At 42.3% G+C, this 70,965-nt stretch overlaps 4 protein-coding genes and 1 long non-coding RNA gene across 5 annotated transcripts; all 5 read right to left on the reverse strand.

The window, feature by feature from the left end:
- Positions 1-5,235: 5,235 nt before the first annotated feature.
- LOC140701344 (vomeronasal type-2 receptor 26-like) lies at positions 5,236-18,141 on the reverse strand. Its single transcript, XM_078378770.1, has 6 exons — positions 13,274-18,141; positions 12,605-12,896; positions 11,271-12,125; positions 10,736-10,963; positions 8,180-8,303; positions 5,236-7,943 (listed from the first exon to the last, which is right to left on the reverse strand). Exons 1-6 carry the CDS (start codon positions 13,699-13,701, stop codon positions 7,006-7,008), a joined length of 2,865 nt encoding a protein of 954 aa, XP_078234896.1. The 5' UTR covers positions 13,702-18,141; the 3' UTR covers positions 5,236-7,005.
- Positions 18,142-26,624: 8,483 nt separating this feature from the next.
- Positions 26,625-31,872, reverse strand: LOC140701345 (vomeronasal type-2 receptor 26-like). The gene is made up of 4 exons (XM_072976928.2): positions 31,331-31,872; positions 30,802-31,029; positions 28,274-28,397; positions 26,625-28,037 (listed from the first exon to the last, which is right to left on the reverse strand). Exons 1-4 carry the CDS (start codon positions 31,556-31,558, stop codon positions 27,100-27,102), a joined length of 1,518 nt encoding a protein of 505 aa, XP_072833029.2. The 5' UTR covers positions 31,559-31,872; the 3' UTR covers positions 26,625-27,099.
- A 279-nt stretch (positions 31,873-32,151) lies between these two features.
- On the reverse strand, positions 32,152-35,206 carry LOC144583413 (uncharacterized). Its single transcript, XR_013537177.1, has 3 exons — positions 33,335-35,206; positions 32,665-32,956; positions 32,152-32,185 (listed from the first exon to the last, which is right to left on the reverse strand). It is a non-coding gene; the product is annotated as an uncharacterized LOC144583413 (long non-coding RNA).
- Positions 35,207-48,886: 13,680 nt separating this feature from the next.
- Positions 48,887-52,770, reverse strand: LOC110070537 (vomeronasal type-2 receptor 26-like). Its single transcript, XM_020778222.3, has 3 exons — positions 52,572-52,770; positions 50,476-50,599; positions 48,887-50,234 (listed from the first exon to the last, which is right to left on the reverse strand). Exons 2-3 carry the CDS (start codon positions 50,552-50,554, stop codon positions 49,300-49,302), a joined length of 1,014 nt encoding a protein of 337 aa, XP_020633881.3. The 5' UTR covers positions 50,555-50,599; positions 52,572-52,770; the 3' UTR covers positions 48,887-49,299.
- LOC144583414 (vomeronasal type-2 receptor 26-like) lies at positions 51,859-56,919 on the reverse strand. The gene is made up of 2 exons (XM_078377133.1): positions 56,487-56,919; positions 51,859-54,120 (listed from the first exon to the last, which is right to left on the reverse strand). The coding sequence occupies exons 1-2, from the start codon at positions 56,628-56,630 to the stop codon at positions 53,218-53,220; spliced, it is 1,047 nt and encodes a 348-aa protein (XP_078233259.1). The 5' UTR covers positions 56,631-56,919; the 3' UTR covers positions 51,859-53,217.
- Between the last annotated feature and the right edge of the window lie 14,046 nt (positions 56,920-70,965).

Below are 70,965 nucleotides of genomic sequence, written 5' to 3' on the forward strand. Positions count from 1 at the left end.
TTTTTATTTCTATAGCAACGGAAGTGAGATACAATTTATATGCTATGAATTGTTCCTTGATCAACATCATTATTCTTTACAAGAATAACAAAAAATAAAGATGTACTTACTAAGCATTACTGAAAGGTTGTGGATGTTTCATAAATGACTCCATGATGAAGTTGGCAAGAGTTATGGAAACAAATCCACCAATAACAAACTCATTTGAATTATCTGAAGGCATCTGGGGTCCTGGCTGCCAATCACACCTGGAGGAGCTGATTCTGTGGCTGGAGCACCAGTGCTGTAGGAGCACTTGTAGTGGCAAGAAAACCAGAGGAATTGCTGACAAACGTCTGGCTAAGTCTCCGTTGGACCTCATGCGTGACTTCCTACACTCACCATCAGTAGGCTTTATCAGTCCCAATGGCTTGAATCACCAGATAGTGCTTGATTAACGTACGTAGATTTAAATTAGGATGTAAATGTAAGTTAAAACCTGGAGGGCAATCAAATTGTAGAAAAGCGGAAAGTAGATTTGATATTGTAATAGGAATAGATTGGATGTCAGTACATGCTGTTTTTCACTGCCTCCTCCGTTTCCCACCCTTCAAATCCCCCTATACCTTCTGTACCCCTTACTCTATCCCAAGTTATTATAAAAATATATATACTTTTTAATATATATAAAAGTAAGCTTTACCATTCCTGGTAGAAGACACAGAAGAGCTGGGACTGACACACTTTCTGTTCCTCAGATTTTGAGACTGAGATGGTCTGAGGTTTTAGCAAAGGGGCCTTTATATTGTGAGGGGAACATTTCAGAGAATAAATGAGATGTTTTCCGTCCTGTTTTTCTTCTTTTTGTTTCTGACAGCAGGCTTCTGTATTCCTCATGGGATCTGAAGAGCAGAGGGACTGCAAAAGAGTATTGTAATAATTGCAAGGTTAGTAATCAAGCCTCAAAACATGTCTTGATATTTTTCCTTTAGATGCCTGCTTTATCTTGTAGTCTGAAAACTTTGTTGAAAACTGCAGAGGGAGACATCAGCCTCCTGGCCATTGACCTGAATTCTTGAATAAAGAAGAATTTCTCAAAGACTACTGGGAAGAAGGAGCCTGGGGGACCTCAATGTTGCCTCTGGATCCTGGCCAAGTGCCTTGACAGCTGCCTTCAGATGAGTGAGGCCATTAGTTCTGGTGACCAAGGATTGGAAGGGTGTCCGGAGAACTCTCAAAACTCTCTCCATTCCATGCATTCTTCTTCTTCTTTTTGCTGAGAATTGGAATTGGGACATATTTTTGGCTGAGAATTGTAACTGGGGAGTTTGAATAATAAATCGTGGCTTTTGCTGCTGAACTTTGCCCATTGTTCTGGGCAACAGTCAATTAAACTGATGTAAAAACAGCCACACTGTTCAGTTCTTCAGAAGTACTGACCTTTCCATTTTGTTTGGGTGAGAAGTAGTTAATTGATTTAAAAAAGCACCAGGTTCTTGGCATCATTCCCTGCTTATTATTTCTTGTGAATGGGAGTGAGCACAAGAGAGTATCCTGTGTAGACCATCTCAACTGCTGCCATTGGTGTTCTCATCATTCAGGCTGCCCTTTGTTATCTAAAGCTTGGCATCCCTTTCCTTGCTGGCAATGCAGACATGACATTGGCGTGCAATGTGAGGCCGTTTCCTGTCATTTTGGCTTATAGATAGAGAAGCACATTCATAAACAAGAGGGTTCTTTTTAAGAATTGAATTTTCTGGCTTTTTAAAATGGAAGTTTAAGTATGTGTACTCTACATACAGGCTTCAACTTTCGCCGTGTAGAATTACCCAGTGGCAGAAGACCCCAGAAGATGACCATATGGTCTCTACTGTGGTTTATGGAGCAGAGCAGAATCAAGACTAGCTGGGATAAGGCTGCTGTCCTTCTGTGTCAAAATGTTTTTGAAGGGGCATTTTGGAGTTAATGCAATGGCGAATCAAAGCTGTGAGTGAGTGCAACAGATGCAAAAAAAACCATACACATCCTTTAATCTCTCATGTAAACTCATGTTGTCATGCCCTTTCTGAAGAATGTGACTTGAAGGCTATGTTCCAATTTCAAAACACTTTGTTTTGGTTAGGCAACCTGAGGAAGAAAAGATATATAACCCAAAAGCTCTACATGATTCCAAAATATGTCCCTTTGTCTTTTGAATTAAAAAAATGAGAAGGGGCTGGGTGTTAGTAAAGATTGTCACTGGAAACCAAAGTCAAAATCGTCTGGGTTTTTATAAAGATGACGTGACCTCAGTGAAGAAAGAGAAGGGAAAAAAATCAACTCTTTTGAAACGTGGTTGTGACGGCTGTGATGATGTCACCTGCCTGTCACTGCTATGGCTGGAGTTTATCTGCCTATGGCAGGACAGGAGGTGGGACTTCAGTGGGTGGAGTTAATGTATATAAGGGGGGAGTGAATGTGGTGAAGGGAGATTGGGGAGATTTGGGAGATTTGGGAGGTTGGGATGAGACAGAGTGTTAGGGCCTGTTTATTCAAGTTATGAGGTACTGTGCTAGAGTAGGTCTGAATGAGAGAGTGATTGAGGGGGATACTTTATTACATTGATTGCCTTATTTTGTTTCTACAGTGATTTACTATTATTTAGGTTTTCTCAGTAAACAATCCTTTTAATTTTTAAATCCATACCATTGTCTGATGAGTCAGATCAATAAGTGTGGTTGGTGGTAGCAAGAAAAGTGTGAATGAGAGATTGTCGTGACCATTGTGACATGTGAGGAGGATGTCACAGTGGTGTTGGAGGACAGTCTTACAGATACCACAGACCACCAGAAAGGCAGATGAGTGGGCACTCAATCAAGTGAAGCCTCAACTCTCATTAGAGTTAAAAATAGGTAACCTGAGGCTATCCTATGATGCACATACTGTATAACGACAATATAGAACTAACTGGCAGAAAGGTGGTGTGGCCAGTAGGAGGTAAGGAAAATCTAACATGAGATTGATGATTGAATAAAGGAATGCACAGCTGTTAGTTTTCAATACCTGAGCAGAAGTTACTGAAAAAGACAATATTGCTAGAAAAGGAGGGGAGCAGTAGGTAGACAGAATGGCCTAACCTGAAACTCAGGGGGAAAAGCCACTGCTGTTGGTTTGTGAGATCTGAGCAGAGGTGTCATATGGTTACTACATATCAGAAGTGACTTGATGGCACGTAACATCTTTGGACATCTGAAAAAATTACCTAGCAATTGTATACTTACAGTACAAGATGGATGTAATAGTTGAGGTACACTAGCAACCAGAGTTAATGAGAGGATACAGGCACAGAAGCTTTGATATCATTGAGTGTCCATCCCCAGCCACAAAGCAAGCCAACACAAAAACAAAAGAACAACCATACTTAGTGAATTTACAGCTTAAATGGGTGAGCTTCTGAATATTTGTTCTCTATTATTTTTGTTGTTGTTGTTTAGTCGTTATGTCGTGTCCCCATGGACTAGAGCAATGGTTCTTAACCTTTGTTACTCGGCTGTTTTTGAACTGCAAGTCCCAGAAACCCCAGCCAGCACAGTTGGTGGTGAAGGCTTCTGGGAGTTGCAGTCCAAAACTCCTGAGTAACCCAAGGTTAAGAACCAGTGGACTAGCGCATGCGAGACCCTCATGTCTTCCACTGCCTCCCAGAATATTGGAGCCTCAGCTTCAGGATCTGTCCTTCCAGTGAGAACTCAGGGTTGATTTCCTTCAGAATATATAGGTTTGTTCTCCATGCTGTCCAGGGGATTCTCAAGAGTCTCCTCCAGCACTACAATTCAAAAGCATCAATTCTTTGGTGGTCAGCCTTCTATACGGTCCTGCTCTCAGTTCCATACATCGCTACTGGAAAAATCATAGCTTTGACTATGTGGCTGTTTGTTGGCAAGGTGATGTCTCTGCTTTTTAAGATGCCATCTAGATTTGTCATCGCTTTCCTCCCAGATATTGGACTCTGCCGAAATGGATAGACTGACACTGAAAATTAAAGCAAAGGAAGATACAGAATATTATCAAACATGGAACTTTTTTATCAATGGTTAGAAGGACGTTGTATAGATTAAGAGCTTAATATGTATTGTAGTTGTGTTAACAAATGCGTATAAGCTGAACCCAGGTGACACAATGTTAAATAAGCATGGATGGATTATTATTATTATTATTATTATTATTATTATTATTATTATTATTATTATTATTATTATTATTATTATTATTATTATTATTATTATTATTATTATTATTATTAACAACAACAACAACAACAACAACAACAACAACAACAATAATTATAATTATAATTATAATTATAATTATAATAATTTTAAAAAATGGTTTGGCCTCCCTTGGGATGACACAAAAGTGGAGATGGAATAAAATGGATCGGCACTAAATCTGAACTCATATCTCTTCTTCCATTAAGTTCATCACTAATAAGGACATCCTTCTGGTTAAGAAGAGGTTCTGCTCTTCTTGGTTGTTGACCTTTTGATTAAGCAAGGATTCCTCGAAGAGTAGTGGGTAGGTGGAGACTTAGAGAGGTTTACATTCCCCTGCTATCCTGGTCAAGTGTCCTGACAGCCACCTTCAGCTGATTGAGGCATCTAGTCTTATCAGTCCCAGTTCTGTTAATGAAGAATAGGAAGGATGTTCAGAGATCCCTCAAAACTATTTCCTTCCCACACCACCTTTTAAAAAAGAAAATACTGTAGAGGACAGGCACTATTGGCCCTTGGAGCATTCTGCCACCAGACCAGAATTTTTGCTGCCTGGCCACCAAAGTTACAACTGTTTGTGTTTCTCCCTGTTCTCAGAAGTGCTTTTTAGGAATGGCTGGTAGGATCTCTGGGGGTGCAGAGATTCGGACTGGAGATCCAGCCTCTTCCAAGGTGAAAAAAAAAAAGGGTCTGAGACACCATGTCTACTCAGAAACACATGTGGAAGAGAAGGGAAGAACAAGGGCGGAGTTTCTCTTGCCCTGGAAAAACAAGTGCTTAGAAGATCAAACAAGAATAAGGATCAATGTATCCCCAAATGAAAGAATTTACCTTTCTGATATGTAACATGTTTGTAACTTCTAGGAGACATGTTTTCCAGCATTTTATTCCAATTCACCCCCCCAACCCTTTTAAAATCATAATACCATCATTTAAAAGGTTTAAATGTTTTCATGTTGCTTTAATTTATTATGATTGATCATGTTGTATTTAATTTTATACTAGTATTGGTGTTTTATGGTTCAATGTTTTGTTTGTTGTTTTGCCTTTTGTTGTGTTGTAAACCGACAAGAGTGGCCTCTGGTTAGATAGACGATCTAGAAATCAAATAAATAAAAATAATGAAATAAAAATTCCGACAATATTTCAAGAAATCAAACGGAAGCCATGTAATCACTACACAATCGAAAGTAGAAGAATATGACAACTTTATTAGACCGCTAAAAATCAAACAATTAATGCGACCTTTCGTGGAATAAAAAATCCAATTCTTCTAGCAGACACCCGTACATTGGGACTTGTGAGTCGTGCAGATTGGAGATGGGCACCAACTGTTACTTTGGCAGTTTCTCACTGTTCTTTCGTTGGGCAAACAGGTGTTCGACACTTCCTAGCCCCACCTCCTCCAGCAGGCGCCCACCCAAAGGTAGCCTCCATAGGAGGGGGAGCAGGGAAACAGGGGGGCTGCCTCTGAGTGGATGCCTGCCAGAGGAGGTGGGGCTGGGAACTCATTGATAACCTGTTCCAAAGGGGGAACTGACTTAAACTGAATGTGGCTAGGCAGAATTTTCTCCTATAGCCTTCAGTGTGGCCACTTGCCACTCTTGTTTTTTCGCTTTTTCTTCCAATAGTGCAACCAGTTTGCACTTGCTGCTAGTGTACACCGTGGTTTGCCCCAGGCATTGCACCAGTAGAGGAGTGCCTCTTTCCTCCCTAATCTCTGTTACCCTTTCCCTTTTTTTCTCTTTATCTGTGAGCACTCGTTCTTTTGTCTTGTCTGCCTTGAAGGATGCTGGTTAAGTGACTAACATACAGTAATACCATACCCAGAAACCTCTGCAGCCAAACCCCTGTTGGGTCTCCCTTTTTGGGCATTCAGGTCATTCACTCCTTGGAGTCTGTCTCCATTTTCTTCTTCCACTGCGCCCTGTTAGGGGACCGTTTCTGGGCACCATTGTGGCAGCAACCTTAGGGAATGGGCATCTAGCAGAGCTGTGCCAGGCCCTTTCCCACCCAGCTTTTCAGAGGATGAGGACGAGAAAGCTGCTCACAGAAGCTTTTAAAGACATTCTTCTTTGAGCCATGACGCATTTATGCCACCTGTCCTGCTATTGTTTAGCTTTAGGGTTTTATGCTATATTTATTAGATTATATTTTGAGAATGTTTGTTGAACTGATGAACTGTTAGTATTATATCATGGATTGAATTAACTTTGATTGTAAACTGCCCAGAGTAGTGCACAACACTAATTGGGTGGTATCATCCTCATCATCGTTATCGACATCAACATCGTGATGTGCTGTCAAGTCAATTCTGACTTATGATGAACCTTTTGAAGCTACAAGTAAGTAAGCAAGCAAGCAAGCAAGCAAGCAAGCAAGCAAGCAAGCAAGCAAGCAAGCAAGCAAGCAAGCAAGCAAGTAAGTAGGCTGTTCAGATAATCAGTGGAGGCTTTTCTCCCGGTCAAACCATATTTAGCAGTCCATTTGGTGGGCACATGGGAGAGGTTCTTCTCTCTCCCTGCTCCTAGACTTTCTGTTCCAGGGCAAGCTAGGCTGAGGCCACCTTTGCTATATTTCCAAAAGCAGGCAAAGATGTTTTTCACTTCAAACGTTTTCATGTAATGTTGTACGTAATCTGCCTTGGATCCTTTATAATGAGTAAAGTGTGGCAAAAATATTTTAAATGACTAAAAAAATATGGACTGAATACAAATCTCCCCTTTTCTGCTTCTAATTCTTGACAGAACTTCATCTCCTTCTCAGCTGTATTGTATACTCAGAGACTGGAATCCCTGACCCTTGAATTACTGCCACTTATTTTTTTTCTTGCTATTTGCTCTCGGGTGTTTAATTCAGGCCTGAAAATCATGATGTAGCATTTAGGGAAGAAGAGGAAACCCAACAACCCACCACTGGAGGTCAAGATGGAGAAGACCTCCACAGCCACTGTGTATTTCCCTTTGGTGCCCAGGTAGGCTGGCACAAAAGATGCCCATATGCTGCAGAAGACCAACATGCTGAATGTGATCAACTTGGCTTCATTGAATGAGTCAGGCAACTTCCGGGCAAAGAAAGCCACTGTGAAGCTGATGAGGGCCAAAAGCCACATGAAGCCCAGGACAAGGTAGAACATGAGATCTGAACCTTCATTGCACTGGACTGTGATGGTGTCACTCTGGGAATGCATGTCATATTCTGGAAATGGGGGAGAAGTGGCCAACCATACTATGCAGATGGCAGTTTGAATCAGAGAGGGTAAGATGATGACTGACAGAGCAAGTCTGTTCCCGAGCCATCTCCTCATCTGGCTTCCAGGCTTGGCAGCCATGAAGGCCAAAATCACAGTCAAGGTTTTGGCTAAGACACAAGCGATGGACACAGAAAAGATAACACCAAACACCATCTGTCTCAGAAGGCAGGTCACCTTCCCAGGCCACCCAATGAAGAGGAAGGAACAGAGAAAACAGAGGAGCAGAGAGGAGAGGAGAGCCCAGGTGATTCCCCAGTTATTGGCCTTGACGATGGGAGTGTGGTGGTAGAGAAGGAATATTCCCATCACCACCACTGTGTTCCCACTAAGGAAGAGAGCAAAAGACACCAGTAGTGCTCCCAATGGTTCACCGTAAGACAAATAGCTTAACTTTTTACCAATACACCAGTTTTTGTTCTTGTTTGGATAGTGGTCTTCAGGGCACGGCTCACATTGTTCTGCATCTGGAGAAAAGAAAAAAGGTCCTACTGTTTGCAGAATGCAAAAACATTTTAATTTTCATCTTCAATTGACAAAAAAAATGTAAAGAAATGATGGACTTCCGTTCATTTTTTAAATAGTACCATTGATTGCTTTTTCAGAAAGTTCTTTGGTATCAAGCAATGCATTCCTGTTTTGGTATTAGGGGAAGAGGAATCTTCACCTGAAAGTCCACAAAATGCTACAATCCTGCACTTACCCATCTTGGTTGAAATCCTCCCTTCGGGGCATTCCTCACAATCATAGCAACACACTTGCTTCCCTGGCTGGACAAACATGCTGTGCCCGGGACGGCAACTCTCAACACAGGTGGATCTGGGCACCTTCCAATGAGAAAGTAAGGTGTTTAGAAGGTGCCACATTTGGTTACGACTGACAAAGCTTTACAGATGCTTTTGAGCTTCCAGGTAGGGACATACACCACCACGACCACCACTGTGGCAAACGACAGTGATCATGATATATTGGCCAGCATTCCATTGCTGCCAAAATTGGTGGATGCCACTTTCAGGTCATAAACAGTCCCCTTCACCTGCATTCTGTGGCTATCAAAGGCTTCTCTAGAATGAAGGGGATTACTCTAGATCATTGGAACCTTGTAGTGAGGGGAATCAATATCTCTTAATAACCCCCAAACAGCTGTGATTGATCACAAGATTCAAGTTCAATGAAATAAATTTCAGTGATATAAAGTGGCCGGGACAATACTTTTGGTAGCTAACAATCAGAACATCAGTTAAATATAAACTAAAATTTAATGATGATATAAATTAAAACATTGAACAAAATCCCTCCCAAAACTAATTATACAGGAAGTTCTATTCTATGGTAAGAGATGGGGTTGACACATAAAAAATTGGCCGGAAAAATTTACAGAGATGAAATTTCAATTTCCTACATGGAATCAGAGCTGTTACAGGCGCATAAGAAGTGTATCTTTGATATTGTATAGTGAGTCAAATCAACATTCTGTTAGCCCTTTCTGATAGGAGGGGACATTCCAAACAAGGCTTTAGCATTCAGGAGATTCTTGAATGTCATCTCTGTGTTGCCAAGTGATTGCTGATAGTATGGATTTGATCTGTGCCAAATTTGGAGGAGGTTGGAAAAGTACTTTTTAGAAATCCACTTTCTGTTTTCGAAAAACATTCCTACATCCCCCAATATTACACCTGAGTTTGAATGAGCCAGGAGATTCATTCCTTATGAAGGAATGTGAGAAATTTTGTGACACAGGGAATTCTTGATATTACTTGCAACAACTAGCAGGAAAAACAATGACAGGCTCTAATCAGCAAAGCCAGACAGAATCGTGTTGGCACCAAAGATAAGATGGTATTCGGGATTTCCTCTTCTGCTCATTATCATTCACAGAGATGAAAGAAAAGAAAATAACAGAGTTTACTTAATTCCTCTTTTATTTGGTAACCATTCCTCAGTCGATCATGAAACAATGGTGTGTGTCATCACCAAGGATCTCCTAAAAGATTCTTGATGTTTGAACAGAGAGGGTCCGAGCGTAAGTGCACTCCTAATTAAGCTGAGCGGAGTCCGGATAACCCAGCAAGGCAGTACAACTTACCCTTTTCCACAAGTTTGTTCTACTAAGCAATTAAAAGAGAAAAAACAAAGATAAAAATCATGAGTTTTGGAGTCTGCCAAGACAAACAAAACTCAGGCAAAAAAGGACCGCGGTAGCACACTGTGGCCTTTCACCATCTGGCTCTGCAGATTTGCTGTTGAAGAGACCAAAATGTAGGATTTTAAGAATTATTGTTTTATTATAAAAATAAAGTATTTAGAGATATTCAGTTTGTTGCAAAAGCATAGGATAAAGTACATTTCCATAAAGTATTGGAGTTGGAATCTTAACGAATTCCTTCTAGCAAAATAAAATAAAAAACTCTAAAAAATTGTTCAGAAGGTAGGCCAGGCATAGCCCCCCCCCTTTTTCTATCCTTTCTCTGAACTACGTCTTAGCATAACACTAAAAACTAGCATTTGGAACTCAAAACTCCATTCTGGTTCTCAGTCCTAAAATCAATACTAAAATCAATCCATCCATCTTAAAAGCAACTCTAGTCTTTGACTCCATTCTCTATTTGCTTCCTTACTGGGAACATCTTTCTTCTTCACTCTTCTGCGATGTTAACCAAGGAGCGTAAAGGACTGTGTCTTCTCACCACGACTCCAATTCCCATGAGAAGGGCAGGTGTTGTTGTCCTTCATCTCGGTGTTGCGTCTTGGCTCCTTATTGTCTCAGGCCAAGGCTGCTACATGGAATGTTCCATCGACCTCAAGGAGAAAACCCTCCCGAAGCACACAGTCATGCTAACACATAACCAATAAGGATTCCTTTTACAATATTCCATGACTACAAATCCCATTCCTAATTCACATTTTAACCTTAATAATCTATACTATGGCAGTGTGTATCATATCTACATCATAGTTTCCAAAATACTCCTGTGGTTTCCCCAAAGTATTAGGTTTGGCAAAGAATAAAGGATGATAGGGAGATGGCAACAACACTTAGCACTGCTGGACCTGAATGATTCTGAGTTTTTAGGGGAGTCATCATTTTCTAAAAGTCCCTAAGCATTTCAAGGACTGAACGAGCACACCAGAGGTGCGAAGAGAAATATTTGCCTACACAAGGCTCTTTCCTTATGGAACAAAATACAGCCGACACCTAACTCAGTCTAAATAGGAGCAGCTAAATCAGTTCATTATTGCTAGGAATAAGCATCCCCACCTGATGGAACTTCTGATTCCACACAATGGCGCTCCCATTGATAGCAAATTGTTTGCCTTCAAGGGTCAGGGTGTCCACGTGTCCCACTCGGACTTTCTGGAAGGACCCGTTGGGAAAGACGAAGAAGTTGTTGATGTCAAATCCAGCTGCCAGTTCCCGCTTCTCATCCAAAAATATTTCTTCCCCAGCATTATTGTTAAAATGGAGAGTTTTTAGAATTGAGTGAAGCTGTATTAGAGGAAGAAAAGGTTTACAGTTTTAGTCAGAGAGAAATATATCAAAGCTCTGTACAGTCCAAGTGCACTAATGACTACATTTTTCATTCCGTTCATCGCTCAGCAGTGATAGCCCTCAGCTTAAGAAACTCTAGGATCAAGTTGGATCAATTCATGAAGTCCATCTTTCTTTTTCTGCCCTTTGATTAATGAGACCAGATTTTACTTTTCTATCCTGTTCCCCAAAACTGGAGGGCCTACCACCTTTTGCTCTACCTGGCTATTTATCTCATCCTAAACTTAGGTTTTGATGTGATTACCTGCCATGGATGAATATTCCAAGGATCCTGCTTGTCTCCATCTCTCCTTCCTTTCTGTTGAGCTCTCAAGGAATAAATGGTGTGCAAGGCGTGTGCTACAAAATAAACAGCATTGTAGACACTGTAGCTGTGGCCAGTCATTCCCATTTCAAAGACAGATCCAGGAAGATCTGAGAGCTTCTCCTGCCCGGTGCAGTTGTTTGCATCTCGATAATGCAGGTCATGCAGTGGGAATGAGCAGAGGAATACTGTGAACCAGAACGTAGGAACGAAATAAATGTTGGAGTGAAATGGATTGATGTTCTCCAGAAAGTCCTGAAATCCTGGCACCATATTGGTGTGGAGGGCGAATGACAAGGTTCCATTGAGTGACTCTGAGGTCAGTTTTATCCCAGTCGGTAAAGACGTGTAATCCCATTGAGCCGTTGTCACCCACACCCTCCTTTGTGGTTGTCTTGCATGCAGTTCAAAGTAGAATAGAGTGAGGTATAAGGCCTCCAAAGACTGTTTGTCTCCATGCACAAGAATCACATTGATTTCAATCACTCGGAAAGTCGACAGAATGGGTCCCACTTTTTGAAGTAGGAGTTCAAACGGTAAGTGCACAGATACTCTTGGGATCATCATGGTCCAAGCGATGCAAAGATGACTCTCAAACAGCTTTGGTGTCAAAGTTCTAAGGAAGGTTTCTCCATTGTTATCATCTGGAATAATGAGGCCAACCCAGTTCCATCCAAAATGCCGGAGTAGGGAAACAATCCCGACATACTGTGGTTCTTCATTGGGGGTCATCCGATACAAGAAGGGGAACTGAATGTTGTCACTCAGGGCTTCTTCAAAAGAGCCGTAGCTGACCTAAGTGAAAAATATGCAATGCATTTTAAACTAAGAAACCCTTCTCTTTTTTCCCCCCAACATAATTTGACCTAACCTTAAATTTTTGTTGTTGTTATGTGTTCTCTAGGAACTTCTGAATCATGGCTACCTTAACAGGGTTTTCAAGGATTTAGCACTGCCATGAGAACAGTGAAATAACGGCCAAATGATGTTTTCTGTGTGATTTTAAACACTCTCTAAGAACACCATTCTAGGACTTAATGAATATTTGATACCATGTCTTCTGATACCATCTCTTAGTGTGTACCTTTGATTCTTAATCCCAGTGAATATAATATAGCAAGATTTTTCTTGTAAATAAGCCTCCTAAAAATTCATTTCGTGCTATAGACTCTAAATTTGGCAGAAACTTTTAAGCAGGCTGTGGATGAAACTCAAGGAAAATTATCAGGCTAGTTTCTCCATATGGTTGCATCTATTCAATTCTAAAAGCATACCTGTGGGATGTTGTAGATGCTTAGAATGTGGGCCATCTGCATGGAATTTTGGGAGGTGAGCCCACCAACGATAGCCAGGACTTGCTCTGTCCTTTTACAGTTGTAATTGAGGCGGTTTCCTTTCTTCCGGAACAAAAGATGCAGAATATTATGAGTGGCTGCCCAGGAATCAAAGCTATTGTCATAAATCTTGTAACCCAAGGTGATATTTGGTAGCAGTTCATCATTGGTGTTTATCTCGTGGACTGCAAAAGCCATAGCCAAGATGTGCTGATAGTTTTTCGGGATCATACTGCAAAGACATTTCAAAATCTTCTTACATGGTCACTTCAAGGAATAGATAAAGGGTAAAACATTTGCCCACCATATGAATAGAATGATATATATAGGAGCATCAAAATCATACAATTGTATTCTTTGTTATAGTGAAGGTACTGATTTAAGCAGTGAAGAATCAAATGAATATTTCACTGATAATGTCACTGATGCTGCCAGTCCTTGTTAATTTTTGAGAACATTTTAGATTCTGTCTAGCATAACAATGAAGGCATTGGCTCTATTTTTATTTCTCTAGCAAGGGAAGTGAGATAGAATTTGTATGTTATGAAGTGTTCCTGGATCAACATCATATTTCTTCAGAAGAACAACCAAAGATAAAGACGTACTTACTATGTACTCCAGAGCGGTTGTGGGTGTTTCATAAATGTCTCCAGGACGAAGTTGGCAAGAGTTATGGATACAAATCCACCAATGACAACCTCTTCTGAAGGCATATGGATTCCTGACCTGGAGGAGCTGAATCTGTGGCTGCAGCACCAGTGCCGTAGGAGCAAGTGCAGTGGCAAGAAAACCAGAGGAATCGCTGACAAACGTCTGGTTAAGTCTACATTGGACCTCATGCATGACCTCTTACACTCACCATCAGTAGGCTTTATCAGTCCCGCTAGAAGACACAGAAGAGCTGGGACTGACACAGTTTTTGTCTCCCAGATTTTGAGACTGAGATGGTCTGAGGTTTTAGCACAGGGGCCTTTATATTGTGAGGGGAACATTTCAGAGAACAAATGAGATGTTTTCCGTCCTTTTTTTGTTCTCATTTCTGAAGGTAGGCTTCTGTATTCCTCGTGGGATCTGAAGAGCAGAGGGACTGCACAAAGCTATTGTAATAATTGCAAGGATGATAATCAACCCTCACAACATGTCTTGATGTTTTTCCTTTAGACAGTCAGGCCTGCTTTATCTTGGAGTCTGAAAACTTTGTTGAAACTTCAGAAGGAGACATCAGCCTCCTGGCCATTGACCAGAATTCTTGAATAAAGAAGAATTTCTCAAAGACTACTGGGAAGAAGGAGCCTGGGGGACCTCAATGTTGCCTCTGGATCCTGGCCAAGTGCCTTGACAGCTGCTTTCAGCTGAGTGAGGCCATTAGTTCTGTTGACCAAGGATTGGAAGGGTGTCCTGAGAACTCTCAAAACTCTCTCCATTCCATGCATTCTTCTTCTTCTTTTTGCTGAGAATTGGAACTGGGATATATATATATATATTTGTTGAGAATTGTATCTAGGGAGTTTGAACAGTAAATCGTCGCTTTTGCTGCTGAACTTTGCCCGTCGTTCTGGGCAACAGTCAATTAAACTGATGTAAAAACAGCCACACTGTATGTTGATTCAGTTCTTCAGAAGTACTGACCTTCCCTTTGTGTTTGGGTGAGAAGTAGTTAATTGATTTAAAAAGCACCAGGTTCTTGGCATCATTCCCTGCTTATTATTTCTTGTCAATGGGAGTGAGCACAAGAGAGTAGCCTGTGTAGACCATCTCAACTGCTGCCATTGGTGTTCTCATCATTCAGGCTGCCCTTTGTTATGTAAAGCTTGGCATCCCTTTCCTTGCTGGCAATGCAGACATGACATTGGCATGCAATGTAAGGCCGTTTCCTGTCATTTTGGCTTATAGAGAAGCATAATATTTCACATTCATAAACAAGAGGGTTTTCTTTTGAATTTTCTGGATTTTTAAAATAAATTTTTAAGAATATGTACTCTACATACAGGTTTCCCCGTGTAGAATTACCCAGTGACAGAAGATCCCAGAAGATGACCATATGGTCTCTATTGTGGTTTATGGGGGAGAGCAGAATCAAGACTAGCTGGGGTAAGGCTGCCATCCTCCTGTGCCAAAATTTTTTTTAAAACCTTTTTAATTAATTTTCCAATCTATCTACATTGTTTGTGCTTGTCAAACATCATGTTACATACTTGCTTGCAATTATTTGTTTTTTACATCTCAGTGTCTTCCTGATTATCCCCCCAAATTCCAACCATCTTTCAAACTATTCATATACATATTTTAGTATATAATATAACTACTATCATAATATTACTCTCATATTATATAAAGTTCTCAGGATCTTCTAATAACATTCTTATTGAAAGTGGTTCCAGATCCATGACCCAGCTTTATATCTAGTTTAATTTGCCTAAAATAAAAAAAATCACCATATTACATCTTTACCCTGATTCGGGCTCCCTTATTTCAATTTAGTTCTCCTTTTAATATATAGAATATACCCTTTTACAGATCCAGATGATAAATACAAACATGTTTCCAATATTAAGGGGCCCTTTCTTGTGCCAAAATTTTTTGAATGGGCATTCTGGAGTTAATGCAATGGCGAAGCAAAGCTGTGAGTGAGTGCAACAGATGTAATGGAAAAAAACATACACATCCTTTAATCTCTCATGTAAACTCATGTTGTCATGCCCTTTCTGAAGAATGTGGACTTGAAGGCTATGTTACAATTTCAAACCACTTTGTTTTGGTTAGGCAACCTGAGGAAGAAAAGATATATAACCCAAAAGCTCTACATGTTTCCAAAATATGTCCCTTTGCATTTTAAATTAAAAAAATTAGAAAGGGGTTGGGGGTTAGTAAAGATTGTCACTGGAAACCAAAGTCAAAATCGTCTGTGCTTTGTTAAAGATGAAGTGACTACAGTGAAGAAAGACAAGGGAAAAAAATCAACTCTTTTGAAACGTGGTGTTGGAGGACAGCCTTACAGATACCACGGACCACTAGAAAGGCAGATGAGTGGGTACTCAATCAAGTGAACCCTCAACTCTCATTAGAGGAAAAAAAAATAGGTAACCTGAGGCTATCCTATCACATATTGTATAACAAGAGTATACAACTAACTGGTAGAAAGGTGGTGTGGCCAATAGGAGGCAAGGAAAATCTAACATGAGATTGATTGATTGAATAAAGGAATGCACAGGTGTTAGTTTTCAATACCTGAGCAGAACCCCAAGATTGGGAAACTCTACTACTCAGCTGCACAACAAAAGAAAAGAGGGGTAGCTTTATATGTGAAAGAAATGCTAAACTCTAAATATATCTATTCTGATGAAGAAGGGAAAATCTTAATGATAGAAATAACAATAAACCCCCCAAAAATATTCTGATGATTGCAATATATGCACCTAACAGTAAACAAGAAATTTTTTATCGCAAGCTATATAAAACAATATTGGAAAAAGAATGTCAGAATATTTGGATATTAGGAGACTTTAGTGCAATTATCAATGAGAGATTTGACTACAAAAGTGGTTAAAAAAGGGGGAAAGGGAAGGAGAAGACTTCCAAAAATTTTCTTTCGGATGGCAGAAGAACTAGGACTACATGATATATATAGAGAAACAAATACTAAAAGCTCTAAATTTACCTTCTATTGAAGCAGGCATAAATCCTGTTTGAGAACAGATATGATCTGGCTATCCTCAGAATTAAAAACTGAATTGCAGGAAGTAGAAATAGAAACCAATATCTGGGCAGATCATAATCCAACGAAAATGCGATGGAAAGGAGAGAAAAGAAAAGAAAAGAAAAGATGGACCTTAAATCTGGGAATATTGAAGGATAAAGAATTTATGGAAAAACTAAAAGAGAAAGGGAATTCTTCTTCAAAGAAAATAAAAAAGAGGAAACATCCCTCCAAAAGATTTCGGACACAGCTAAAGCATATTTCAGAGGATTCACTGTGTCATATATAGCCAAAAGGATTAAGGACAAAAACCAACAACTTACAAAACAGAAGGATTTAAGAAACTGGAGCTAGTACTACAAAAAGAACCGCAGAAGAAAATGGAAGATAGTGAAACATAAATTAAACTTAATAAAATCAGAAGAATTAGCTCAACAAGTTAAAAAGGCTAAACAAAATTTCTTTGAGAATCCAACAAATGTGGATGATGGCTATCCTATAGATTGAAAAAAGAAACACAAAAAAGATTAATAAGGAAGCTACAAGATGAAAATGGAGACGTACAATATGAAAAAGAAAAAAAATAACAAATAACAAAAGAATATTATGCTAAGAATTTTTCCTTGAAAACACAATGAAATATATTGAAAAAGCAAACCTCTCTAAAGTACCAGAAAACATTAAAAATCTCCTAAATGAGTAACAATGATGGAAGTAGCAGAAGCCATTAAAAAACAAGAAATGATAAGACCCCAGGAACAGATGGATTACCAGCAGAATTCTGTAAATCTTTCCAAGATATATTAAGCCTATCAATAAAAGAGGTTTGCAACAAAGTTCTATTAGAAGCTAAAATACCCAAGACATGGCTAGAGGAATACATTACCCTGATACCAAAAGAAGACATGGACTCTACACATAATTTTTAGACCAATATTTTTATTTTTGCCAAAAAGACAACTAAGGTACAACCTAAGGATAATCTTAGACATATTAGAATATTAGGAGGAGTATACAGAGAAACAAATGGCACTAATCTTCCTGGATGCCCAAAAAGCATTTGATAATATGAACTGGCAATTTATGATACAGCAAATAAAAGCTATGGATTTTGGCAAAAACTTCATAAATGTTATTGAAACAATTTATAATGAACAAATAGCTAAAGTAAAGGTAAATGGTGAATTGATGGATAATATTAATATTTTAAAAAGGCTTTAGACAGGGATGTCAGCTCTCTCCATTGTTATTCATATTAACTTTGGAAGTACAGTCAACCCTCGACTTATGAACGGCCCTAGTTATGAACATTTCAACTTACGAACCACTCTGATAGGAAAATATTGCCTCCACTTGCAAACTTTGCTTCGAGTTATGAACTCTTTCCTTTCCTTTCTTTTAACCTAAGTCATCTTAGGTTATAAGGAAGAAAAAAAATATCTGCCCCTAGTGGTAGGAATGGATTAACCTATGGGAACTAATGGTTCAACTTACAAACCGCCCCTTGACCTAAGAACCAAAAACAGGTGGAACGGATTAATTGGTTTTCAATGCATTCCAATGGGAAATGCTGATTCAACTTACAAACTTTAAAACTTACGAATGGTTGAGTTCGTAAGTCAAGGGTTGACTGTATTAAATAGGAATGTGAGGAATGATCCAGAAATCAAAGGCACCAAAATCAAGGGCGAGAATTACAAATTACAAGCATTTACAGACAACGTGGTGTTTATTTTGAAAGATCTGTTGGAAACAACATTGAGACTGTGACAACCCCAGACCTACTGGGATATACCACACTTTCACTAAGCTGCCACCAACCATTCCCTGTAAGGAGTCACACAGACCAGGAATGGATTTTTAACAAATAAAGGAATAAGGTTTATTTAAATAACACACAGGGAAAATAAAATGATCAAGTGAATAAGATACAGTAACGTGGCTTAGTCTCAATCATACATACACCAGTTTGGTTCACACAGAACTCCTTTCAATAAAGCACAGACCCTGAACCTATCAGTTCTGGCTACCCATAAAGACACCTGAACCTATCAGGTAGGTACTGACTGACACACAGTAGTACCCTGTCTGACACACAGACTCCCACACCAGCTTCTTCTTCTCAGCTTCTCCTCCAGCTTCTAAACTTCTCCACACAGGCTCCACATATATATACAGTACAGCCCCTCCTCCTGATGTCCCGCCTTCCACTCCCCATAGGATGGAACTTTCCCTCCAAACCCATGACAGACAGGTAACATCAGTGCTGTATGTAACACCTCCCCTCTTTATAAGTTGTTTTGTAGGGGGAAAGCTAAAGTGCTTTTCTCCAAAAAACAACCTGGACCCAAAACATACAAAAACAGTTATATAATAACATACAATACCATACTTACTTATACTTACACTCTAAGTTAACCATATCAATTAGGCATTTAAACAATAACATTTACAATACATCAAGTTACCTTTATTCATACAAACCAAGCATGTTTAATAAACAAGTACATTTAAGTTTTTGTCATCAAAATATATACATAGTCCATGTTTCCTTCGCCGTCTTCATTCTTCGGGTCTTCTTGACAAGGCGTCAGCAACACAGTTCACTGACCCTCTGACCACCTTTACTTCAAAGTCATAGTCTTGCAGGTTTAAAGCCCACCTCATAAGTTTACTATTGTGGGTTTTCATTGTCTTTAACCATTGCAGTGGTGAATGGTCAGTGCACAGAATAAAATGTCTTCCCCAGATGTAAGGCTTGGCCTTCTGGATCGCGTAGACTATGGCCAGGCACTCCTTTTCCACGGTTGCCAAATGTCTCTCACCTTTCTGGAGTTTCCTACTCAGGTAGGACACTGGATGCTGGTCACCATTTTCATCCTCCTGGCAAAGAACTGCTCCTACCCCGCTGTTAGACGCATCGGTGTAGATGATGAACTCCCGGTCGAAGTCTGGAGCACGCAGCACTGGATAGTTGATGAGGGCCTCCTTCAACCTCTGGAACGCCTCCTCACAGTCGCTGGTCCACGGGATGCGGTCATCAGTCTTCTTCTGCGTCAGATCGGTCAGCGGAGTCGCTATCTCACTAAACCTCGGGATGAACTTTCTGTAGTAGCCCACCAACCCAAGAAATGATTTGACTTTTTTCTTGGTGTTGGGTCTGGGCCAATCACGAACTGCTTCTATCTTGGCCTCTAGGGGTTTGATCACTCCTCCCCCTACTATGTGACCCAAGTATTTTGTTTCTGGGCTACCCAGCTGCAGTTTGTTCTCTTTGCAGGGCCTAGGCCAAAGCACTTCCTCCCCTGGGTTAAAGTGCCTCTCCCCGGCTTTCTGGTCATCCCAAACTTTCTTTCTGACCTTTTGAGCTTGCAGGGTCTCTGCTGCTAGCTCTAGGTTTCTCTTTAGGTCCTTCATCAAGGTGTCTATGTATGTCACAACGTCTTGTGGGTCATCCTGGGTGATCTGCTCCCAATTTTGTTTGATCAAATCCAGGGGCCCTTTCACCCTTCTCCCAAATAAAAGTTCAAATGGACTGAACCCGGTACTGGCTTGTGGCACTGATCGATAAGCAAACAAAAGGGATTGCAGCTTCTGGTCCCAATTGTTTGGATTCTCTGCCAAGTAAGCCCTAATCATGCGCATCAGAGTTCCATTGAACTTCTCCGTTAACCCATTACTTTCAGGGTGATAGGCAGTGGTTTCCTTGTGTTTAATTCCACAGATTTGCCATAACCGTTTCATGAGCTTCGATGTGAACGATGCGCCCAAATCTGTGATTATTTCTGAGGCAAATCCCATCCTGGACATATACCCCACCAAGGCATCTGCCACTGTGTTAGTTTCAATGTTAGTCAAGGGTATGGCTTCAGGGTACCTCGTGGCATGGTCCACAATGGTGAGAATGAACCTGTTCCCCCTCTTTGTGGCCTTGGGCAAAGGTCCCACAATATCCACCCCTATGCATTTGAACGGAGTGTCAATCACAGGCAAAGGGCACAACTTTGCTTTGGTCCTGTCACGGTTATTCCCCTGCCTCTGACACACATCACATCGTTTACAGAACTCCTTGATCTGCTCCCCTATTTCAGGCCAGTAAAAATTCTGTGTGATTCTCTGCTGGGTTTTGTTCACCCCTAAGTGCGCAGCAAACATGTCAGAGTGCCCCCTTTGTAAGATCATGGGGCGATACTTTTCAGGTACTACTAGCTGACTTCTGATCCCATCTCCCCCTTTTGAGATATTCCTCAGGGTCTCTCTATATAAAATTCCCTTTTTCTCTCGAAATCTCACTGGGGTTTCAGGTGTTAGCTGGGCGTCAGTCACCTGTTCAAAACACTTTTGGAGAGTGGCGTCTGCCTTTTGCTCTTGGCCAAATTTGCTGTTTGTGGTTAAGGTTTCCACCACAGCTTCGGAACTCCCTTCATCTGCTTCCGTCTCGGGCTCATCAGTACCCCCCTGAACTGTCCCCGTGGTAGCTTGTGAGCGTGTAATCACTAGCACCCGTTTCACATGTTCAGCCAGGTCATTTCCCACGAGCACGGCTGCTGGCAGAGTCGATGAAATCGCTAGCCGCCAAACTCCCCTCCAGCCTTGAAAGTTCACAGGTACCTCAGCTACTGGCAGCGAGATCACCTGTCCCTCAATCCCTGCCACCTTTATGCTCTCATTTGGGATTACATACTCCCTAGGAATAATATCTGGATGGCACAGGGTCACCTGGGAACAAGTATCCCTTAGCCCCCTATACTGATGGTCAAGTATTCCTACGTCCACCCCTGCGGTTTCAAACAACTGCGAATCTGTTCTCACTAGCAAGCAGCGCTTGACCTCCACAAGAGGACCATTTTCCCCAGCCTGATCAGCAGATGTAGCTGTTCCAGATTGAGTAGCCATGGCAACAGGCTCCCTCAGTGGCAAGGAGCTTTGCTCTTTCTGGACACAGAACACAGCTTTTGGCTTGGTTCCACTCACATCATGAGGCACATTTCCTTTTAGCTGCTTTAATTTCTCACACTCTGAGATTAGATGGCCCTTTCCTTGACAGAAATAACATTTTCTGCTGTATTTTGAGTCTTTCTCATCTTGTTTTGGTTTTCCCTCCAAAATCTGAGGTCTTGGTTTCATGTCTGAGGGCTTCCCTTCACCATGGGCCCCTCCCACTTGCTGGTTTTTTCCTGGTCCCTGAGAGTACTTGCTGTAGGTTTCTTTGGGTTTACCTACAGATTTCCCCTCACCTAAGGGCTTTCTTATTTGGGAAATAAAATCTGCGATCTCGGCCGCCTCCGCCACAGATTTCGGTTTCCTTTCCCTCACCTGGAACTTCAGTTCCCCATGCAGGATTGAATAAAACTGTTCCAGCGCTATCAGGTCTTTGAGCTGCTGGAAGGTCTCTGTCCCCTCCTGAGATAGCCATTTCTCTAGCAGCCTCACCAGTTGGGCCCCCACTTGGGTAAAAGTCTGCTCTGGTTTCTTTGTGAGGGACCTGAATCTCTGCCTCAGCTGTTCCGCATTTATCCCATGTCTGGCAAACACCAGTTTTTTAAACTCAGAGAAGTCTTTTAGCAGCTCCTCTGGCATCTCTGCATAGACTTCTGCCAGGCTGCCACTGATTAAAGATCGCATAATGGTCATCTTCTCAGTTTCCCTTACTGAGAAGTCCACAAACGCTCTTTCCACTAGGGAAAAGAACACCTCAGGGCAATCTCCCTTGTGGTACACAGGGAATTTCTTCAGGTCAGTTTTAGACAATTGGCCCCCCTCAGAATCTCTATTGTTATTATTGTTCTGATTCATCAGTTCCAATTTTCTCAACTCAAACGCCATCCTTTCTTTTTCCAGAGCAATTTTCTCTCTCTCCCTCTCCATTTCCATTCTCTGTCTCTCTAATCTTTCTTCTTTTTCCATTCTCTCTATTTCAAATTGCCTTTGTTTCTCTCTTTCCTCCCTTCTTTCTCTCTCTAATCTTTCCTCCATTTCCCTCACCCTCAGTTCATGCTGTTGGGCTAGGAGCATTTTTCTGAGCTCTGGGTTCTGTTCTCCCGTGCTGTCATCCTGTACTGAGCCAAATTCATCCTCAGAACCTTGGTCTACCTGGGGTTCCCTCACTTCACCCATTTCTGCCATTTGGCTTCGAGTCAAGGGCATAATCCCCCCCCAGAACAGGCTGCTTTCAAAAGTCAAGCCTCAAAATAAAGCGACCACTTTTTTTTCTCTTTTGCCTCAGAACCAGCCTTCTATAGATTGCTGCTGTTCTTTCAGCACTAACTTGCAACTGTTGCCAGCCAGAGTCCAACCCCCCTCTGCTAGGCCTCTCAGCAGACAAGCTAGATCACTGCTACTTCACTCAGCTTTGCCTCAGCCTTTTTCCCGCCAAAACAGGTTGCCTCAGAGCTCCCTAATCTAGTCCCCAATCTGAGTTGGCACGTTCTTCCACTAGCGTACCTCCCCGTGAGGTAAGCCTAGAAGATTACCTACGCGCTCTCAGATTGTCCCTGACTAGACCCCCCTTGCTCTGGGCACACTTGCCAAGGCTTTGCTGGACCACTGGACAACTGGACCAGTCGTATCCCACACGCTGGACACCAATCAATGTGACAACCCCAGACCTACTGGGATATACCACACTTTCACTAAGCTGCCACCAACCATTCCCTGTAAGGAGTCACACAGACCAGGAATGGATTTTTAACAAATAAAGGAATAAGGTTTATTTAAATAACACACAGGGAAAATAAAATGATCAAGTGAATAAGATACAGTAACGTGGCTTAGTCTCAATCATACATACACCAGTTTGGTTCACACAGAACTCCTTTCAATAAAGCACAGACCCTGAACCTATCAGTTCTGGCTACCCATAAAGACACCTGAACCTATCAGGTAGGTACTGACTGACACACAGTAGTACCCTGTCTGACACACAGACTCCCACACCAGCTTCTTCTTCTCAGCTTCTCCTCCAGCTTCTAAACTTCTCCACACAGGCTCCACATATATATACAGTACAGCCCCTCCTCCTGATGTCCCGCCTTCCACTCCCCATAGGATGGAACTTTCCCTCCAAACCCATGACAGACAGGTAACATCAGTGCTGTATGTAACAGAGACTACTGGAGAAAACTGATGAATTCAGAGAAGTAGCAGGATTGAAAATAAACAAAGAAAAAACCAAAGTTATATTGAAAAATTTAACAGCCAAACACAAAAATCAACTCTCAGAGACATCAGACCTACAAATACTTTAAAAAGTAAAATAGCTTGTGTAGTGTTCTCTATTTATTTGATCTATGGTCTATGTTATGTAATATAATGGTTAATGAATATTAATGTTGCAGAGAGGCGGAGCCAAGACAAGATAGATGCTATAAGAGGCGGAGCCTGAGTCAATATGTGGAGATTAAGTCAGTTTGAGAGAGTGAGAGAAATGTAAGAGTCTGGCAGGAGAGAAAAGCCAGACAAAGTAATAGAGTGTGTAGTTTGGGAAATTTAGGAGTGATTAGCTACTGAAAATATTTATGAATCTCTGTAATCAATAAACCAAAGTTTTATTTAAAAGGACTTGAAGTGTGGATCTGAGTCTTTCTGAAGTAATGGTGATTTAGAGATCACCTGGTGGCAGCAAGTGAAAAGAGTGAGGTTTGTTTACCTTTGTGTGCTCTGAGGCTTGAAGGTCAAGCAAGGGGCACGAGGGTGGACAGCACACCTTGTAATATATCTAACTGGCAGATGTGTAACTATAAAAGTAGATAATTATATAAAACTACTTAACCAAATAAAAATGGACCTAGAAAAATGGAAAAATCTACAACTATCACTACAACTGGAAATGCTCCAAGAATCCAAGGAAAAAGGAGGCATTGGTTTACCGGACTGGACATTATATTATCTATCATCCGTCCTAATGTGGCTGAAAGAATGGATTAGTTTGAAAAACAAAAGACTTTTGTATTTAGAGGGGCATGATTTACACTTAGGTTTTGCATGTCTTGTTATGTTTTCAGAAAGCTAAAACCCACAGGTATTCCCAAAACCACTATATTAGAAACTGCTTGTATATATACTATGGGAAAAAATAAAAATGAAAATGTGCACAAAAATACCAGGATGGGTTTCACCTATAGAAGCATTTGTTCATCCCAATCTCCTGAATTTTGAAAAAATATTGACTTATACAGGTATCTTAGATATAGATAGGAGTTTAAAACCAAAAGAAGACCTTATAGACCAGGGATTAGCTGCATCGTGGTGGCATTTAATGCAAATACAATCTAGATATGAAAGGGATTCAAAAATGTTTGATTTTTATAAAGAACAGGTAACGTTTGATCAAATAATGTTAACATCAGATGATAAATTAATTAGGAAAACATATATATGTCTTTTAAATTGGAAAATGGAGGATGAACAGATCAAAGAAATGATGATTCAATGGGCAAAAACTTTTGGATATAATATTGACTTTGAAAATGGCAAAAATTGTGGTCTAGAAAATATAAAATGACAATGGCAACATCTTATAAAGAGAATTTATATAAAATGTTTTATAGATGGCATTTACCACCTGATAGATTAGCTACTCTAATAGGTCAAGTAAAAGCTGGAAATGTCATAAAAATCTGGAACTTATTATCACATTTGGTGGACCTGTGATAAAGCAAAATATTTTTGGAAAAAAATACATATGTGGCTTGTTAAAATAATACAAAATGTAGATTTTAAGCCATAAATCTTTCTATTGGGTATTACACCAGAAAGTGTTCGTTTAAAAATGTATATTAATGATGCATATTATAACAGCTGTAAGGATTATATTCGCACAATACTGGAAAAATGAAGAAACACCCACAGATCAAGAAATACTTAAAAAGATATTGGACTGCGCCGAAATGGATAGACTGACACTGAAAATTAAAGCAAAGGAAGATGCAGAATATTATCAAACATGGAACTTTTTTTAATCAATGGATAGAAGCATATTGTATAGATTAATAGCCTAATATGTATTGTAGTTAACAAATGATTATAAGCTGAACTCAGGTGACAGAATGTTAAATAAGCATGGATAGATTTTTTAAACAACAACAACAACAACAACAACAACAAGAAAATTTTAAAAATTGGTTTGGCCTCCCTTGGGGTGACACAAAAGCGGACATGGAATAAAATGGATTGGCACTAAATCTTCTTCCATTAAGTTCATTACGAAGTAGGGACATCTTTCCAGTTACGAAGAAGTTCTGCTCTTCTTGGTTGTTGATCTTTTGAATAAGCAAGGATTCCTCAAAGAGTAGTGGGAAGATGGAGACTCGGGGAGGCTTCAATTCCCCTGCTATCCTGGTCAACTGTCTTGACAGCTGCCATCTAGCAGAGCTATGCCAGGCCCCTTCCCACCCAGCTTTTCAGAAGATGCTGCAGAGAAAGCTGCTCACAGAAGCTTTTAAGGACATTCTTCCTTGAGCCATGATGAATTTATGCCGCCTGTCCTGCCATTGTTTAGCTTTAGCTTTAGAGTTTTATGCTATATTTATTAGATTATATTATAAGAATGTTTGTTGAACTGATGAACTGTTATTATTATATCATGGACTGAATTAACTTGATTGTAAACTGCCCAGAGTAGTGGACAACACTAATTCGGTGGTATCATAAAGCAAAGCAAAAAAGCAAAGCCTGCTGCTTATATACCGCCCCATAGCGCTTCAAGCACTCTCTGGGCGGTTTACAATTTAATTATGCAGGCTACGCATTGCCCCCCAGAGAGCTGGGTACTCATTTTACCAACCTTGGAAGGATAGAAGGCTGAGTCAACCTTGAGCCGGCTACCTGGGATTTGAACCCCAGGTCGTGAGCACAGTTTTAGCTGCAGTACAGCAGTTTAACCATTGTGCCACGAGGCCTCATCATCATTATCGACATCAACATCATGATGTGCTGTCAAGTCAATTCTGATTTATGATGAACCTTTTGAAGCTACAAGTAAGTAAATAAGTAAGTAAGTAAGTAAGTAAGTAAGTAAGTAAGTAAGTAAGTAAGTAAGTAAGTAAGTAAGTAAGCAACCAACCAACCAAGCAAGCAAGCAAGCAAGCAAGCAAGCAAGCAAGCAACCAAGTAAGTAAGTAAGTAAGTAAGTAAGTAAGTAAGTAAGTAAGTAAGTAAGTAAGTAAGTAAGTAAGTAAGTAAGTAAGTAAGTAAGTAAGTAAGTAAGTAAATAAGTAAGTAAGTAAGTAAGCAAGCAACCAAGCAAGCAAGCAACCAAGTAAGTAAGTAAGTAAGTAAGTAAGTAAGTAAGTAAGTAAGTAAGTAAGTAAGTAAGTAAGTAAGTAAGTAAGTAAGTAAGTAAGTAAGTAAGTAAGTAAGTAAGTAAGTAAGTAAGTAAGTAAGTAAGTAGGCTGTTCAGATAATCAGTGGAGGCTTTTCTCCTGGTCAAACCATATTTAGCAGTCCATTTGGTGGGCACATAGGAGAGGTTCTTCTCTCTCCCTGCTCCTAGACTTTCTGTTCCAGGGCAAGCTAGGCTGAGGCCACCTTTGCTATCCTTCCACGAGCTGACAAAGATGTTTTTCCACTTCAAACATTTTCATTTAATGATGTAACCTGCCTTGGATCCTTTATAAGGAGTAAAATGTGGCAAAAATATTTTAAATAAATAAATAAAATATGGACTGAATACAAATCTCCCCTTTTCTGCTTCTAAATCTTGACAGAACTTCATCTCCTTCTCAGCTGTATTGTATACTCAGAGACTGGAATCCCTGACCCTTGAATTACTGCCACTTATTTTTTTTCTTGATATTTGCTCTCGGGTGTTTAGTTCAGGCCTGAAAATCATGATGTAGCATTTAGGGAAGAAGAGGAAACCCAACAACCCACCACTGGAGGTCAAGATGGAGAAGACCTCCACAGCCACTGTGTATTTCCCTTTGGTGCCCAGGTAGGCTGGCACAAAAGACACCCATATGCTGCAGAAGACCAACATGCTGAAAGTGATCAGCTTGGCTTCATTGAATGAGTCGGGCAACTTCCGGGCAAAGAAAGCCACTGTGAAGCTGATGAGGGCCAAAAGCCACATGAAGCCCAGCACAAGGTAGAACATGAGATCTGAACCTTCATTGCACTGGACTGTGATGGTGTCACTTTGGGAATGCATGTCAGATTCTGGAAATGGGGGAGAAGTGGCCAACCATACTATGCAGATGGCAGTTTGAATCAGAGAGGGTAATATGATGACTGACAGAGCAAGTCTGTTCCCGAGCCATCTCCTCATCTGACTTCCAGGCTTGGCGGCCATGAAGGCCAAAATCACAGTCAAGGTTTTGGCTAAAACACAAGCGATGGACACAGAAAAGATAACACCAAACATCATCTGTCTCAGGAGGCAGGTCACCTTCCCAGGCCACCCAATGAAGAGGAAGGAACAGAGAAAACAGAGGAGCAGAGAGGAGAGGAGAGCCCAGGTGATTCCCCAGTTATTGGCCTTGACGATGGGAGTGTGGTGGTAGAGAAGGAATATTCCCATCACCACAAATGTGTTCCCACAAAGGAGGAGAGCAAAAGACACCAGAAGTGTTCCCAATGGTTCACCATAAGACAAATAGCTTAACTTTTTACCAATACACCAGTTTTTGTTCTTGTTTGGATAGTGGTCTTCAGGGCAGGGCTCACATTGTTCTGCATCTGGAGAAAAGAAAAAAGGTCCTACTGTTTGCAGAATGCAAAAACATTTTCATTTTCATCTTCAATTGACAAAAAAAATGTAAAGAAATGATGGACTTCCGTTCATTTTTAAAATAGTACCATTGATTGCTTTTTCAGAAAGGTCTTTGGTATCAAGCAATGCATTCCTGTTTTGGTATTAGGGGAAGAAGAATCTTCACCTGAAAGTCCACAAAATGCTACAATCCTGCACTTACCCATCTTGGTTGAAATCCTCCCTTCGGGGCATTCCACACAATCATAGCAACACACTTCCTTCCCTGGCTGGACAAACATGCTGTGCCCGGGACGGCAACTCTCAACACAGGTGGATCTGGGCACCTTCCAATGAGAAAGAAAGGTGTTTAGAAGGTGCCACATTTGGTTACGACTGACAAAGCTTTACAGATGCTTTTGAGCTTCCAGGTAGGGACATACACCACCACGACCACCAGTATGACAAATGACAGTGATCACGATATATTGGCCAGCATTCCATTGCTGCCAAAGTTGGTGGTTGCCACTTTCAGATATTAAAGTGTCCCCTTCACCTGCATTCTGTGGCTATCAAAGGCTTCTCTAGAATGAAGGGGATTACTCTAGATCATTGGAACCTTGTAGTGAGGGGAATCAATATCTCTTAATAACCCCCAAACAGCTGTGATTGATCACAAGATTCGAATTTCAATGAAATAAATTTCAGTGATATAAAGTGGCCGGGACAATACTTTTGGTAGCTAACAATCAGAACATCAGTTAAATATAAACTAAAATTTAATGATGATATAAATTAAAACACTGAACAAAATCCCTCCCAAAAGTAATTATACAGGAAGTTCTATTCTATGGTAAGAGATGGGGTTGACAAATAAAAAATTGGCCCGAAAAATTTACAGAGATGAAATTTCAGTTTCCTACATGGAATCAGAGCTGTTATAGGTGCATAAGAAGTGTATCTTTGATATTGTATAGTGAGTCAAATCAACATTCTGTTAGCCCTTTCTGATAGGAGGGGACATTCCAAACAAGGCTTTAGCATTCAGGAGATTCTTGAATGTCATCTCTGTGTTGCCAAGTGATTGCTGATAGTATGGATTTGATCTGTGCCAAATTTGGAGGAGGTTGGAAAAGTACCTTTTAGAAATCCACTTTCTGTTTTCTAAAAACATTCCTACATCCCCCAGTATTACACCTGAGTTTGAATGAGCCAGGAGATTCATTCCTTATGAAGGAATGTGAGAAATTTTGTGACACAGGGAATTACTTGCAACAACTAGCAGGAAAAACAGTGACAGGCTCTAATCAGCAAAGCCATCCAGAATCGTGTTGGCACCAAAGATAAGATGGTATTCGGGATTTCCTCTTCTGCTCACTATCATTCACAGAGATGAAAGAAAAGAAAATAACAGAGTTTACTTAATTCCTCTTTTATTTGGTAACCATTTCTCAGTCGATCATGAAACAATGGTGTGTGTCATCACCAAGGATCTCCTAAAAGATTCTTGATGTTTGAACAGAGAGGGTCCGAGCGTAAGTGCACTCCTAATTAAGCTGAGCGGAGTCCGGATAACCCAGCAAGGCAGTACAACTTACCCTTTTCCACAAGTTTGTTCTACTAAGCAATTAAAAGAGAAAAAACAAAGATAAAAATCATGAGTTTTGAAGTCTGCCAAGACAAACAAAACTCAGGCAAAAAAGGACCGCGGTAGCACACTGTGGCCTTTCACTATCTGGCTCTGCAGATTCTGCTGTTCAAGAGACCAAACTTAGGATTTTAAGAATTATTGTTTTATTAGAAATATAAAATATTTGGAGATATTCAGTTTGTTGCAAAAGCATAGCATAAAGTACATTTCCATAAAGTATTGCAGTTAGAATCTTAACAAATTCCTTCTAGCAAAATAAAATTAAAAACTCTAAAAAATTGCTTATAAGGTAGAACAGGCTTAGCCCCCCTTTCTCTGAACTACGTCGTAGAATAACACTAAAAACTAGCATTTGGAACTCAAAACTCCATTCTGGTTCTCAGTCCTAAAATCAATACTAAAATCAATCCATCCATCTTAAAAGCAACTCTAGTCTCTGAGTCTATTCTCCATTTTCTTCCTTACTGGGACCACCCTTCTTCTTCACTCTTCTGTGATGTTAACCAACCAGTGTAAAGGACTGTCTCTTCTCACCACGACCCCAATTCCCATGAGAAGGGCAGGTGTTGTTGTCCTTCATCTCGGTGTTGAGTCTTGGCTCCTTATCATCTCAGGCCAAGGCTGCTACATGGAATGTTCCATCAAACGCGAGGAGAAAACGCTCCCGAAGCACACAGTCATGCTAATACCCAACCGAAAAGGATTCCTTTTACAATATTCCATGACTACAAATCCCATTCCTAATTCACATTTTAACCTTAATAATCTATACTATGACAGTGTGTATCATATCTACATCATAGTTTCCAAAATACTCCTGTGGTTTCCCCGAAGTGGTAGGTTTGGCAAAGAATAAAGGATGATAGGGAGATGGCAACAACACTTAACCCTGCTGGAGCTGAATGATTCTGAGTTCTTAGGGGAGTCGTCATTTTCTAAAAGTCCCTAAGCATTTCAAGGACTGAACACAGGGGGTACCAAGAGAAATATTTGCCTACACAAGGCCCTTTCCTCATGGAACAAAATACAGCCGACACCTAACTCAGTCTAAATAGGAGCAGCTAAATCAGTTAATTATTGCTAGGAATAAGCATCCCCACCTGATGGAACTTCTGATTCCACACAATGGCGCTCCCATTGATAGCGAATTGTTTGCCTTGAAGGGCCAGGGGGTCCATGTGTCCCACCCGGACTTTCTGGAAGGACCCGTTGGGAAAGACGAAGAAGTTGTTGATGTCAAATCCAGCTGCCAGTTCCCGCTTCTCATCCAAAAATATTTCTTCCCCAGCATTATTGTTAAAATGGAGAGTTTTTAGAATTGAGTGAAGCTGTATTAGAGGAAGAAAAGGTTTACAGTTTTAGTCAGAGAGAAATATATCAAAGCTCTGTACAGTCCGAGTGCACTAATGACTGCATTTTTCATTCCTTTCATCACTCAGCAGTCCTCAGCTTAAGAGATTCTAGGATCAAGTTGGATCAATTCATGAAGTCCATCTTTCTCTTTCTGCCCTTTGAGTAATGAGTCCAGATTTGACTTTTCTATCCTGCTCCCCAAAATGGGAGAGCCTACCACCTTTTGCTCTACCTGGCTATTTATCTGATCCTAAACTTAGTTTTTGATGTGATTACCTGCCATGGATGAATATTCCAAGGATCCTGCTTGTCTCCATCTCTCCTTCCTTTCTGTTGAGCTCTCAAGGAATAAATAGCGTGCAGGGCGTGTGCTATAAAATAAACAGCATTGTAGACACTGTAGCTGTGGCCAGTCATTCCCATTTCAAAGACAGATCCAGGAAGTCCTGAGAGCTTCTCATGCCCGGTGCAGTTGTTTGTGTCTCGATAATGAATGCCACGCATTGGGAATGAGCAGTAGAATACTGTGAACCAGAACCCAGGAAAAAAAGAAATGTTTGTGTGGAATGGATTGATGTTCTCCAGAAAGTCCTGAAATCCTGGCACCACATTGGTGTGGAGGGCAAATGACAAGGTTCCATTGAGTGACTCTGAGGCCAATTTTATCCCGGTCGGTAAAGACGTGTAATCCCACTGAGCCGTCGTCACCCACACTCTCCTTTGTGGTGGTCTCTCAAACACTTCAAAGTACAATAGAGTGAGGGATAATGCCTCCAGAGACTGTTTGTCTCCATGCACAAGGACCACATTGATTTCAATTAGTCGGAAACTGTACAGAATGGGTCCAACTTTCTGAAGTAGGAGTTTGTTCGGTAAGTGCACAGATACTCTTGGGATCATCATGGTCCAAGCGATGCAAATATGACTCTCAAACAGCTTTGGTGTCAACGTTCTAAGGAAGGTTTCTCCATTGTCATCGTCTGGAACAATAAGGCCAACCCAGTTCCATCCAAAATACTGGAGTAGGCAAACAATCCCAACATACTGTGGTTCTTCATTGGGGGTCATCCGATACAAGAAGGGGAACTGAATGTTGTCACTCAGGGCTTCTTCAAAAGAGCCGTAGCTGACCTAATTGAAAAATATGCAATGCATTTTAAACTAAGAAACGCTTTCCTCTTTTTTCCCCAACATAACTTGACCTAACCTTAGTTTTTGTTGTTGTTCTGGGTTGTCAAGGAACTACTGAATCATGGCAACCTTAACAGGGTTTTCAAGGAGTTAGCACTGCCATGAGAACAAAGTATGGTTCTTTTGTGAAATAAGGGCTAAATGATGCTTTCCATGTGTTTTTGAACACCATTCTAAGACTAAATGAGTATATGATACCATGTCTTCTGATACCATCTCTTAGTGTGTACCTTTGATTCTTAATCCCAGTGAATATAATATAGCAAAATTTCTCTTGTAATTAAGCCTCCTAAAATTCATTTGGTGCTATAGACTCTAAATTTGGCAGAATCCTTTAAGCAGGCTGTGGATGAAACTCAGAGAAAATTATCAGGCTAGTTTCTCCACATGGTTGCATCTATTCAATTCTAAAAGCATACCTGTGGGATGTTGTAGATGCTTAGAATGTGGGCCATCTGCATGGAATTTTGGGAGGTGAGCCCACCAACGACAGCCAGGACTTCCTCCGTCCTTTCACAGTTGTAATTGAGGGGGTTTCCTTTCTTCCGGAACAAAAGATGCAGAATATTATCAGTGGCTGTCCAGGAATCAAAGTTATTGTCATAAATCTTGTAACCCAAGGTGATATTTGGTAGCAGTTCATCATTGTTGTTGATCTCGTGGATGGCAAAAGCCAAGGCCAAGATGTGCTGATAGTTTTTCGGTATCATACTGCAAAGACATTTCAAAATCTTCTTACATGGTCACTTCAAAGAATAGATAAAAGGTAAAGTATTTCCCCACCATATGAATAGAAGGATATATTTAGGAACATCAAAATCATGCAATTGTATTCTTTGTTACAGTGTAGGGACTGATTTAAGCAATGAAGAACCAAATGTACATTTCACTGATAATGTCACTGAGGCTGCCAGTCTTTGTTAATTTTCTGAGAACATTTTAGTTTCTGTCTAGCAAAACACTGAAAGCATTGTCTCTTTTTTATTTCTATAGCAAGGGAAGTGATATAGAAGCTGTATGTTATGAATTGTTCCTGGATCAACCTCATATTTCTTTACAAGAACAACAAAAGAAAAAACACGTACTTACTAAACAGTCCTGAAAGGTTGTGGATGTTTCAGAAATGTCTCCATGATGAAATTGGCAAGAGTTATGGATACAAATCCACCAATGACAACCTCTTCTGAAGGCATCTGGATTCCTGACCTGGAGGAGCTGAATCTGTGGCTGCAGCACCAGTGCTGTAGGAGCACTAACAGTGGCAAGAAAACCAGAGGAATTGCTGACAAACGACTGGTTAAGTCTTCATTGGACCTCATGAATGACCTCTTACACTCATCATCAGTAAGCTTTATCACACCCCCTAGAATACACAGAAGAGCTGGAACTGACACCGTTTCTATCTCCCAGATTTGGAGACTGAGATGGTCTGAGGTTTTAGCACAGGGGCCTTTATATTGTGAGGGGAGCATTTTAGAGAATAAATGAGATGTTTCCATCCTTTTTTCTTGTTCTCATTTCTGAAGGTAGGCTTCTGTATTCCTCATGGGATCTGAAGAGCAGAGGGACTGCACAAAGCTATTGTAATAATTGCAAGGATGACAATCAAGCCTCAAAATATGTTTTGATATTTTTCTTTTAGATTGTCAGGCTTGCTTTATCTTGAAGTCTGAAAATTTTGTTGAAAACTGCAGAGGGAGAAATCAACCTTCTGGTCACTGACCTGAATTCTTGAATAAAGAATTTCTCAAAGATTACTGCGAAGAAATAGCCTGGGGGACCTCAATGTTGCCTCTGGTTCCTGGACAAGCGCCTTGACAGCTGCCTTCAGCTGAGTGAGGCCATTAGTTCTGTTGACCAAAGATTGGAAGGGTGTCCTGAAGACTCTCAAAACTCTCCTTTCTTTGCGTTCTTCTTCTTGCTGAGAATTGTAACTGGGCAGTTAGAATAGCAAATCGTGGCTTTTGGTGCTGAACTTTGTCCATCATTCTGGGCAACCGTCAATTACACTGATGTAAAAACAGCCACACTGCATTTTGATTAATTTATTCAGAAGTACCAAGAGTTCCTTTGTGTTTGATTGAGAAGTAGCTAATTGATTTAAAAAAGCATCAGATTCTGGGACTTTGTGTTTGATTGAGAAGTAGTTAATTGATTTAAAAAAGCATCAGATTCTGGGATTTTTTTCCTGCATATTGTTTCTTGTGAATGGGAGTGAGCACAAGAGGGTATCCTGTGTAGACCATCTCAGCTGCTGCCATTCGTGTTCTCATCATTCAGGCTGCCCTTTGTTATGTAAAGCTTGGCATCCCTCCCCTTGCTGGCAATGAAGACATGACATTGGCGTGCAATGTGAAGCCATTTCCTGTCATTTTGACTTATAGACAGAGAAGCATAATATTTCACATTCATAAACAAGAGGTTTTTTTTTTTAAGAATTGAATTTTCTGGCTTTTTAAAATGGAAGTTTATGTATATGTACACTACATACAAGTTTCATTATAAACTTTCCCCATATAGAATAAGGGCCAGAAGATCCCAGAAGATGATAATATGGTCTCTACTGTGGTTTATGGGGGATAAGCATGGGATAAGGCTGCAGTCCTTCTGTGCCACAATTTTTTGATGGGCACTTTGGAGTTAATGCAAAGGTGAAGCAAAGCTGTGAGTGAGTGCAACAGAAAAAAATCCCTGCTCATCCTTTAATCTCTCATGTAAACTCATCTTGTCATGCCCTTTCCGCAGAATGTGGACTTGAAAGCTACTTTTCAATTTCAAAACACTTTGTTTGAGTTAGGCAACCTGAGGAAGAAAAGTTATATAAGCCCAAAACTCTACATTCCAAAATATGTCCCTTTGCCTTTTGAATAAAAAAAATGAGAAGGGGCTGGGAGTTAGTAAAGATTGTCACTGGAAACCAAAGTCAAAATTGTCTGTGCTTTGTTAAAGATGTAATCCAAGTTTAGGATTACAGAAAAGAGAAGGGAAACAAAATGCAGGGGAGATAGGGAAAGTTACAGAAAATTGAATGCAGACTTCCAAAGAATAGCAAAGAGAGACAAGAGAGCCTTCTTAAATGAACAATGCAAAGAAATAGAGGAAAATAACAGAAAAGGAAAAACCAGAGATCTGTTCAGGAAAATTGGAGATATTAGAGGAACATTTTGTGCAAAGATGAACATGATAAAGGACAAAAATGGGAGGGACCTAACAGAAGCAGAAGACATCAAGAAGAGGTGGCAAGAATACTCAGAGGAATTATATCAGAAAGATTTGGATATCCCGGACAACCCAGGCAATGTAGTTGCTGACCTTGAGCCAGACATGCTGGAGAGTGAAGTCAAGTGGGCCTTAGAAAGCCTGGCTAACAACAAGGCCAGTGGAGGTGATGGCATTCCAATTGAACTATTTAAAATCTTGAAAGATGATGCTGTTAAGGTGCTACATTCAATATGCCAGCAAGTTTGGAAAACCCAACAGTGGCCAGAGGATTGGAAAAGATCAGTCTACATCCCAATCCCAAAGAAAGGCAATGCCAAAGAATGCTCCAACTACCGCACAATTGCACTCATTTCACACGCTAGCAAGGTTATGCTCAAAATCCTCCAAGGTAGGCTTCAGCAGTATGTGGACCGAGAACTCCCAGAAGTACCAGCTGGATTCCAAAGAGGCAGAGGAACTCAAGACCAAATTGCTAACTTGCGCTGCATTATGGAGAAAGCCAGAGAGTTCCGGAAAAATATCTACTTTGATTCATTGAGTATGCAAAAGCCTTTGACTGTGTGGACCACAGCAAACTATGGCAAGTTCTTAAAGAAATGGGAGTGCCTGACCACTTTATCTGTCTCCTGAGAAACCTATATGTGGGACAGGAAGCAACAGTCAGAACTGGTCATGGAACAACTGAGTGGTTCAAAATTGGGAAAGGAGTACGACAAGGCTGTATATTGTCCCCCAGCTTATTTAACTTGTATGCAGAATACATCATGCGGAAGGCTGGACTGGAAGAAGCCCAAGCCGGAATTAAGATTGCCGGAAGAAATATCAACAACCTCCGATATGCAGATGATACCACTCTGATGGCAGAAAGTGAGGAGGAATTGAAGAACCTTGTAATGAGAGTGAAAGAGGAGAGTGCAAAAAACGGTCTGAAACTCAACATCAAAAAAACTAAGATAATGGCCACTGGTCCCATCACCTCCTGGCAAATAGAAGGGGAAGATGTGGAGGCGGTGACAGATTTTCCATTCTTGGGCTCCATGATCTCTGCAGATGGAGACAGCAGCCACGAAATTAAAAGCCGCCTTCTTCTTGGGAGGAAAGCGATGACAAACCTTGACAGCATCTTAAAAAGCAGAGACATCACCTTGCCAACGAATGTCCAAATAGTCAAAGCTATGGTTTTTCCTGTCGTGATGTATGGATGTGAGAGATGGACCATAAAGAAAGCAGAACACGGAAGAATTGATGCCTTTGTATTGTGGTGCTGGAGGAGGCTCTTGAGAGTCCCCTGGACTGCAAGGAGAACAAACCTGTCAATTATAAAGGAAATCAACCCTGAGTGCTCACTGGAAGGACAGATCCTGAAGCTGAGGCTCCAGTACTTTGGCCATCTCATGAGAAGAAAAGACTCCTTGGAAAAGACCTTGATGTTAGGAAAGTGTGACGACAAGAGGAGAAGGGGACGACAGAGGATTAGATGGCTGGACAGTGTCTGCGAAGCAACCAACATGAAATTGACCAAATTCCGGGAGGCAGTGGAAGATAGGAGGGCCTGGCGTGCTCTGGTCCATGGGGTCACGAAGAGTCGTACACGACTAAACGACTAAGCAACTAAACGACGATGAACCTAGTGGTTTTTCCTACTCTTCAGTTTAAGCTTGAATTTTGCTATGAGAAGCTGATGAGGAGAGCCACAATCAGCTCCAGGTCTTGTTTTTGCTTACTGTCTAGAGCTTCTCCATCTTTGGCTGCAGAGAACTCCAAGGCCAAACATACCCCTTGTTCCTTTCATCTCTTGACTCCCTCCTTTGGCATGACAATGCCCTAGAATGAGAAGAACATTTTCCTTTGGTGTTGATTCTAGAAGGTGTTGTAAGTCTTCATAAAATTGGTTAATTTCAGTCTTCTCAACATTGGTGGTTTATGTATAAACTTGGATTATTTTGATGTTGAAATGTCTGCCTTGGATCCATATTTTCTTCATATTATCATTTTTGAGATTGTATCCCAGTACAGCTTTTCCCACTCTTTTGTTGGCTATGAGGGCTGCTCCATTCCTTCTGCAGGATTCTTGCCCACAATAGTAGATATGATAATTGTCTGAATTGAATTAGCCTATTCCTGTCTATTTTAGTTCACTGATGCCCAGGATGCCAATTTTTATTCTTGCCATCTCCTGTTTGACCACATCCAGCTTCCTGAGGTTCATAGATCTTACATTCCAGATTCCTACGCAGTATTTTTCTTTGCAGCATCGGACTTTCCTTACACTTCTAGGCACGTCCACAGCTGAGTGTCCTTTCGGCTTTGGCACAACCACTTCATTATCTCTGGAGCTACTTGTCCTTGTCCGCCGCTCTTCCTCAGTAACATGGTGGATGCCTTCTGACCTGAGGGGCTCATCTTCCAGTGTCATATCTTTTAGCCTTTTGTTTCTGTTCATGGGGTATTCTTGGCAAAGACACTGGAGTGGCTTACCAATTCCTACTCCAGGTGGATTGCGTTTAGTTGGAACTCTCCACTATGACCTGTCCATCTTGGGTGTCCCTGCACTGCATTGCCCATAGCTTCTCTTAGTTACTCAAGCCCCTTCGCCACAATAAGGAAGCCATCCATGAAGAGGATATTTGCGTATTAGGAGACTTTAATGCAATTGTAGATAAGAGATTTGACTACAAAGTTGGTAAAAAAAGTGAAAAGGGAAGGAAAAGACTTCCAACTATTTTCTTTCAGATGGCAGAATAACTAGACAACAAGATATATATAGAGAAACAAATACTAAAAGCTCTCAATTTACCTTCTACTGAAACAGGCATAAATCCTGGTTGAGAATAGATATGATCTGGCTTTCCTCAGAATTCAAAACCGAAATACAGGAAGTAGAAAAAGAAATCTGGGCAGATCATAATCCAGTGAAAATGTGGTGGAAAGGAGGAAAAAAGAGAAAAGATTGACCTTAAACCAGGGAATATTGAAGGATAAAGAATTTGTGGAAAGAATGAAAAAAAGAAATGGAATTCTTCTTTAAAGAAAATAAAAAAGAGGAAACATCCCTGTGACAAACCCAGACCTACTGGGATCTGCCACACGTTAACTGAGCTGCCACCAACCATTCCCTATAAGAAGTCACACAGACCAGGGATGGATTTTCAAACAATAAAAAGAATAAGGTTTATTTAAATACACACAGGGAAAAACAAAACAATCAGGTGAATAAGATAAAGTAACGTGGCTTATTCTCATTCATACATGCATACAGTTTGGTTCACACAGAACCCTTAACTTGAAGCACAGACCCTGAACCTATCAGTTCTGGCTAACCAACAGACACCTGAACCTATCAGGTTGGTACTCTGACACACAGTAGTACCCTGTCTGACACACAGACTCCCACACCAGCTTCTTCTTCCCAGCTGCTGCTTCGTCACATCCCAGCGTCTCCTAACTTCACCACACAGGCTTCACATATATATACAGTACAGCCCCTCCTCCTGATGTCCCGCCTTCCACTCCCCATAGGATGGAACTTTCCTTCCAAACCCATGACAGACAGGTAACATCAGTGCTGTATGTAACACCTCCCCTCTTTATAAGTTGTTTTGTAGGGGGAAAGCTAAGGTGCTTTTTCCCAAAAAACAACCTGGATAAAACACACAACAACAGTTATACATACCATATCATACTTACTTATACTTACATTCTAAGTTAACCATAGCAATTAGGCATTTAAACATTTACCATATACATTACATCAATTTACCTTTATTCATACAAACCAAGTTCAAAAAACAGGTACATTTAACTTTTTGTTCACCAAAATATATACATAGTCCATGTTCTTTCGCCGTCTTCATTCTTCAGGTCTTCTTGACAAGGCGTCAGCAACACAGTTCACTGACCCTCTGACCACCTTCACTTCAAAGTCATAGTCCTGTAGGTTTAAAGCCCACCTCATAAGTTTGCTATTGTGGGTTTTCATTGTCTTTAACCATTGCAGTGGTGAATGGTCAGTGCACAGAACAAAATGTCTTCCCCAGATGTAAGGCTTGGCCTTCTGGATCGCGTAGACTATGGCCAAACACTCCTTCTCCACGGTTGCCAAATGTCTCTCACCTTTTTGAAGTTTCCTACTCAGGTAGGACACTGGATGCTGGTCACCATTTTCATCCTCCTGGCAAAGAACTGCTCCTACCCCGCTGTTAGACGCATCGGTGTAGATGAGGAACTCCCGGTCAAAGTCTGGAGCACGCAGCACTGGATACTGGACGAGCGCCTCCTTCAACCTCTGGAACGCCTCCTCACAGTCGCTGGTCCACGGGATGCGGTCATCAGCCTTCTTCCTCGTCAGATCGGTCAGCGGAGCCGCAATCTCGCTAAACCTCGGGATGAACTTTCTGTAGTAGCCCACCAACCCAAGAAATGATTTGACTTTTTTCTTGGTGTTGGGTCTGGGCCAATCACGAACAGCTTCTATTTTGGCCTCCAGGGGTTTTATCACTCCTCCCCCTACCATGTGATCCAAATATTTTGTTTCTGGGATACCCAGCTGCAGTTTGTTCTCTCTGCAGAGCCTAGGCCAAAGCACTTCCTCCCCTGGATTAAAGTGCCTCTCCCCGGCTTTCTGGTCATCCCAAACTTTCTTTCTGACCTTTTGAGCTTGCAGGGTCTCTGCTGCTAGCTCTAGGTTTCTCTTTAGGTCCTTCATCAAGGTGTCTATGTATGTCACAACGTCTTGTGGGTCATCCTGGGTGATCTGCTCCCAATTTTGTTTGATCAAATCCAGGGGCCCTTTCACCCTTCTCCCAAATAAAAGTTCAAATGGACTGAACCCGGTACTGGCTTGTGGCACTGATCGATAAGCAAACAAAAGGGATTGCAGCTTCTGGTCCCAATTGTTTGGATTCTCTGCCAAGTAAGCCCTAATCATGCGCATTAGAGTCCCATTGAACTTCTCAGTTAACCCATTACTTTCAGGGTGATAAGCAGTGGTTTCCTTGTGCTTAATTCCACAGATTTGCCATAACCGTTTCATGAGCTTCGATGTGAACGATGCTCCCAAATCTGTGATTATTTCTGAGGCAAATCCCATCCTGGACATATACCCCACCAAGGCATCTGCCACTGTGTTAGTTTCAATGTTAGTCAAGGGTATGGCTTCAGGGTACCCCGTGGCCTGGTCCACAATGGTGAGAATGAACCTGTTCCCCCTCTTTGTGGCCTTGGGCAAAGGTCCCACAATATCCACCCCTATGCATTTGAACGGAGTGTCAATCACAGGCAAAGGGCACAACTTTGCTTTGGTCCTGTCGCGGTTATTCCCCTGCCTTTGACACACATCACATTGTTTACAGAACTCCCTGATCTGCTTCCCTATGTCAGGCCAGTAGAAATTCTGTGTGATTCTCTGCTGTGTTTTGTTCACCCCTAAGTGTGCAGCAAACATGTCAGAGTGCCCCCTTTGTAAGATCATGGGGCGATACTTTTCAGGTACCACCAGCTGACTTCTGATCCCATCTCCCCCTTTTGAGATATTCCTCAGGGTCTCTCTATATAAAATCCCCTTTTTCTCCAGAAATCTCACTGGGGTTTCAGGTGTTAGCTGGGCGTCAGTCACCTGTTCAAAACACTTTTGGAGAGTGGCGTCTGCCTTTTGCTCTTGTCCAAATCTGCTGTCTGTGGTTAAGGTTTCCACCACAGCTTCTGAACTCCCCCCACCTGCTTCCGTCTCTGGCTCATCATTACCCCCCTGAACTGTCCCCGTGGTGGCTTGTGAACGTGTAATCACTAGCACCCGTTTCACATGTTCAGCCAGGTCATTTCCCACGAGCACGGCTGCTGGCAGAGTCGATGAAATTGCTAGCCGCCAAACTCCCCTCCAGCCTTGAAAGTTGACAGGTACCTCCGCGACTGGCAGAGAGATCACCTGCCCTTCAATCCCTGCCACCTTCATGCTCTCATTTGGGATTACATATTCCCTAGGAATAATATCTGGATGGCACAGGGTCACCTGGGAACAAGTGTCCCGCAGCCCCCTATACTGACGGTCAAGTATTCCTACGTCCACCCCTGCTGTCTCAAACAACTGGGAATCTGTCCTCACCAACAGGCAGCGCCTGACCTCTACAAGAGGACCATTTTCCTCAGCCTGATCAGCAGATGTAGCTGTTCCAGATTGAGTCGCCATGGCAACAGGCTCCCTCAGTGACAATGAGCCTTGCTCTTTCTGGACACAGAACACAGCTTTTGGCTTGGTTCCACTCGACTCCTGAGGCACCATTCCTTTTAGCTGCTTTAATTTCTCACACTCTGAGATTAGATGACCCTTTCCCTGACAGAAATAACATTTTCTAGTGTATTTTGATTCTCTCTCATCTTGTTTTGGTTTTCCCTCCAAAATCTGAGGTCTTGGTTTCATGTCTGAGGGCTTCCCTTCACCATGGGCCCCTCCCCTTGCTGGCTTTTCCCTGGTCCCTGAGAGTACTTGCTGTAGGTTTCTTTGGGTTTATCTACAGATTTCTCCTCACCTAAGGGCTTTCTTATCTGGTGAATAAAATCTGCAATCTCGGCGGCTTCTGCCACAGATTTTGGTTTCCTTTCCCTCACCTGGAATTTCAATTCCCCATGCAGGACTGAATAGAACTGTTCCAGCGCTATCAAATCTTTAAGCTGTTGAAAGGTCTCTGTCCCCTCCTGAGATAGCCATTTCTCAAGCAGCCTCACCATTTGGGCCCCCACTTGGGTAAAAGTCTGCTCTGGCTTTTTGGTGATTGACCTAAATCTTTGTCTCAGCTGTTCCGCATTTATCCCATGTCTTGCAAACACCAGTTTTTTAAACTCTGCAAAATCTTTCATCAGTTCCTCAGGCATCTCGGCATAGACCTCAGCCAGGCTACCACTGATTAAAGATCGCATGATGGTCATCTTCTCAGTTTCCCTCACTGAGAAGTCCACAAACGCTCTTTCCACTAAGGAAAAGAACACCTCAGGACAATCTCCCTTGTGGTACACAGGGAATTTCTTCAGGTCAGCTTTAGACAATTGGCCTCCCTCAGAATCCCTATTGTTATTATTGTTCTGGTTCATCAGTTCCAATTTTCTTAATTCAAACGCCATTTTCTCTCTCTGCAATTCCCTCTCCATTTCCATTCTCTCTCTCTCTAATCTTTCTTCTTTTTCCAATTGCCTCATCCTCAGTTCTTGCTGTTGGGCTATGAGCAATTTTCTGAGCTCTGGGTTCTGCTCTCCCGTGCTGTCACCTTGCACTGAGCCAAATTCATCCTCAGAACCTTGGTCAACCTGGGGGTCTTTCACTTCACCCATTTCTGCCACTTGGCTTCGAGTCAAGGGCATAATCCCCCCTCAGAACAGGCTGCTTTAAAAAGTCAAGCCTCAAAATAAAACGACCACTTTTTTTTTTCTTTTGCCTCAGAACCAGCTTTCTATAGATTGCTGCTGTTCTTCAGCACTTAACTTGCAACAGTTGCGAGCCAGAGCCTACCCCCCTCTGCTGGGCCTCTCAGCAGGCAGGCTAGATCACTGTTACTATACAGTTTTGCCTCAGCTTTTTTCCCGCCAAAACCAGGCTGCCTCAGAGCACCCTAATCTAGTCTCCCCAGTTGGCACGTTCTTCCACTAGCGCACCTCCCCGTGAGGTACACCTAGAAGATTACCTACGCGCCTCAGATTGTCCCTGACTAGACCCCCCTTGCTCTGGGCACACTTGCCAAGGCTTTGCTGGACCGCTGGACAACTGGACCAGTCGTATCCCACACGCTGGACACCAATCAATGTGACAAACCCAGACCTACTGGGATCTGCCACACGTTAACTGAGCTGCCACCAACCATTCCCTATAAGAAGTCACACAAACCAGGGATGGATTTTCAAACAATAAAAAGAATAAGGTTTATTTAAATACACACAGGGAAAAACAAAACAATCAGGTGAATAAGATAAAGTAACGTGGCTTATTCTCATTCATACATGCATACAGTTTGGTTCACACAGAACCCTTAACTTGAAGCACAGACCCTGAACCTATCAGTTCTGGCTAACCAACAGACACCTGAACCTATCAGGTTGGTACTCTGACACACAGTAGTACCCTGTCTGACACACAGACTCCCACACCAGCTTCTTCTTCCCAGCTGCTGCTTCGTCACATCCCAGCGTCTCCTAACTTCACCACACAGGCTTCACATATATATACAGTACAGCCCCTCCTCCTGATGTCCCGCCTTCCACTCCCCATAGGATGGAACTTTCCTTCCAAACCCATGACAGACAGGTAACATCAGTGCTGTATGTAACAATCCCTGCAAATGATTTCAGACACAGCTAAAGCATATTTGAGAGGATTCTCCATGTCATATATAGTTAAAAGGAATAAGGATAAAAACCAACAACTTACAAACCTAAAGGGTTTAAGAAACTGGAGCTAGAACTACAAGAACTGCAGAAGAATATTCTTAAAAACCAGATGGAGATAGTGAAACATAAATTAAACTTAATAGAATCAGAAGAATTAGCTCAAGAAGTTAAAAGGGCTAAACAAAATTTTTTTGAGAATGCCAACAAATCTGGAAGATGGCTATCCAGTAGGTTGAAAAAAGAAAAAAAAAGATGAATAAGGAAGCTACAAGATGAAAATGGAGACTTACAATATAAAAAAGAGAAAATAAAAAACTAAAGAATATTATGCAAATCTATATTATACCCAAGAATTTTTCCTTGAAAAAACAATACAACATATAGAAAAAGCAATCCTCCCTTAAGTACCAGAAAACATTAAAGATCTCCTAAATGAGAAAATAGCAATGATAGAAGTAGTAGAAGCCATTAAAAAACAAACAAACAAAAAAAGATAAGACCCGCAGGAACAGACAGATTCCCAGTGGAATTCTATAAATTCTTCCAAGATATATTAAGCCAACCAATCAAAGAGGTTTGCAACGAAGTTCTATTAGAAGGTAAAATACCCAAGACATGGCTAGAGGCATACATCACCCTAATACCAAAAGGAGACACGGATTCTACACATATAAAAAATTTTAGGTCAATATTATTATTGAGTGTGGATTATAAAATCTTTTCAGTAAATATAGCGGAAAGATTGAAAAAATTCTTAATGGAGTTCATCCATTCAGACCAAAATGAATTTTTGCCAAAGGTACAAGGATAATCTTAGACATATTAGAATATTATGAGGTTCATGCAGAGAAACAAACAGCACTAAACTTTCTGGATACCCGAAAAAGCATTTGATAATATGAACTGGCAATTTATGCTACAGCTAATAAAAGCTATGGAGTTTGGAAAAAACTTCATAAATGTGAAACAATCTATAATGAACAAATAGCTAACGTAATTGTAAATGGTGACTTGATGGATAATATTAATATTAAAAAGGCATTAGACAGGGATGTCTGCTCTCTCCATTGTTATTCATATTCACTTTGGAAGTATTAAATAGGAATGTAATGATTGATCCAGAAATTAAAGGAACCAAAATAAAGGAAGTGAATTACAAATTACAAGCCAACTCAGGACCACTCTAGGCGGCTAATATATATATATATGTGTGTGTGTGTGTGTGTGTGTGTGTGTGTGTGTGTGTGTGTGTTTAGTCGTTTAGTCGTGTCCGACTCTTCGTGACCCCATGGACCAGAGCACGCCAGGCCCTCCTGTCTTCTACTGCCTCCCGGAGTTGTGTCAGGTTCATGTTGGTTGCTTCGCAGACACTGTCCAGCCATCTCATCCTCGGTCGTCCCCTTCTCCTCTTGCCGCCACACCTTCCTAACATCAGGGTTTTTTCCAAGGACTCCTTTCTTCTCATGAGATGGCCAAAGTACTGGAGCCTCAGCTTCAGGATCTGTCCTTCCAGTGAGCACTCAGGGTTGATTTCCTTTAGAACTGATAGGTTTGTTCTCCTTGCAGTCCAGGGGATTCTCAAGAGCCTCCTCCAGCACCACAATTCAAAGGCATCAATTCTTCGGCGGTCTGCTTTCTTTATGGTCCAGCTCTCACTTCCATACATCACGACAGGAAAAACCATAGCTTTGACTATTCGGACTTTTGTTGGCAAGGTGATGTCTCTGCTTTTCAGGATGCTGTCAAGATTTGTCATCGCTTTCCTCCCAAGAAGAAGGCGTCTTTTAATTTCGGGGCTGCTGTCTCCATCTGCAGTGATCATGGAGCCCAGGAAAATAAAATTTGACACTGCCTCCATATCTTCCCCTTCTATTTCCCAGGAGGTGATGGGACCAGTGGCCATGATCTTAGTTTTTTTGATGTTGAGTTTCAGACCGTTTTTTGCACTCTCCTCTTTCACTCTCATTACAAGGTTCTTCAATTCCTCCTCACTTTCTGCCATCAGAGTGGTATCATCTGCATATCGGAGGTTGTTGATATTTCTTCCGGCAATCTTAATTCCGGCTTGGGCTTCTTCCAGTCCAGCCTTCCGCATGATGTATTCTGCATACAAGTTAAATAAGCTGGGGGACAATATACAGCCTTGTCGTACTCCTTTCCCAATTTTGAACCACTCAGTTGTTCCATGACCAGTTCTGACTGTTGCTTCCTGTCCCACATATAGGTTTCTCAGGAGACAGATAAAGTGGTCAGGCACTCCCATTTCTTTAAGAACTTGCCATAGTTTGCTGTGGTCCACACAGTCAAAGGCTTTCGCATAGTCAATGAAGCAGAAGTAGATATTTTTCTGGAACTCTCTGGCTTTCTCCATAATCCAGTGCAAGTTAGCAATTTGGTCTTGAGTTCCTCTGCCTCTTCGGAATCCAGCTTGTACTTCTGGGAGTTCTCGGTCCACATACTGCTGAAGCCTACCTTGGAGGATTTTGAGCATAACCTTGCTAGCGTGTGAAATGAGTGCAATTGTGCGGTAGTTGGAGCATTCTTTGGCATTGCCTTTCTTTGGGATTGGGATGTAGACTGATCTTTTCCAATCCTCTGGCCACTGTTGAGTTTTCCAAACTTGCTGGCATATTGAATGTAGCACCTTAACAGCATCATCTTTCAAGATTTTAAATAGTTCAATTGGAATGCCATCACCTCCACTGGCCTTGTTGTTAGCCAGGCTTTCTAAGGCCCACTTGACTTCGCTCTCCAGGATGTCTGGCTCAAGGTCAGCAACTACATTGTCTGGGTTGTCCGGGATATCCAAATCTTTCTGATATAATTCCTCTGTGTATTCTTGCCACCTCTTCTTGACGTCTTCTGCTTCTGTTAGGTCCCTCCCATTTTTGTCTTTTATCATGTTCATCTTTGCGCAAAATGTTCCTCTAATATCTCCAATTTTCCTGAACAGATCTCTGGTCTTTCCTTTTCTGTTATCTTCCTCTATTTCTTTGCATTGTTCATTTAAGAAGGCCCTCTTGTCTCTCCTTGCTATTCTTTGGAAGTCTGCATTCAATTTTCTGTAACTTTCCCTATCTCCGTTGCATTTTGCTTCCCTTCTCCTCTCTGCTATTTCTAAGGACTCGTTGGACAGCCACTTTGCTTTCTTGCATTTCCTTTTCTTTGGAATGGTTTTCATTGCTGCCTCCTGGACAATGTTACGAGCCTCTATCCAAAGTTCTTCAGGCACTCTGTCCACCAAATCTAGTTCCTTAAATCTGTTCTTTACTTCCACTGTGTATTCATAAGGGATTTGGTTTAGATTATACCTGAGTGGCCCAGTGGTTTTTCCTACTCTCTTCAGTCTAAGCTTGAATTTTGCTATGAGAAGCTGATGATCAGAGCCGCAGTCAGCTCCAGGTCTTGTTTTTGCTGACTGTATAGAGCTTCTCCATCTTTGGCTGCAGAGAATATAATCAATCTGATTTCGATATTGCCCATCTGGTGATTTCCATGTATAGAGTCGCCTCTTGTGTTGTTGGAAAAGAGTGTTTGTGATGACCAGCTTATTCTCTTGACAAAACTCTATTAGCCTTTGTCCTGCTTCGTTCTGAACTCCAAGGCCAAACTTCCCTGTTGTTCCTTTTATCTCTTGGCTCCCTACTTTAGCATTCCAGTCCCCTAGAATGAGAAGAACATCTTTCTTTGGTGTCAGTTCTAGAAGGTGTTGTAAATCTTCATAGAATTGTTCAATTTCAGTCTCCTCAGCAATGGAGGTTGGTGCATAAACTTGGATTATTGTGATGTTGAATGGTCTGCCTTGGATTCGTATTGACATCATTCTATCATTTTTGAGATTGTATCCCATTACAGCTTTTCCCACTCTTTTGTTGACTATGAGGGCTACTCCATTCCTTCTACGGGATTCTTGCCCACAATAGTAGATATGATAATCATCTGAGCTGAATTCACCCATTCCTGTCCATTTTAGTTCACTGATGCCCAGGATGTCAATGTTTATTCTTGCCATCTCCTGTTTGACCACCTCCAGCTTCCCAAGGTTCATAGATCTTACATTCCAGGTTCCTATGCAGTATTTTTCTTTACAGCATTGGACTTTCCTTTCACTTCCAGGCACGTCCACAGCTGAGCGTCCTTTCGGCTTTGGCCCAACCACTTCATTAGCTCTGGAGCTACTTGTACTTGTCCTCCACTCTTCCCCTGTAGCATGTTGGACGCCTTCTGACCTGAGGGGCCCATCTTCCAGCGTCATATCTTTTAGCCTTTTGTTTCTGATCATGGGGCGTTCTTGGCAAAGATACTGGAGTGGCTTGCCATTTCCTACTCCAGGTGGATTGCGTTTAGTCGGAACTCTCCACTATGTCCTGTCCGTCTTGGGTGTCCCTGCACAGCATAGCCCATAGCTTCTCTGAGTTACTCAAGCCCCTTCGCCACGACAAGGCAGCAATCCATGAAGGGGTATATATATATTATATATATTAGCTGCCTAGAGTGGTCCTGAGTTGGCTAGATAGGGGGGATATAAAATAAATAAATAAATAAATAAATATCATGGACTGAATTTTCTTTGATTGTAAACTGCCCAGAGTAGTGTGCAAAACAAATTGGGTGGTATCATCCTCATCATCATTATCAACATCATCATTGTGATGTGATGTCAAGTCAATTCTGACTTATAATGATCCTTTTGAGCCTACTATTAAGTAAGAAAGTAAGTAGGCTGTTAAGATAATCAGTGGAGGCTTTTCTCCCAGTCATACCATCTTTAGCAGACCATTTATTGGGCACACAGGAGAGGCCCTTCTCTCTCCGTGCTCCTAGACTTTCTGTTCCAGGACAAGGTAGGCTAAGGCCACCTTTGCTATATTTCCACAAGCAGGAAAAGACCTTTTTCACTTCAAAAAGTTTTGTTTAATGATGTAACCTGCCATGGATCCTTTATAAGGAGCAACGTGTGGGAAAAATATTTGAAATAAATAAAAAAAATATGGACTGAATACACATCTTGTCATGGTTTTGGCGACAGTAGAAAATGCAGAGTTATTCTTTTGTTGCAAGACAGTTGTATTTACAAATATTTACAGTTATATACAGGCAGGTATCTTAACAGCACGGCAGGAACTCTTTGTACAATCTGGCAGCATGCATGGCAGCAAGTGATAGTGGAGGAAGAGAGAGAAGCAAAGACACAGTCCACTTATATACATGTACATGGCTTTGTTCAGTCCAATCAGAATGCAGGTGACTTCATCCTTTTGCACCTGGTCTTCTCCTGGTTTGAAGTCACTGCATCAGCTCCAGAGTGATTCAGCATTCTCACATCTGTGCACAATGGCAGCTCGTTAATGAAACACATATACAGGTTCAGGCTTATAAAATTTCTATACTCTGACACATCTCCCCTTTTCTGCTTCTAGTTCTTGACAGAACTTCATCTCCTTCTTAGCTGTACTGTATACTCAGAGGCTGGCATTCCTGACCCCTAAATTACTGCCACTTCTTTTGCTTACTAATTGCTCTCGGGTGTTTAGTTCAGGCCTGAAAATCATGATGTAGCATTTAGGGAAGAAAAGGCAACACAACAACCCACCACTAGAGGTCAAGATGGAGAAGACCTCCACAGCCACTGTGTATTTCCCTTTGGTGCCCAGGTAGGCTGGCACAAAAGACACCCATATGCTGCAGAAGACCAACATGCTGAATGTGATCAGCTTGGCTTCATTGAATGAGTCGGGCAACTTCCGGGCAAAGAAAGCCACTGTGAAACTGATGATGGCCAACAGTCCCATGAAGCCCAGGACAAGGTAGAACATGAGATCGGAACCTTGGTTGCATTGAACTGTGATGGTGTCACTCTGGGAATGCATGTCAGATTCTGGATATGGGGGAGAAATGGCCAACCATACAGTGCAAATGGCAGTTTGAATCAGAGAAGGGAAGATGATGACTGACAGAGCAAGTCTATTCCCAAGCCATCTCCTCATCTGGCTTCCAGGCTTGGTGGCCATAAAGGCCAAAATCACAGTCAAGGTTTTGGCTAAGACACAAGCGACAGACACAGAAAAGATGACACCAAACACCATCTGTCTCAGAAGGCAGGTCACCTTCCCAGGCCAGCCAATGAAGAGGAAGGAACAGAGAAAACAGAGGAGCAGAGAGGAGAGGAGAGCCCAGGTGATTCCCCAGTTATTGGCCTTGACAATGGGAGTGCGGTGGTAGAGCAGGAATATTCCCATCACCACAAATGTGTTCCCACTCAGGAAAAGAGCAAAAGACACCAGAAGTGCTCCCAATGGTTCACCGTAAGATAGATAACTTATGCCTTTAGGAATACACCAATCTTTGTTCTCGTTTGGATAGTGGTCTTCAGGGCACTGCTCACATTGGGCTGCATCTGGAGAAAAGAAAGAAAGGTCCCACTGTTTGTAGAATGCAAAAACATTTTCATTTTCATCTTCAATTAACCAAAAACTGTAAAGAAATAATGGACTTCCATTTAGTTTTTAAATATTAGAATTCATTGCTTTTTCAGAATGTTCTTTGGACTCAAGCAATGCATTCCTGTTTTGGTACCAGGAGAAGAGAAAGAGGGACCTTCACCTGAAAGTCCACAAACTCTACAATCCTTCACTTACCCATCTGGGTTGAAATCCTCCCTTCGGGGCATTCCACACAATCATAGCAACACACTTGCTTCCCTGGCTGGACGAACATGCTGTGCCCGGGACGGCAACTCTCAACACAGGTGGATCTGGGCACCTTCCAATGAGAAAGAAAGGTGTTTAGAAGGTTCCACATTTCGTTACGACTGACAAAGCTTTACAGATGCTTTTTAGCTTCTAGGTAGGGACATACACCACCACAACCACCACTATGACAAATGACAGTGATCGCAATATATTGGCCAGCATTCCATTGCTGCCAAGGTTGGTGGTTGCCACTTTCAGATCTTAAAGAGTCCCCTTCACCTGCATTCTGTGGCTATCAAAGGCTTCCCTAGAATGAAGGGGATTACTCTCCAGATTATTGGAACCTTTTTGTGAGGGGAATAAATATATCTTAATAACCCCCCAAACAGCTTTTCACAAGATTCAAGTTCAGTGATATAAAGTTCTGCAACAAGATTTCATTTCATTTCCTATATTTCAATCTTTACGTTGTACCCTTAGTGACCAGAGCAATATTTTGGGTAGCTAACAATCAGAACATCAGATAAGCATAAATTAAATTTCAATGATGATATAAATTAAAACATTGAACAAAACCCCTCCAATTTTGGTGTTGACACATTAAAAAGTGTGCGAAAAGATGTACAGAGGTGACACTTAAATTCCCTACATGGAATGAGAAATATTACAATCTCAGAAGAAGTGTGTCTTTGATTTTCCTTAGTGAGTCAAATCAACATTCTGTTAGCCTTTTCTGATAGGCGGGGACATTCCAAGCAAGGCTTTAGCATTCAGGAGATTCCTGAACGTCATCTGCGTGTTGCCAAGTGATTGCTCATAGTTTGGATTTGATCTGTGCCACATTTGAAGGAGGTTGGGAAAGTACTTTTTAGAAATCCACTTTCTGTTTTCGAAAAACATTCCTACATCCCCCAATATTACACCTGAGTTTGAATGAGCCAGGAGATTCAATCCTTATGAAGGAATGTGAGAAATTAGCTTTTCTGTACATGATTCAAAATACTAGAATATACAGAACCTGAGCAGTTAGGGAAATATGGAATCCATCTGGAAAAATCAGTCTTCTCTGTGAGTGTCTGGGAAAAGCTGGCAAGCATTGTGGCAGCAGTGTCTGCTCAGGTAAAAGGAAGGAGTAATACCTGGACTTTATCTCTTGTGAGGGCAGTTTGGAAGGCAAAGTCAGTTTGTTCCTTGGTCCTGCATTAATTAGGAAATGATTTCAGCTGTGTAAAGGGAGGGGGCACAAAATGTTCTTCTCTTCATGAACATTCAAAGTAATTTAAAGCTTGATTGGCAAACCATCTGAAATGTCTTAAAGGGAATTTAGAATTTTCTTTAGTTGGCTTAGTTTACCTCTCAGGAGGTGATATGCTCACTTGCTGTCCTGTTTTGCAGTGCCTGGAAGTCAATCCTTTAGAACTATGCAGATCCTATGCTTATGTGTGAGTATTAGACTAGGGTAGAGTGGCTGAGTATTTAGAGAGGAACCTCCTGAAATCAGATTTTGTGACACAGGAAATTCTTGATATTACTTGCAACACCTAGCAGAAAAACCATGACAGGCTTTAATCAGTAAAGCCATCAAGAATCGTATTGGCACCAAAGTTAAGATGGTATATGGGATTTCCTCTTCTGTTTACTATCATTCACAGAGATGGAAAAAAAAAAAGAATCGAATTTACGTAGTTGTTGCGGGTTTTTCGGGCTCTTTGGCCATGTTCTGAAGTTTTTTCATCCTAAGCCTTTCGAGAATACGTAGAATTTACGTACTTCCTCTTTTATGTGATAATCATTTCTCAGTCGATCACGAAATAATTGTGAGTATAATATCTACATCATGGTTGACAAAATACTTCTATGGTTTCTCCGAAGTGGTAGGTTTGGCATGGAACAGGGTAAAGGATGTTAGGGAGATGGTGCAAAGAGAAATATTTGCCTACACAAGGCCCTTTCCTCATGGAACAAAATACAGCCGACACCTAACTCAGTCTAAATTGGTGCAGCTAAATCAGTTCATTAATGCTAGGAATAAGCATCCCCACCTGATGGAACTTCTGATTCCACACAATGGCACTCCCATTGATAGCGAACTGTTTGCCTTCAAAGGCCAGGGGGTCCACGTGTCCAACTTGGACTTTCTGGAAGGACCTGTTGGGAAAGACGAAGAAGTTGTTGATGTCAAATCCAGCTGCCAGTTCCCGCTTCTCGTCCAAAAATATTTCTTCTCCAGCATTATTGTTAAAATGGAGAGTTGTTAGAACTGAGTGAAGCTGTATTAGAGAAATAAAAGGTTTACAGTTTTAATCAGAGAGAAATATATCAAAGCTCTGTACAGTCTGAACATTCAGAAATGTTCCAGGCAAACCACAATGGCCGATGTACTCAAGTGTGCAAAACATTCTCTTAATCTCGTGAAAGTAAAAAAGGTGAAGATCAGCTTCCTTGAGAAGGGTGGAAAAACACAGACATATTGAAATGGAGGGCCAAAAATATCCACTTGTGCACTAATGACTTCATTTTTCATTCCGTTCATCACTCAGCAGTGATAGCCCTCAGCTTAAGAGACTGTAGGATAAGATTGGATCAATTCATGAAGTCAATCTTTCTCTTTCTGCCCTTTGAGTAATGAGGCAAGACCTCACTTTTCTATCCTGTTCCACAAAATTGGAGGTCCTATAGCCTTTTGGTTTACCTGGATATATATACGAGCCTCAACTTGGTTTTCCATGTGATTACCTGCCACGGATGAATATTCCAAGGATCCTGCTTGTCTCCATCTCTCCTTCCTTTCTGTAAGCCTCTCAAGGAATAAATGGTGTGCAAGGCATGTGCTACAAAATAAACAGCATTGTAGACACTGTAGCTGTGGCCACTCATTCCCATTTCAAAGACAGATCCAGGAAGTCCTGAGAGCTTCTCCTGCCCGGTGCAGTTGTTTGCATCTCGATAATGCAGGTTATGCATTGGTAATGAGCAGCTGAATACTGTGAACCAGAACTCAGGAAGAAGATAAATGTTGGAGTGAAAAGGACTGATGTTCTCCAGAAAGTCCTGAAATCCTGGCACCACATTTGTGTGGAGGGCAAATGACAAGGTTCCATTGAGTGACTCTGAGGCCAGTTTTAACCCAGTCGGCAAAGATGTGTAATCCCACTGAGCCGTCGTCACCCACACCCTGCTTTGTGGTGGTCTCTCAAACTGTTCAAAGTAGAATAGAGTGAGGTATAATGCCTCCAAAGACTGCTTGTCTCCATGCACAAGAATCACATTGATTTCAATCACTCGGAAAGTCGACAGAATGGGTCGCACTTTTTGAAGTAGTAGTTCATTCGGTAAGAACACAGATACTCTTGGGATCATCATGGTCCAAGCGATGCAAAGATGACTCTCAAACAGCTTTGATGTCAAAGTTCTAAGGAAGGTTTCTCCATTGTCATCGTCTGGAACAATGAGGCCAACCCAGTTCCATCCAAAATACTGGAGTAGGGAAACAATCCCGACATACTGTGGTTCTTCGTTGGGGGTCATCCGATACAAGAAGGGGAACTGAATGTTGTCACTCAGGGCTTCTTCAAAAGAGCCATAGCTGACCTAAGTGAAAAATATGCAATGTACATTTTAAACTAAGAAACCCTTCTCTTTTTCCCCCCAACATAATTTGACCTAACCTTAAATTTTTGTTGTTGTTATGTGTTCTCTAGGAACTTCTGAATCATGGCTACCTTAACAGGGTTTTCAAGGACTTAGCACTGCCATGATAAGAAAGTGTGGTTCCTTTGTGCAATAAGGGCAAAACGATGTTTTCTGTGTGTTTTTGAACAATCTCTATGAACAATCTCTAAGAACAATGCAAGGGAGATAGGGAAAGTTACAGAAAATTGAATGCAGACTTCCCAAGAATAGCAAAGAGAGACAAGAGGGCCTTCTTAAATGAACAATGCAAAGAAATAGAGGAAAATAACAGAAAAGGAAAGACCAGAGATCTGTTCAGGAAAATTGGAGATATTAGAGGAACATTTTGCGCAAAGATGAACATGATAAAAGACAAAAATGGGAGGGACCTAACAGAAGCAGAAGACGTCAAGAAGAGGTGGCAAGAATACACAGAGGAATTATATCAGAAAGATTTGGATATCCCGTACAACCCAGACAATGTAGTTGCTGACCTTGAGCCAGACATCCTGGAGAGCGAAGTCAAGTGGGCCTTAGAAAGCCTGGCTAACAACAAGGCCAATGGAGGTGATGGCATTCTAGTTGAACTATTTAAAATCTTGAAAGATGATGCTGTTAAGGTGCTACATTCAATATGCCAGCAAGTTTGGAAAACTGAACAGTGGCCAGAGGACTGGAAAAGATCAGTCTACATCCCAATCCCAAAGAAAGGCAGTGCCAAAGAATGCTCCAACTACCCTACAATTGCACTCATTTCACACGCTAGCAAGGTTATGCTCAAAATCCTGCAAGGTAGGCTTCAGCAGTATGTGGACCGAGAACTCCCAGAAGTACAAGCTGGATTCCGAAGAGGCAGAGGAACTCGAGACCAAATTGCTAACATGCGCTGGATTAGGAAGAAAGCCAGAGAGTTCCAGAAAAATATCTACTTCTGCTTCATTGAGTATGCAAAAGCCTTTGACTGTGTGGACCACAGCAAACTATGGCAAGTTCTTAAAGAAATGGGAGTGCCTGACCACCTTATCCATCTCCTGAGAAACCTATATGTGGGACAGGAAGCAACAGTTAGAACTGGTCATGGAACAACTGATTGGTTCAAAATTGGGAAAGGAGTACGACAAGGCTGTATATTGTCTCCCAGCTTATTTAACTTATATGCAGAATACATCATGCGGAAGGCTGGACTGGAAGAAACCCAAGCTGGAATTAAGATTGCCAGAAGAAATATCAACAACCTCTGATATGCAGATGGTACCACTCTGATGGCAGAAAGTGAGGAGGAATTAAAGAACCTTGTAATGAGAGTGAAAGAGGAGAGTGCAAAAAACGGTCTGAAACTCAACATCAAAAAAACTAAGATCATGGCCACTGGTCCCATCACCTCCTGGCAAATAGAAGGGGAAGATGTGGAGGCAGTGTCCAGTTTTATCTTCCTGGGCTCTATGGTCACTGCAGATGGAGACAGCAGCCCTGAAATTAAAAGCCGCCTTCTTCTTGGGAGGAAAGCGATGACAAACCTTGACAGCATCTTAAAAAGCAGAGACATCACCTTGCCAACGAATGTCCAAATAGTCAAAGCTATGGTTTTTCCTGTCGTGATGTATGGATGTGAGAGATGGACCATAAAGAAAGCAGAACACGGAAGAATTGATGCCTTTGTATTGTGGTGCTGGAGGAGGCTCTTGAGAGTCCCCTGGACTGCAAGGAGAACAAACCTGTCAATTATAAAGGAAATCAACCCTGAGTGCTCACTGGAAGGACAGATCCTGAAGCTGAGGCTCCAGTACTTTGGCCATCTCATGAGAAGAGAAGACTCCTTGGAAAAGACCTTGATGTTAGGAAAGTGTGACGACAAGAGGAGAAGGGGACGACAGAGGATGAGATGGCTGGACAGTGTCTGCGAAGCAACCAACATGAAATTGACCGAATTCCAGGAGGCAGTGGAAGATAGGAGGGCCTGGCGTGCTCTGGTCCATGGGGTCACAAAGAGTTGGACACGACTAAACGACTAAACACACACACACACTAAGAACACTATTCTAGGACTTAATGAGGATTTGATACCATGTCTTCTGCTGTCTCCCAGTGCGTACATGTTTAATTTTTAATCCCACTGAATATAATATAGGAAGATTTCTCTTGGAATGAAGCCTCTTAAAAATTCATTTCATGCTACAGACTCTAAATTTGGCAGAATCGTTTAAGCAGGCTGGGGAAGAAGCTCAAGGCAAATTATCAGGCTAGTTTCTCCACCTGGATACATCCATTGAATTCTAAGAGCATACCTGTGGGATGTTGTAGATGCTTAGAATGTGGGCCATCTGCATGGAATTTTGGGAGGTGAGCCCACCAACAACAGCCAGGACTTGCTCTGTCTTTTCACAGTTGTAATTGATGGGGTTTCTTTTCTTCCAGAACAGAAGATTCATAGAATTATGAGCAGCTATCCAGGAATCAAAGTTATTGTCATAAATCTTGTAACCCAAGGTGATATTTGGTAGCAGTACTTCATTCTTGTTGATCTCGTGGATGGCAAAAGCCAAGGCCAAGATGTGCTGATAGTTTTTTGGGATCACACTGCAAAGACATTTCAAAATCTTCTTACATGGTGACTTCAAAGAATAGACAAAGGGTAAAGTATTTGCCCACCATATGAATAGAAGGATATATATAGGAGCATCAAAATCATACAATTGTATTATTTGTTACAGTGTAGGGACCAATTTAAGCAATAAAGAACCAAATGTACATTTCACTGATAATGTCACTGAGGCTGCCAGTCTTTGTTCATTTTTTGAGAACATTTTAGATTCTGTCTAGCGAAACAATGAAGGCATTGGCTCTATTTTCATTTCTGTAGCAAGGGAAGTGAGATAGAAGTCATATGCTTTGAATTGTTCCTGGATCAACATCGTATTTCTTTACAAGAACAAGAAAAGATAAAGATGTACTTACTAAGCAGTACTTAAAGGTTGTGGATGTTTCATAAATGACTCCATGATGAAGTTGGCAAGAGTTATGGAAACAAATCCACCAATAACAAACTCATTTGAATTATCTGAAGGCATCTGAGGTCCTGGCTGCCAGTCACACCTGGAGGAGCTGAATCTGCGGCTGCAGCACCAGTGCTGTAGGAGTACTAGCAGTGGCAAGAAAACCAGAGGAATTGCTGACAAACGTCTGGCTACGTCTTTGTTGGACCTTATGAATGACCTCTTACAGTCACAATCAATAAGCTTTATCAGTCCCAGTAGAAGACGCAGAAGAACTGGTGTGGGCTCACTTTCTGTCCTCCAGATTTTGTAACTGAGATGGTCTGAGCTTTTAGCACAGGGTCCTTTATATTGTGAGGGGAACACTTCAGAGAATAAATGAGATATTTTCCATCCTTTTCTTCTTCTTCTCATTTCTGAAGGTAGGCTTCTGTATTCCTCATGGGACCTGAAAAGCAGAGGGGCTGCGCAAACTATTGTAATAATTGTAAGGATGGTAATCAAGCGTCAAAATATGTTTTGATATTTTTCTTTTAGACAGTCAGGCTTGCTTTATTTTGAAGTCTGAAAACTTTGTTGAAAACTGCAGAGGGAGAAATCAACCTTCTGGTCACTGACCTGAATTTTTGAATGAAGAAGAATTTCTCAAAGATTATTGGGAAGAAGGAGCCTGGGGGACCTCAATGTTGCCTCTGGATCCTGGCCAAGTGCCTTGACAGCTGCCTTCAGCTGAGTGAGGCCGTTAGTATTGTTAATCAAGGATTGGAAGGGTGTCCTGAGAACTCTCAAAACTCTCTTCTTGGAAGAGATGCAAGTTTAAGTATACAGTACATACACTACATACAAATTTCAAGATAAACTTTCATCGTATAGAATTACCCAGTGCTAGAAGACCTCAGAAGATGATCATATGGTCTCTACTGTGGTTTATGGGGGAGAGCAGAATCAAGACTAGCTGGGATACGGCTGCTGTCCTTCTGTGTCAAAATTTTTTGAAGGGGCGTTTTGGATTTTATGCAATGGTGAAGCAAAGCTGTGAGTGAGTCCAACAGATGCAATGGAAATAAAACCATACTCATCCTTTAATCTCTCATGTAAACCCATCTTGTCATGCCCTTTCCGCAGGATGTGGACTTGAAAGCTACCTTCCAATTTCAAAACTGTTTGTTTCAGTTAGGCAACCTGAGGAAGAAATGTTATATAACCCCCCAAACTCTACATGTTTCTAAAATGTGTCCTTTTGCCTTTTGAATTAAAAAAAAAAAAGAGAGAAGGTGCTGGGAGTTAGTGAAGATTGTCACTGGAAACCAAAGTCAAAATCGTCTGTGCTTTGTTAAAGATGAAGTGACCAAAGTGAAGAAAGACAAGGGGAAAAAATCAACTCTTTCGAAATGTGGTGTTGGAGGGCAGCCTTACAGATGCCATGGGCCACCAGAAAGGCAGATCAGGGGGTACTCAATCAAGTGAAGCCTCAACTCTCGTTAAAGGAAAACAAAGTAAACTGAGGCTAGTCTATGATGCACATATTTATTTATTTATTTATTTATTTATTTATTTATTTATTTATTTATTTATTTATTTATTTATTTATTTATTTATTTATTTATTTATTTATTTATTTATTTATATCCCGCCTATCTAGTTGATTAAGACCACTCTGGGCGGCTTACAACAATAATATAACAATGTGAATACAAAACAGTTTTAAATAAGGGGAAAACTTTGGACAAATGGGACAGACACTAGAAAAGGTGAGAAAGGGAAAGTCAGGAATCGGCTGAGGCTGAAACATCAGGAATTGGCTGATGCCGAAACATCAGTGTTTTTAGTTGGTTTTTAAAAATACCCAGCGAGGGAGCCGTGCGGATATCAGGTGGTAGGTTATTCCAGAAGCAAGGAGCCACTGCCGAGAAGGCATGATTTCTTGTCTTTTCTTTCTGGGCCTCCCTCGGCGTTAGGCTCCTCAGCCTCACCCCCTGACTCGCGCAAGTGACACGGGTAGATCTTGGTGGAAGTAGGCGTTCCGCCAAGTATCGAGGCCCCAAGCCGTTTAGGGCTTTATACGTAAGCGTCAACACTTTGAAGTCGATGCGGAATCGGATGGGCAGCCAATGCAATGAGGCCAGAGTGGGTGAAATGTGTTTTATTTATTTATTTATTTATTTTATTTATATCCCGCCTATCTAATCAATTAAGATTACTCTAGGCGGCTTACAACAAAAAAAGAACAACAATATAGTTAAAACAATTTTACAAAGGAAAAGTTGCAGCAAGATGGGACAGAACTAGGGAGCGGAAGGAAAGGGGAATCAGGAACTGACAAAGCGGAAGGCCTGCCGATACATCAATGTTTTTAGTTGTTTTTAAAAAATGCCCAGCGAGGGAGCCACGCAAATATTAGGAGGGAGGTTATTCCAGAGGCGAGGAGCCACTGCTGAGAAGGCCCGATTTCTTGTCTTCTCCTTCCGGGCCTCCCTCAGCGTTAGGCTCCTCAGCCTCACCTCCTGGCTCGCGCGAGTGACACGGGTAGATCTTGGCGGGAGAAGGCGTTCCACCAAGTATCGAGGCCCTAAGCCATTTAGGGCTTTATATGTAAGCATCAACACTTTGAAGTCGATGCGGAAACAGATGGCCAGCCAATGCAATGAGGCCAGAGTGGGTGCCAGGCATGCATAACCGAAACATGGATAGGCGGAGAGGGGGGTCCGCCCCTAGCACTCATCTGCCTGCCCGGTTATGCTGTCCAACACCAGGGTAGACTGGAAGGACGGGGGGGGAGTTGCCATTGTTTATAAATCCATTCTCGAGGTTACTAGGCGCTCCTCAGAGGTGCGATCATGTCTACAGCCCTAGCCGCAGCGGCGAACCAGCTGACGGTCAGAGCCTCGACAGGAGCGCCAGCCAGGTCAGTCGGAACTCCTCTCATGGCATCCTGGAATCCATTCGGATCCAGTAGCCTTCGAGGGTGGACCATAACAATAGGTCCCTGCTCCCTGCGAGGGGGGAGGGCCATGTTGAGGTTACATTTTATTAGGTGGTCATCCGACCATGACAGAGGGACCGACTCAAGGTCAGTCACCATTGGACCACTCTCGCTCCAACTGGAGGAAAAAAACCAGGTCAAGTGTATGGCCTCCCACGTGGGTGGGGCCAATAACATGTTGGGACATGTTCAAGAAGGCCATGGTCTCCAAGAACTCAAGAGCTGGTCTGGAAGTCTCTGCCTCCGCATGCACGTTGAAGTCCCCCAAAACCAACAGCTTCAGGGAGACCAACAGTGCCGCGGAGACAAAGTCCACCAGCTCTGGTAGGGAAATGGCTGGGTCGCGGGGAGCATGGCAGCCCAGCAAGATCCCAATACCGTCCCTGGCCCCTATCGATACGTGGAGAGCCTCCAGATCCGGCTTTACCACTGAGGAGCGCCTAGTAACCTCAAGGATGGATTTATAAACAATGGCAACTCCCCCCCCGTCCTTCCAGTCTACCCTGGTGTTGGACAGCATAACCGGGCGGGCAGATGAGTGCTAGGGGCGGACCCCCCTCTCCGCCTATCCATGTTTTGGTTATGCATGCCTGGCATTCAACAACACCAGGCGTAGAGTGGAAGGCTGGCTGGTCTGGCTGCCTCAATACGGTCTCAGAACGATGTACAGCCTTCAGGCATCTGTTCATCATTCTTCTTGCATGAGTAGGGATCGTGCCAACGCCGTATCTCCCTCTACCTGTGACCACAGAGATATTTTGGGGTCCCTCACTGGGGGGGCAGGCCATCCATTCCATGTCAGAGGGGGGAAGGGAGGGAGGATGGAAGGAAGGGGGGGAGAAAAGCAGGAAAGGAGGGGAAAAGGAGAAAAACAATTTAAAAAACAAAGATTAACTTAATACAACTAGGTCAAGTAACAAAAAAGAAAATTAACCATATACAATATGACAGAGCATAAAAATGATATACATAAGTAAATAAACATAAATTGAATACAATTAATAATAATATCAAAGTAAAAGTAAAAAAAATACAAAATACAAATAAAAATAAAGAAAAAATAAATAATAATAAATAAAATCTAACTACAGAGTCCCAAACTAATTAACCCCCACAGAACACCCAGAACTGTCCTTCTCCCCCGCCTGGCCTTGTTGTTACTGATATAACCGCCCTTGGCGATGTTAATGGTGGCGCTGATTTGCAGTGTTCTTTAAAGGGCCAGGAGTCACAGCTTTCAGTGATGGATTTTTGGTCCGTGATGTTATAGATAAGCAGAATCAGAGGCACCAGGTGGCTAGCTAGGAGAGGCTCAGACCCTGCCATTTCTCGCTCCAAAAGAGCAGTCAGGGGGACATCCTCAGCAGATGCAAAGAGGCAAGTGGGGAAAGGGAGACCTGGGGAGAGATCTCCTAACATGGCGCCGGTGCTTGGCATTCAGGCGCTCCGACAGCCCCCACAGGCTCCATCCGGCTCTCACGAAGACCCTGCGCCTCGCGGCCGCCTCCAGTCTCAGCGCTCCGTCTGCCCACTCCACCAAGGATTCCAACACTCTCGGGGTACCAGCCGCAGATCCTCCGCCGTCTGGTCACCTCGCCAAAGCCTCCGCTGGGATGTCTGCTGAGAACAGGCAGGGAACGAGCAGACAGCCTCTGACTCCACCGGGCGGCTCGCAGCCGAGCCTCGCATCCCGAGCTCCAACTCCTGCCTCGGTCAGCTGCACTGGCTCTGCCTCAGCTCAGATCAGGAAACAAGCAATTCGAGCTCCGAACTCCACCGGGCGGTCCACAGCCGAGCCTCGCATCCCGAGCTGCGCCGGGTCCATCCACTTCGGCTCAGAGCTTGCAGCCCGAAGCCCAGGACTCAGCGCCCTCTCCGGACTCAGCCCCAGCGCCGCAGAACGAGGGGGGAGAACGACTGCCCCAGGAAACCAAAGAGACCAAAGAAGAAAAAATAAAAGAAAAAGGAAATAAAGAGAAACAAAACAGACAAAAGAGTGGAAAAAATAAAAGAGAAGGAGATAGGAAGGTAGGAAAGCTAGCCAGGCAGCGGCGGTGGGATCGCTATCCGTCCGCTACCGGCGCCATCTTGATGTTGGTATTTTTTCACACCACTGAGAAGTCTGGCCGCAGTATTCTGCAACACCTGAAGTTTCCACAGCAGCCTCAAAGGCAGCCCCACGTAGAGCGCATTACAGTGGTCTAATCTTGAGATTATGAGCGCATGCACCAAGGTAGTGAAGGCCCCCACATCAAGATAGGACCGCAGCTGGGCTATCCGCCTGAGATGATAGAAGGCGGTTCGGACCACAGACGCCACCTGGGATTCCATAGTAAGCGTTGGGTCCAGGTGGATCCCCAAACTGCGGACCCCATCCTTGGCAGGGAGGGTCACCCCCCCGAAAGAGAGGGAGTTTCCCAAACTCCCCACTGTGGGGACACCCACCCTTAGTACCTCCGTCTTGTCCGGGTTCAGCCTTAGCCCGTTCTCCTGCATGCATTGCAGTACAGTCTCCAGGCAGCGCTGAAGGGACAGAACGGCATCTCCTGCGGTAGGTGGAAAGGAGATGTAGAGCTGTGTATCATCGGCGTACTGATGACACCGAGCTCCACATCCCCGAATGACCCCTTCCAGCGGCCTCATATAGATTTTAAACAGCATTGGGGAGATAATCGACCCATGTGGAACCCCAAAATTGAGACTCCACGGGGCCGAGACATTCTCCCCAAGCTGTACTCTCTGAGGGCAGTCCTCCAAGAAGGAATGGAGCCAGGCCAGAGCAAGGCCCCCAATTCCTAACTCAGAGAGTCTCCCCAGGAGGATACCATGGTCAATGGTACTGAAGGCCACTGAGATATCCAGGAGGACCAGCAGGGACACTTTTCCCCTGTCAGCCTCCCTCAGTAGGTCATCACACAGGGTGACCAATGCAGTTTCTGTACCATGGCGCGGCCTGAAGCCCGACTGAAATGGATCCAGGGCATCTGTTTCATCCAGGTGCGCTTGAAGCTGGTATACTGTATAACGAGAATATAGAACTAACTGGTAGAACATGAGAGCTGAGTCATTATTGCATTCAACAAGGATTTCATTTATCTGGGAGTACATGTCCAAAACTATAAATGGATGAGCCATTGCTAACCATAAACCACAGATGTCTACTTGAAGGAAAGAAGAGGGAATGATGACTAAGACAGCAAGTCTCTTCCACTTCCTCACCCTATTCTCTGGCTTGGTGGCCATGAATGCCAAGACCACAGTGATGGTTTTGGGTTGTTAAGCTTAGAGAGGCTTATAAGTGATAAAAACCTGATATATAGAGAGGTTTTATCAACATAGGAGTGGAGATAGACTTCACAAATGATTAATTGTCCTTCTAAAATATAGTAAGGAGGCTGTAGAAATAACAGAGCAACGCTGGGGAGGTACTTCTAGAAAGGAGAAAGGTTTGTATGAGGCCCAGTAAAGAAGATTTTGTCCTGAGCTATAGAGGGGAGTAAATTGCTTTTGGCAGGGTCAGAACCTATAAATTTCTTGTGGCAGAACTCAAGGGCTGAGAAGTCTAGTTGCTCCACAGCTGCAAAAGCCCTTAAAACCCTGCAATGCAAACCCCCTACCTAAGAAAGCAAATCGAAAAGATATAGAACAAGATGATGAAAAGGCTCAATATATCTGACATAAGCCAAGTGTTAGAGATGGTACCTAAAAGAAACTCCCCTGAAAATTTGGAGGTGACCCCTAATAGGGGTCTCCCACATAGGGAAGACTTTGTAACAAAAGTACCTGTGGGTGAATTTGTGGGAGAGGAGGAAGCGTAAGCAATAATCTCTCAAAGAAGGGCGCCTCCATAGATGTTCTGGAGGAGGAGGAGGAACTGCTTACCCTTTACCCCGATGGAAAAGTGAAGCCATGATCCAGAAAGAAAGCAGGCTTCACCCCGAAACGGCAAGCGGACAACATCCAGTGGATGGCGGAGTGCCCAATGACTGCCAGTCGACAGATGATAGTGTGGACTTCAAGATCTGCCTTTGTTGTGCCGGAGTACAACCGGGAATTCATCGCTGTGAGGTTTCGATTCTGCCTCCCCCATTTTGCTCAATAAACCAGATGTTGTTGGAACTTCAAAATCTTTTGTGTTTTTAATTTCTTTATCAAATGATAACAACTCAGGAAGAGAATCGCATTGATTTCTATTTGTGAGAAAGCAGAATGAAGCAATCTCAATTCTCTTGGAAGTATTTTCTCTGGGAAGAATAGTGACACTCTTTGGATTACTATTGTCCAGGCAATACAAATATGACTCTGCAAGATCTTTGACCTCAAGATTTGAAGCAAAGTTTCTCCATTATTGTCTTCACCAACAATGAGGCCAACCCAGTTCCATCCAAAATGCTTGAGTAGGTGACATACTGTGAACCTTCACTGGGGATCATCTGGTAGAAAAAAGAGAACTGGATTTTGTCACTTAACCTTGGGTAAAAGGAGCCATAATTAAGCTAACAGAAAAAGCACAATATATTTTATGCAAAGAAAGCCCTGACCCTTCCTGGATGTTTCTCTTTGTTGTGTGTTGTTAAACTGCTTCTGAATTATGGCAACCTAAACAGGGTTTTCAAGGGATACTTTATTATTGCCACCCCTAAGTGTGTTTTCATGGTAAAATGGAAATTTGAAAACAAGTTTGTGTGAGTCTCTGTAAACTACATTACACTGTCTCCCAATGGGTTATGTCATCATTGATCTGAATAAAGGCTTTCAAGGGTTTCTCTTGCCCTTCTAAAGTGGTATTTTTGAACCTCCAAGGAAACTCATCTGATTTGGCAGTGAATTCTAGGCAGGATGTGCGAGAAACTTGAAGAGAAACCCACCTACTGTATTCTCACTGCTTTAACCATAAAACTGTACCTATGGTATCTTGTAGAGGCTTAAAATGTGGGCCATGTGCATGGAGTTTAAGGAAGTGAGTCCACCAATGACAACCAGGATTTACTTTGCTGACACACTTGTAATTGAGGGGTTTTCCTTTTCTCAGGAACAGGAGACCCACAGTGGTCCAACAGGCTTTCCAGGAATCAAAGTGTTACCACAAATCTTGTAACCCAGTATAGTATTTGGTAACAGTTCAGCATTTTTGTTGATCTCATGGAGAGCGAAAACAAAGGCCAGGACATGCTGGTAGTGTTTAGGGATGAGACTGCAATGACATTTAAAAACACTCATAAAGTATGGCCTCAGAGAATCCATTGTGTTACAGCTTCACTTGGAATTTGCTCATTAAATCAAGCTGATTGTTGCTAAATATAGTAGAGAAAAACCTTGTACAAAACCCACTGATATAAACCTTGTCTCTTAAAGCAACAGGATTATAGGAACAGTGTTCTAAATGAACAGGAACAGAGGAACATATATATGACTATAGCTGTTTCAAAATCAGCCATTGTTATGCTTGGATAGAGTGCAGGGATAATGTCAACCACATGCAACCAAATGTGCATTCAAAAATAGAGCTAGGAATTGATGCCAAAATGGACTAGTTTTGACCATGATCTGCTGATGATGCTATTTCTATAGCAATGGGAGTGGGATATTTCTTTTCTAGTATATTAATGAAATTTAAAACAGTGTGGAAGAATGATGGAAAACAATATAACAATGGAAAATGCTGTCTGCTAGCACAGTACAAATTATTTTGTGATAGTACAAAGCACTATGTGGTCCACTCTGTATTTCTTCGCAAAAGAACAATAAAGCCCTACCTACTAAGCAGTTCTGGAAAATTGTGGGTTTTTCCTAAATGTCTCCATGATGAAATTGGCAAGAATCATGGATACGAATTCACCAAGAATAATCTTATCTAAAGGATCATCTGGAGGCATCAGTGCTCCTGGCTTTCCACCACACATAGAGGAGTTTAAACTGTGGCTGGAGCAGAAGTGAGGCAGCAGCAGCAGCATCAACAAAAACAGAGTATGTGCTGGCCAACATTTGGGGAAGTTCGTTTTGAAACCCGTTAATAATCTCCTACATTCACCACCACTAAACTCTGTGTATTTTGGCAGAAGACATACAAAAGCTTGAACTGATCAAGAGTCTCTTCCCCAAGACCTGAGATTGATATGATGTTAATTGTTTGGACATGGTGGTCAATGACCGTAATAAAGATTGATTGATTGAATGAATTGTTTGGACAGGAGCATTTCTAGCATGAGGGAAATGTTTCAGAGAAAAAAATGACATATTTTTGTTACTTTTTCTGAAGGAAAAACCATGGCAGTGTCTTTTTTTTTTACTCTGGGGATTTGAAGCAGCAGCACGGCTAAACAGAGCAATTTTAATAATTATAGGGAAGATGGTCAGGAAGTGTGTTGGTTTTGCTAAAGCATCATCCATCACACCACCAAGCTTCTTGCCTTTTATATTTTATGCTTTCAATTGTAATTTATTGCATTTGGTTTCATTGCACTTTATGATATTTGATTTCTGTCCCAATTGTATTGATAATGTATTGTTTTGTTATTCTTTTTATTTATCTGTCGTAAACTGCCCAGAGTGGCCCTGGCTGCCAGATGGGAGGTAAACAAACAAACAAACAAACAAACAGCAGAAGCAACAATAACATTATTATTATTATTATTATTATTATTATTATTATTATTATTATTATTATTATTATTATTATTATTATTATTATTATTATTATTATTATTATTATTATTATTATTATTATTATTATTATTATTATTATTATTATTATTATTATTATTGTTATTGTTATTGTTGTTGTTGTTGTTGTTGTTGTTGTTGTTGTTGTAATTGTTATTGTAATTGTTATTATTGTTATTATTGTTATTATTGTTGTTATTAATAATAATAATAATAATAATAATAATAATAATAATAATAATAATAATAATAAGAAGAAGAAGAAGAAGAAGAAGAAGAAGAAGAAGAAGAAGAAGAAGAAGAAGAAGAAGAAGAAGAAGAAGAAGAAGAAGAAGAAGAAGAAGGTGTTTTTGATTCTGACAGTCAGACCTGCCTTACCTTGAAGTGAGAGAATGTTATCAAAAATTGCAGGAAGACTGAGCAGTTCATCCAGCTTTTTGAATAATCAAGGATTGCTCCTAGAGTAGTGGGGAGAAAGAGGCTGGGGGATGTCGAGGTTGCCTCTTTATCCGGGTCAAGTTCACTGACCACTTCCTTCAGATGAGTCAAGCCACTAGTCTATCCATCAAAGTGCTGTTGGTCAAGGATAGCTAGGGTGCTTTGGGATCTCTCAAAATACACTCCTTCCGATGCAGTCTGGGCTGTTTGTTTGTTTGTTTGTTTGTTTGTTTTTTGGGTGTGGGGAGAAAAAGGCTAAACTGGTGTTGCTGGCCTGGAACATTTGGCCAGCAAATCTTTGTTCTAGGTAACAGTCAATTACATCAACACAAAAAAAGCCACCTCTGGCTAAAGACCTAGATAGTCGTAAAAAAGGAATCAAAGAGCAGCCTTTGGAAGTCCACAAGCATGAGTACCACTAGCTCACCCTTCCCCATCTGCTCCCCACCAATTGATGGAGAGGCAATTGCTATTAAGGGCCTGTTCCATTCAGGCCTAGGAGAAGAGAAAATAGTCCACTCACTAGTTTATTGTGAAATATTTGCACAACAGCTTGTGAACAAAATTGCTTCAATGCACTCTGATATGGGCACCCTCATTGGTGCAACCTCAGTAGATAGACATAACTATGTTTTTTAAAGCTCTCCTTCATTTTAAGGTGCTGGCCAAATTGAAAACCCCATCTCTAAATAAGGAACACTCCAGATGCTAGAGCAGTGGTTTTCCCAACTTTGGGTCCCCAGATGTTCTTGGACAACAACTCCTAGAAATCCTGGCCAGCACAGTGACTGGTGAAGGCTTCTGGGAGTTGTAGTCCAAGAACCTCTGGGGACCTATTATTATTATTATTATTATTATTTATTATTTATTTTATTTATATCCCGCCTATATAATCAATTAAGATTACTCTAGGCGGCTTACAACAATAAAACAACAACAATACAGTTAAAATAATTATACAAAGGAAAGGTTACGACAAGATGGGACAGAACTAAGGAAGAAGAAGGAAGAGGGATCAGGAGTTGATAAACGAGAAGGCCTACCGGTACATCAAAGTTTTTAGTTGTTTTTTAAAAGTACCCAGTGAGGGAGCCGCGCGAATGTCAGGGGGAAGGTTATTCCAGAGGTGAGGAGCCACTGCCGAGAAGGCCCGATTTCTTGTATTTTCTTTCCGGGCCTCCCTCGGCGTTAGGCTCCTCAGCCTCACCTCCTGACTCGCGCGAGTGACACGGGTAGAACTTGGTGGAAATAAGCGTTCCGCCAGGTATCGAGGCCCTAAGCCGTTTAGGGCTTTATAAGTAAGCGTCAACACTTTGAAGTCGATGCGGAAACAGATGGGCAGCCAATGCAATGCGGCCAGAGTGGGCGAAATGTGTTGATATCTTTTCACACCACTGAGGAGTCTGGCCGCCGCATTCTGCACCACCTGTCGTTTCCGCAGCAGCATCAAAGGCAGCCCCATGTAGGGCGCATTACAGTGGTCTAATCTTGAGATTACGAGCGCATGCACCAATGTAGTGAGCGCCCCCACCTCGAGATAGGGCCGCAGCTGGGCTATCCGCCTAAGATGGTAAAAGGCAGTTCGGACAACCGACGCAACCTGGGATTCCATGGTGAGCGCTGGGTCCAGAGGGATCCCCAAGCTGCTGACCCCGTCCTTGGCGGGGAGGGTCGCTCCCCCAAAAGTGAGGGAGTTTCCCAAACACCCGACTGTGGGAGCGCCCACCCTCAGTACCTCCATCTTGTCCGGGTTCAGCCTCAACCCGTTCTCCTGCATCCATTGCAGTACGGTCCCCAGGCAGCGCTGAAGGGACAGGACGGCAGCTCCTGTAGTAGGTGGAAAGGAGATGTACAGCTGAGTATCATCAGCATACTGATGACACCGAGCTCCACATCCCCTGATGACCCCACCCAGCGGCCTCATATAGATGTTAAACAGCATTGGGGAGATAATCGACCCCTGTGGAACCCCACAGTTGAGACTCCACGGGGCCAAGACATTCTCCCCAAGCTGTACTTTCTGGGGGCGGTCCTCCAAGAAGGAACGGAGCCAGGCCAATTCCAGGCCACCAATTCCCAACTCGGAGAGCCTCCCCAGGAGGATACCGTGGTCAATGGTATCAAAGGCCGCTGAGATGTCGAGGAGGACCAGCAGGGACACTTTTCCCCTGTCGGCCTCCCTCAGTAGCTCATTGCACACGACGAGCAATGCCATTTCTGTATCATAGCGTGGCCTGAAGCCCGACTGAAATGGATCCAGGGCATCTGTTTCATCCAGGTGCGCCTGAAGCTGGTCAGCCACCACCCTCTCAACCACCTTGCTTAGGAAAGAAACATTGGTGACCGGCTTATAGTTGCCAATCTCGTCCACCGCGAAACTTGGTTTCTTCCTAATGGGCCTAATGAGTGTCTCCTTGAGGGCAGATGGAAATCTGCCCTCCAGGAGAGACCCATTAATTATTACAGTGGCCCATTCCATTGTTGTAGGCCTGGCTGCTTTGATTAGCCAGGCCGGGCAAGGGTCAAGGGAGGAGGTGGTGGCCCGACAGCGATCAAGCGCCCTGGCCACAGTGTCAGGCATGACTGGCTGAAAGGAATCAAAGGTTACCCGGCAAGACGGAGCGCTGGACATCTCAGCTCGACTCACTGTGTTGAAAAAAGGAGAGAGGTCCCGGCGGATGGCCTCCACTTTAGATTTAAAAAATGCTGCAAATTGGTCCGGTGAAAAACTAGGGGGAGGCCCATCACCCGGACCAATTCCGGATAGGTCGCGCACTATACGGAATAATTCCGCCTGCTGGTTGGATGCTTCGCTCATCCGGTTAGCGAAGTATGCTCGACTGGCAGCCTTTACCTTAGCCAGGTAAAGGTTAGTGGTGACCTTAACAGCTATCCAATTGTGATCCGTCGGGTCCTTTCTCCATTTGTGCTCTAGCCGTCTCCCTATCCGCTTCAGTGCCCAGAGGTCCTGGTTAAACCAAGGCGCCGGGCGGGCTCTGTGTTGGAGAGGGCGCTTAGGTGTGATCGTGTCAACAGCCCCTAGCCGCAGCGGCGAACCAGCTGACGGTCAGAGCCTCGACAGGAGCGCCAGCCAGGTCAGTCGGAACTCCTCTCATGGCATCCTGGAATCCATTCGGATCCAGTAGTCTTCGAGGGCGGACCATAACAATAGGTCCCTGCTCCCTGCGAGGGGGGAGGGCCATGTTGAGGTTACATTTTATTAGGTGATGATCCGACCATGACAGAGGGACCGACTCAAGGTCAGTCACCATCGGACCACTCTCGCTCCCACTGGTGGAAAAAACCAGATCAAGTGTGTGGCCACCCACGTGGGTGGGGCCGTTGACATGTTGGGACATGTTCAAGAAGGCCATGGTCTCCAAGAACTCAAGAGCTGGACCGGAAATCTCTGCCTCCGCATGCACGTTGAAGTCCCCCAAAACCAACAGCTTTGGGGAGACCAACAGTGCCGCGGAGACAAAGTCCACCAACTCCGGTAGGGAAATGGCTGGGTCACGGGGAGCACGGTAACCCAGCAAGATCCCAATACCATCCCTGGCCCCTATCGATACGTGGAGAGCCTCCAGACCCGGCTTTACCACTGAGGAGCGCCTAGTAACCTCTAGGATGGATTTGTAAACAATGGCAACTCCCCCCCCGTCCTTCCAGTCTACCCTGGTGTTGGAC

This window comes from Pogona vitticeps, chromosome 6, assembly GCF_051106095.1.
Source record: "Pogona vitticeps strain Pit_001003342236 chromosome 6, PviZW2.1, whole genome shotgun sequence".
In the NCBI taxonomy this organism is placed as follows: domain Eukaryota; kingdom Metazoa; phylum Chordata; class Lepidosauria; order Squamata; family Agamidae; genus Pogona; species Pogona vitticeps.

What these genes read in the sequence shown, in the direction of transcription:
- LOC140701344 (XM_078378770.1), bottom strand. Translation starts at nt 13,701, where the DNA reads ATGAGAACAAAAAAAGGACGGAAAACATCTCATTTGTTCTCTGAAATG. An exon ending in CAACCGCTCTGGAGTACATA is followed by an intron (nt 12,897 to 13,273) that starts GTAAGTACGTCT and finishes ATGTCTTTGCAG; the next exon opens with TATGATCCCGAAAAACTATC. An exon ending in GGAATCAGAAGTTCCATCAG is followed by an intron (nt 8,304 to 10,735) that starts GTGGGGATGCTT and finishes TCTCATTGGAAG; the next exon opens with GTGCCCAGATCCACCTGTGT.
- LOC110070537 (XM_020778222.3), bottom strand. Translation starts at nt 50,554, where the DNA reads ATGTTCGTCCAGCCAGGGAAGCAAGTGTGTTGCTATGATTGTGTGGAA. An exon ending in GAGGATTTCAACCCAGATGG is followed by an intron (nt 50,235 to 50,475) that starts GTAAGTGAAGGA and finishes TCTTTTCTCCAG; the next exon opens with ATGCAGCCCAATGTGAGCAG.
- LOC144583414 (XM_078377133.1), bottom strand. Translation starts at nt 56,630, where the DNA reads ATGAATCTTCTGTTCTGGAAGAAAAGAAACCCCATCAATTACAACTGT. An exon ending in GCATCTACAACATCCCACAG is followed by an intron (nt 54,121 to 56,486) that starts GTATGCTCTTAG and finishes TTTTTCACTTAG; the next exon opens with GTCAGCTATGGCTCTTTTGA.
- LOC140701345 (XM_072976928.2), bottom strand. Translation starts at nt 31,558, where the DNA reads ATGCGTGGCATTCATTATCGAGACACAAACAACTGCACCGGGCATGAG. An exon ending in GGAATATTCATCCATGGCAG is followed by an intron (nt 31,030 to 31,330) that starts GTAATCACATCA and finishes CCTCTAATACAG; the next exon opens with CTTCACTCAATTCTAAAAAC. An exon ending in GAGGATTTCAACCAAGATGG is followed by an intron (nt 28,038 to 28,273) that starts GTAAGTGCAGGA and finishes TCTTTTCTCCAG; the next exon opens with ATGCAGAACAATGTGAGCCC.